The 72089-nt window shown below is 38.8% G+C and overlaps 1 pseudogene; it reads left to right on the forward strand.

Moving 5' to 3' along the window:
* Positions 1-17636: 17636 nt before the first annotated feature.
* Positions 17637-53872, forward strand: LOC127667097 (BMP/retinoic acid-inducible neural-specific protein 1-like; annotated as a pseudogene).
* The last annotated feature ends 18217 nt before the right edge of the window (positions 53873-72089 follow it).

Raw genomic sequence — 72089 nt, forward strand, 5'->3', positions numbered from 1 at the left:
CCTAGTATTGATACAATGATATAACTGAACACAGAATATATAGGTTGTATATTTCTTATTATTTTTCAGTGTCTCAAGAAAGCTTATGTTAACTGTCAGAGATAATTCAAATTTGATTTTTATTTGCATTTGAATTAAGATTCAGATTTTGTTTAAAAAGTGAAAGCACAAAGTGATATAGTGCTAGTTAATGATAGTTCTAGAAATTGATTTTGAATGTTATAGATCTTAATATATTCCACTCTAACAGTAATGCTTAGTGACTTTTATACAAAGTTACATCTAAAGAAATAGGATCTATATTTCTTTTCAATCAAAAAAGTAATTTAAAATTATGTAATTTAAAGCAATATATATACATATATGTGTATGAATACATATGTGTATATATACACACACACATATATGGTGCTATATTTCACTTGAACATTAGTTTTTGTATATAAAAGCACAAACAATATCTCCCACTGAGTCCTCTGGGGCACTCCCCCCGGCTTTCCCGAGCACCCTGCTATCTCCACTAGAACCCCATTATCCCACCACCTCTCAGTCCACCTTCATCAGACCTGCTGATCCAGAAACATGGAAATCAGATTCCCATCCTGTGCCCATCTTCTCTGACAAACGAGTCTACTAGAGTATCCCCCCCAACAACCCCGAGCAGACTATTATCTCTGCTGGATCACCATTCTCGGCCACCTCTTAGGCCACCTTCACCAGACATGCAGATCTGGAACCATACAGCTCAAGAATACCCATCAGAGGCCTGCCACACCAGGATCATTGAGATTAGGCCCTCTTCCAATAACTACTACAACAGGGATATCAGGGACTAAAGTCATCCAGATGGCTAGAGGCCCTCAAAAGAACACAATCAACAAAAACCAAGAAAATACTACATCTTCATACCACAGCTGCCCTGCTACAGCGAGCCCTGCATATCCTAACACAACTGAAACATAAGAAAATGTTCTTAATCTTATAAAGATGATAGATGCCTTTAAAGAAGAAATGAATGAATCCCTTACAGAAATACAGGAAAATATGTTCAAACAGGTAGAGGTTTTTAAAGAGGAAACAGTTCTTTAAAGAAATATAGAAAAACACAATTAAACAGATGAAAGGAGAAAAAACCATTCAAGACCTACAAATGGAAATAGAAACAGTAAAGAAAACAGAAACTGGGGGAATCCTGGAGAAGGAAATCCTAGGAACAAGAACAAGAACAACAGATTCAAGCATCACCAACATCATACAGGAGATGGAAGAGAGACTCTCAAACATAGAAGATACAATAGAAGAAATTGATACATCAGAAACAGAAAATGTTAAATCTAAAAACATTTTGACATAAAACATCCAGGAAATCTGGGATAGCAGGAAATTTGGGATACCATGAAAAGGCCTGACCTAAGAATAATAGGAATGGAATAATATAGAGTTCCAGCTCCAAGACTCAGAAAATATTCTCAACAAAAGTCATAGAAGAAAATGTTTCCATCCTAAAGAAAGAAATGTCTTATAAACATACAAGAATATTATAGAATACCACCTAGAAGAGCCAGAATGTATATCTTGCAACATCTAAAAAAAAAGCCACATGTGCCAACCTAGACACCCTAGACTAAATACTCCATCCTCAGGACACCTGACTAAGCCTGGGCTAATTCTTGACAAAAAAAGAAATCATCCTTCATGATCAAGTAGGCTTCATCCCAGAAATTCGGGATAGTTCAATATAAAAAAATTCATCAAAGTAATTCACCATATGAACAAACTGAAAGAAAATAAATCCTCATCTCATCAGCATCTCATCAGATGCTGAAAAAGCCTTTGACAAAATTCAACACCACTTCCTGTTACAAAGCTTGGAGAGATCAGGGATACAAGGCACACACCTAAACATAATAAAAGCAATACACAGGAAGCAAACAACCAACACTGAATTAAGTGGGAAAAAATTTAAAGTGATCCAATTAAAATCATGGACAAGGAAAGGCTGCTCACTCTTTTCCTATCTATTCAATATAGTTTTTGATGTTCTAGCTAGAGAAATAAGACAGCTGAAGAAGATCCAGGGGATACAAGATGGAAAGGAAGAAGTCAAAGTACCATTATTTGCAGATATGATGTGATAGTATACATAAACAATCACAAAAATTCAACCAGAGATCTCCTACAGCTGATAAACACCTTCATCAAAGTGGCTGGATAAAGAATTAACTCAAGTAAAAAAAAAAAACAAATCAGTATCCCACCTTTATAAAAATGATAAACAGGCTGATAAAGAAATTAGGGAAACAATACCCTTTCTAATAGTCATGAATAATATAAAATATCTTGGTTGAACTCTAACTAAACAACTGAAAGACCTGCATGATGACAACTTCAAGTCTCTAAAGAGGGAAATTGAGGAATATGTCCGAAGATGAAAGATCTCCCATGCTCATGAATCTATAGGATTAAGACAGTGAAAATGGCCATCTTAGCAAAGCAATTTATAGATTCAATGCAATTCCCATCAAAGTTCCAAAACATTTCTTTACAGACATTGAGAAAAATTCTCAACTTCATATGGAAAAACAGCAATCTCAGAATAGCAAAAACAGTCCTGAACAGTAAAAGACCTTCTGAAGTTATCACCATCACTGACCTCAAGCTGAACTGCAGAGAAATAGTGCTTACAACCACATGGTGTTGGTACAGAGACAGGCAGGGTGATCAATGGAATAGAGTTGAAGACCCAGAAATAAACCTACCCACCTAGGGACACTTGAATTTTTACTAAGAAGACAAAAATATACAGTGGAAAAAAGAAAGCATATCAAGCAAGTGGAGCTGGTCTAACTAGCTGTCTTCCTGTAGAAGAATGCAAATAGATCCATATTTATCTCCTTGCACAAAATTCAAGTCCAAGTAGATCAAGGTTCTCAATGTAAAACTGGATACATTAAATCTAATAGAACAGGAAGTGGGAACTCGTTGGTACAGAAGACAACTTCCTGAACAGAAGACCAATGGCTCAGGCTCTAAGGTGAATAATTGATAAATGGGACCTCATGAACCTGAAATGCTTCCCTAAGGTAAAGGACACTGTCACTAGGAAAAATTGAAAGATTACAGATTGGGAAAGGATCTTCACCAACCCTACATTTGACAGAAGACTAATATCCAAACTTTATAAAGAACTCAAGAAGTCAGACACTGACAAGCCAAATAACCCAATTCAGAGTTTAGAGAATTCTCAACTAGGATAAGAAATAATTACAGATGGTTTAGGCCATGGGAGTCCTGGGGCATCTGGGTGGCCGACATCGTTGTTCTTCCCATGGGGCTATAAACCCCTTCAGTTCCTCCAGACCACCCTCCAGCTCCTTCATTGGGGACCCCATGCCCAGTCCAATGGTTGGCTGTTAGCATTTGCCTCTGTATTTGTAAGGTTCTGGCAGGACCCCTGCGGAGTCAACTGTGGCATGCTCCTTTTGGTATACACTTCTTGTCGTCCATAGTAGTATTGGGAGTTGGTGACTGTTTATAGGATGAATCCCCAGGTAGGGCAGTCTGTGGGTGGCCTTTACTTCAGTTTCTGCTCCACACTTTGTCTCCCTTATTGCTCTTGTGAGTATTTTGTTTCCTTTCTCAGAGGAACGAAAGCACCCTCACTTAAGTCCTCCTTCTTCTTGAGCTTCCTGTGCTGGGTGAATTGTAACTTGTGTATTTTGAGCTTTTGGGCTAACATCCACTTATTAGTGAGTGCATACCATGTGTGTTCTTTTGTGATTGGGTTTCCTCACTCAGGATGACACTTTCTAGTTCCATCCACTTGCCTAAGGGTCAGGTGGAGGGGCATATACGTGGAGGCAGGGAGTGGGAAGAGGGGTTGGGGGTCTTTGGGGGGGGGGAAATTGGGAAAAGTTTTACCATTGGCAATGTAAATGAAGTTGATATTCAATAAATAAAAAATAAAAATAATTTTAAGAAAGAAAGGAAAAAAAGAAATACTTTCAGAATTGTTAAAAGTTTTCAGTCATCAGCAGAATACAAATCAAAACAACCCTGAGATTCGCTCTTACACCTGTTAGAATCACTAAGAACAAAAACAAGTGATAGCAAAGAACTCAAGAAGTTAGTCTCCAGAGAATCAAATAACCCAATTAAAAAAAATGGAGTACAGAGCTAAACAGGGAATTCTTGACTGAGGAAACTCAAGTGGCTCTAAAGCACCTAAAGAAATGTTTAGCATCCTTAGTTACCAGGGAAATGCAAATCAAATTATCACTGAGATTCTACCTTACACCAGTCAGAATGGCTAAGATGAAAAACTCAGGGGACAGCAGATACTGGAGAAGATGTGGGGAAAGAGGGGCACTTCTCCATTGTTGGTGGGATTGCAAGCTAGTAAAACCACTCTGGAAATCTAATTTTCCTCAGAAAATTAGACATAGTACAACCTGTGGACCCAGCTATACCACTCCTGGGCATATACCCAGAAGGTGCTCCTACATGCAATAAGGATACATGCTCCACTATGTTCATAGCTGCCTTATTTATAATAGCCAGAAGCTGGAAAGAACCCAGATGTCCCTCAACAGAGGAATGGATACAGAAACTGTGATACACACACACACACACACACACATATATATATATATATATACATATACAGACACACAAATAAAAACAATGAATTCATGAAATTCTTAGACAAATGGATGGAACTAGAAATTGTCATCCTGAGCGAGGTATCCCAGGTCTCAAAAGAATGCACATGGTATGCAATTCACCCAGCACAGGAAGCTCAAGAAGAAGGAGGATTTAAGTGAGGGTGCTATGGTTCCTCTGAGAAAGGGAACATAGTACTCACAGGAGCAACAAGAGAGGCAATGTGTGGAGCAGTGTCTGAAATAAAAGCCACCCAGACACTGCCCTACCTGGGGATTCAACCTACAAATAGTCACCAAACCCCGACACTACAACAAGAAGCATGTACCAAAAGGAGCATGCCATGGCTGTCTCCAAAGGGGCCCTGCCAGAGCCTTACAAATACAGAGGCAGAAACTAGCAACCAACTATTGGACTGGACTTGGGGTCCCCAACAGAGGATCTAGAGGGTGGTCCGGAGGAGCTGAAGGGGTTTATAGTCCCACGGGAAGAACAATGACTTCAGACACCCAGACACCCCAAGACTCCCAGGGACTGAACCATCAACCAAGGGGTACACATGGTTCCAGCCAAAAATGTGACAGAAGAATGCCTTGTTGGGCATCAGTGGGAGGAGTGGTCTTTGGTCAGGTAAAAGTTCAATAGAGGCCCCAACAAAGGGAAACGGACAGGGGCGGGGGGTGCGGGGGAGGAGAAGAGGTGGGAGTGTGTCAGAGAGAGGGGCATATACAGGAAGGCAGGGGGTGGGAGGAGGGGTATGGAATCTTTGGGGAGGGGGGCTTTTGGGAGCGGGCAAATTGGGAAAGGTTTTACCATTGGCAATGCAAATGAAGAATATACTCAATAAAAAAAAAAGAAAAAATGTGGCATATATACACAATACTATTCAGCTGTTAAAAACAAAGGCATCATGAATGCCTTTTACAGACAAATATATGGAACTTGAAAATATCATCCTAAGTGAGCTAACCCAGACCCTAAAGGATATGCATGGTATATACTCACTTATAAGTGTTTATTAATCATAAAATACAGGATACCCATGCAACACTCCACAGACCCAAAGAAGCATAACAAGAAGGAAGGCACAATAAAATAGGCATAGGAGGCAGATGGGGGAGGGAACTGGGTAAGAGAAGGGATGGGGAGGGTAATAGGGGTGGTTTCAGGATCAGGTGTTGGGAGAGACAGGGAAGATAGCCAATTGGCCATACCACCATGAGAATAAATGGAAATCTGCAGCTGGCAGGCATGGGCATGGGGGGATATCTGGAGAATGTGCCATATACCTGTGGATAGTAGAGGATATGAAGAATCAATGGTGGTGACACTGACAGACACAGCAGTGGGCATATGAAACCTGCATTGGCCAGCTCCTGAAGTCAAGCCAGAATTTTAGTGATAAGATAGGGACACCAACCCACCCACAAAACTTTTGAACCAATATTTATTATACCTACAAAAAATGCAGGAATGGGGGATAGAACAGAGCCTGAGGAAATGGCCAAGCAATAAATGGCCCAACTAGAGGCCAATTCATGGCCAAGCACACTCACTAGTAATGAATCTCCTGCATCCTGACAGGAGCCTAGTATGGATGTCTTCAGAGAGGCTCCATCCAGCAGCTAACTCAGACAATTTCAAAGACCTACACCCAAACATTGGATGTAGCTTTCAGACACTTAGGGAAGAGTGGGGGTGTGATTGGGAGTCCCAAAAGAGATAGGAACTCTGCAGGAAGACCAACAGTGTCAACTAACCCAAACTTTGGGGGGCTCTCAGAGACTGAACCACCAACCAAACAGTATATGTAGGCTAGACTTATGACCCCTATCCATACACAGCAGATGTGCAGCTTGTTCTTACTGTGGGTCCTGAACAACTGGAGCAGGGGTGCTATCCCTAAAGCTGTTCCCTGTCTCTGGGTTCAGTTCCTCTAACTCAGTTGTCATGTCTGGCCTCAGTGGGAGAAGAGGCGCCTAGCCCTGCAAAGACTTGACGTACCAGGGTGGGGAGATGCACAATGGGGTAGAGCTTCACTCTCTCAGAGGAGAAAAAGGGGTGGTGACAGCGATTGTGGGAGGAGGAACCAGGAGAGAAGACAGTGATCAGTATGTAAATTGAAAAAAACAATAAAAACAAACAAACAAACAAAAACCCACAAACACAAAGCTAACCATCAGTCTCCATGACAACACAGTGATCTTCAGAAAATGTTAAGTTGAGACTAGATCACAGACTGATTCTCTTAGAGTACAATAAGCTGACTCGTTGCAGAACCATTTATTCTGAAGCTGTTAAAATTTGAACAAAGAAAATATAGTTTAACTAATGGATACTATGTGGTTCTGTCTGACAACATTTAGTTAAAAGTTTAATTGCTTTTAAGGTGGCACCTTTTTGTGATTATTAAACAGTAACATAAGTGTAGGCAGTCCTGTTGGCTTATAAGTAACAGCAATTAATCACCCATTAGGCTAATTAAGTATAACATCTATTATTTAACGAATATGTGGGAGGTGGGGAGGAAAGCTGAATACAGTCTTGCTCGCAGATGTTTGAATAGGGAACAATTTGTCAAAACATTAATCTGACTCATCCCTGTTCTAGCTGATGAACCATCTCACCATACAGGATTTGAGAGAGAACCAATAGATTGGCATCTCTACTCAAAATATAAGTTTTGTCACAGATATATTTTTTAAAACTTTTGATTGATAAAAGTGTTAATATTTTCTTTGGTTAGATGAACATAAGTGAGAATTATTTACTATTTGGATAGTATTTGCCATCTTCATTGGGCATAAGGTATCGATTTTATGACCCCTATCCATACACAGCAGATGTGCAGCTTGTTCTTACTGTGGGTCCTGAACAACTGGAGCAGGGGTGCTATCCCTAAAGCTGTTCCCTGTCTCTGGGTTCAGTTCCTCTAACTCAGTTGTCATGTCTGGCCTCAGTGGGAGAAGAGGCGCCTAGCCCTGCAACACAGTGAAATTTACCTAAGGCCAAAGACAAGACGAACCCAGAGATCCTGAAATCGACTAATTATATTCCTGTTAAACTTAGCACATTTGTGTTAGTTCTCTATGAGAGAAATTGCTGAGGTCCACGACTGAAGATAAACAGGAAAAAAATTGAGGTTTTTATTCGTCTCCAACAACCTCATCATATTTTTCATTCATTACATGAAGCAGTGGCATGTAAATAAACCTCATGACACCTACTTAAATTGCAATATTCCTTTGGACAATTATAGGTTAACATGATCATGCATCAGTCATTTTGAGTTCTGTCCTTTGTATCCTTAGCTTCAATGAATTTTGAACCAATTTTCTTGAAACAGAACAGATAGCTTTATCAATATTTTTAGTTTATTTAATATTTCACAAGCTTCATGCATGCTTGTGTGTATGATGACGACTGGTTGTTTTGTATTTTTCTTTTTTTGTAAATTAAAATGAATAGAGGTTGGCATGGTGATAAACACGTGTAATCCCAGCACTTAGTGTGCCAAAGCATGGGAATTATAATCAGTTTGAGACCATTCTTGACCACATACTGAATTCCAGGCTAATCAAGACTATATACCAGGGCCTCTAAAAATTAACACAAACAAACAAGTAAATAAGGTTTTATTATCTTCCTCCTTCAGTGATAGTTTTATTAATTGAACAATATCTCTCAGAGAAACTGCAATATCCTGCTTATTAGAAAAGGTAAAAGTCTGTTTTGACAATTGAGGTTATTCATTTTTTTCAGTTACCTAAAGGCATCTAAATGGTTTTTAATCAACTTCCAGAATCTAAACATCCAAATAATCTTTTAATATCATGGTTGGTCACCTCTCAGTTCCAGTACCAACTTCCCTTAACCAGTCCCTCTTGGCACATCTCAAGAAACATCGCTCTGAGCTAGCTCCCAAGACAAATGCTCACCAGAATCCTGGCCACAGAGGGGAACAAAGGGAGTTGGAGACTAAGGCATCTTTACTTGTTAGCAGCATCTGAATACAGGAGCATATCTTACTGGCTCTGGATACTGATTAAATTCCTTCTCAGCTTGCCACAGCTCTATGGAGAATATTCAAACACCTTCTTCAACCAACAAAATTCTTTATAACCCAAAATTTCAACTATCTATTGCTTCCTCCTGCCCACTGCCCCCTCTTACCAACTGTTTTGTGCATTTCCCTGTCTGTTTTATTTTTCTCTTTTATGCTTCCCTTACACATTTGTTAATCAAGTGTCCTCTGCTTTGCTGCCTTAGTATGATGATGTGCATGGTCTGGACCTCTTTATTGTTCTCCTTTTCTGCCCCCGTGCACTGCAGCTAAGCTTCTTTATCTCTCTAGAACAGTGTAAGTCCTGCTTCTGAGAACATTTCGTATTTTCAAAGAGACAGAACATATATTTACCTGCAGATTTTGTTATTTTTCTAATTGCTCTTTATTTTTTTCTCATAACTGTTGGATTTATGATATGTCCCTCCTTGGGAATACCACCTTCTAGACACCCAGCACCGTGTCTTTCATCAAAATAGGAACAGTTTATGCTTTGGAGTCTGTTTTAGTTACCGTTCTATTGCCTGAACAAGGCAACTTAGAAAAGAAAGGATTAAATTTAAGTGTATCTAATAGTTGTTACAGAAGGCAAGTCCAAAACCACCAAACAGGAAAGCAGGCACGGCACTGGAGCAGTATCTGAGAACTTTCATCTGGACCTCAAAATCCCACTTCAATGACACATCTTCTCCAACAAGGACACGCCTTCTAGAGCTTTCTAAACAGTTCACCAGCTGGGAACCAATCATTCAGATATGTAAACCTGTGTGGCCATTCTCATTCAAACTACCACAGGAGTCTATTGGGTCTATGATTTCCTTCTTGATAGTATATTTTCTATTCACAAAAATTCTTTCTACTGTGAAAATTCCTTACTTTTACAAACATTAGGTTTCTTCTAAATGGAAATAAAAATGTATTCTTTAAATGATTTTAAACACAGCACAGCTCATTCCTGTGGCACAGAGCTTAGGCTTCAGTCCTGAGGCCTCTGGCAGTAGCCCTCAGACCTCTCCGCTTCCGTATCCAGATCAGCCTGGGCAGCAACACTACATCTCCAGGTCCTGCAAGAGGCAGGAGGGGCTTCCGGGCGGCCAGCAGGGAGAAGTCCATGTGCTCCAGTGAATCCAGCGGACCCCAGAGGGAGTCTTCAGGTGTCTGCTTCGGGGTCTGAACAGCCTGGGCAACAGCACCCTGTCTCCAGGCAGTGCAGGAGCATGTCCTGGATACCTCATCACACCAGTAAAACAAGATTTGGATTTAAAATCACTGGTTATGATGCTGGTACAGGAACACATGAAGGACATACTTAAAGAAATTCAGGAGAAAATGGATCAAAAGTTATAAGCCCTTGCAAGGGAAACACAAAAATCATTGAAAGAAATCCAGGAGAATACAAAAGCCAATAATGAGGAAACACAAAAAACACTTAAAGAAATACAGGAGAACTTTGGTCAACAGGCTGAGGTCATGAAAGAGGAAACACAAAAATCTCTTAAAGAATTACAGGAAAGCACAAACAAGCAAGTGAAGGAGCTAAGCAAAACCATCCAGGATCTAAAATCAGAAGTAGAAACAACTAAGAAAACTCAAAGGGAGACAACTTTGGAGATAGAAAGCCTTGGGAAGAAATCAGGGGACAGAGATGCAAATATCAACAACAGAATACAAGAGATAGAAGAAAGAATCTCAGATGCTGAAGATTCCAAAGAAACCATGGACTCAACAGTTAAAGAAAATGAAAAATGCAAAAAGCTTGTAACCCAAAATATCCAGGAAATCCAGGACACAATGAGAAGACCAAACTTAAGGATTATAGGCATAGATGAGAGTGAAGATTTACAACTTAAAGGGCCAGCAAATATCTTCAATAAAATTATGGAAGTAAACTTCCCTAACCTAAAGAGAGAGATGCCCATGAATATACAAGAAACCTACAGAACTCCAAACAGACTGGACCAGAACAGAAATACTTCCCGTCACATAATAATCAAAACACCAAATGTACTAAACAAAGAAAGAATATTAAAGGCAGTAAGAGAAAAAGGCCAAGTAACATATAAAGGAAGACCTATCAGAATCACAGCAGACTTTTCATCTGAGACTATGACGGTTAGAAGATCCTGGGCAGATCTCATGCAGACTCTAAGAGAACACAAATGCCAGCCAAGACTACTATATCTAGCAAAACTCTCAATCACCATAGTTGGAGACATTAAGATATTCCATGACAAAACCAAGTTTACCCAATATCTATCCTCAAACCCAGCCCTACAAAGGATAATAGGAGGAAAACACCAATACAAGGAGGAAAACTTCACCCTGGAAAAAGTAAGATAGTAACCTTTCATCAAATCCAAAAGAAGTTAACCAATCAAATTTAAAAAATAATGTCAAAAATGACAGGAAGTAACAATTACTATTCCTTAATGTCTCTTAACATCAATGGACTCATGCCCCAATAAAAAGACATAGACTAACTGACTGGATACGTAAACAGGACCCTGTATTTTGCTGCTTACAAGAAACACACCTAAGGGTCAAAGACAAACACTGCCTTAGAGTAAAAGGCTGGAAGACAATTTTACAAGCAAATGGTCTCAGGAAACAAGCTGGAGTAGCCATTTTAATATCAGATAAAATTGATTTTCAACCCAAAGTCATCAAAAGAGACTCTGAGGTAAACTTCTTGCAGGTCAAAGGAAAAATACAACAAGAAGAACTCTCAATCCTGAACATCTATGCTCCAGATGCAAGGGCACCCTCTTTCATAAAAGAAACTTTATTAAAGCTCAAAGCACACATTGCACCTAACACAATAATTGTGGGTGACTTCAACACTGCACTTTCCTCAATGGACCGATCAGGAAAAAAGAAACTAAACAGGGACACAATGAAACTAATTGAAGCTTTGGACCAATTAGATTTAACAGATATATAGAGAACATTCTATCCTAAAGCAAAAGAATATACCTTTTTCTCAGCACCTCATGGTACCTTCTCTAAGATCAACCATATAATTGGTCACAAGACAGACCGCAACAAATATAAGAAGATTGAACTAATCCCATGCCTCCTATCAGATCACTTTGGAGTAAAAGTGGTCTTCAATAACAACAAAAACAACAGAAAACCCACATACATGTGGAAACTGAACAATATTCTACTCAATGATACCTTGGTCAAGGAAGAAATAAAGAAAGAAATTAAAGACTTTTTAGAACACAATGAAAATGAAGACACAACATACCCAAATCTATGGGACACAATGAAAGCAGTGCTAAGAGGAAAACTCATAGCCCTGAGTGCCTCCAAAAAGAAAATGGAGAAAGCATACATTACCAGCTTAATGACACACCTGAAAGCCCTGGAACAAACAGAAGCTATTTCACCCAGGAGGAGTAGAAGACAGGAAATCATCAAACTCAGGACTGAAATCAACCAAGTAGAAACAAAGAGAACCATACAAAGAATCAACAAAACCAGGAGCTAGTTCTTTGAGAAAATCAACAAGATAGATAAACCCTTAGCCAGACTGACCAAAGGGCACAGAGAAAGTATACAAATTAACAAACTTAGAAATGAAAAGGGAGATATAACAATAGAAACTGAGGAAATCCAAAAAATCATCAGATCCTACTACAAGAGCCTGTACTCAACACAACTAGAGATTCTGGAGGAAATGGACAATTTCCTTGACAGATACCAAATACCAAAATTAAATCAGGACCAAATAGATCATTTAAAGAGTCCCATAATGCCTAAAGAAATAGAAGGAGTCATAGAAAGTCTTCCAACTAAAAAAAGCACAGGACCAGATGGTTTCAGTGCAGAATTCTATCAGACCTTCAAAGAAGAGTTAACACCAATATGCTTCAAATTATTCCACAAAATAGAAACAGAAGGAACACTACCCAATTCCTTCTATGAAGCCACAATTACGCTTATACCAAAACCACACAAAGATCCAACAAAGAAAGAGAACTTCAGACCAATTTCCCTTATGAACATCGATGCAAAAATATTCAATAAAATTCTTGCCAACCGAATCCAAGAACACATCAAAACGATCATCCACCATGATCAAGTAGGCTTTATCCTGGGAATGCAGGGTTGGTTCAATATACGGAAATCCATCAATGCAATCCACTACATAAACAAACTCAAAGAAAAAAAACACATGGTTATTTCATTGGATGCTGAAAAAGCATTTGACAAAATTCAGCATCCTTTCATGCTTAAAGTCTTGGAAAGAACAGGAATTCAAGGCCCATACCTAAACATAGTAAAAGCAATATACAGCAAACCGGTAGCCAGCATCAAACTAAATGGAGAGAAACTTAAAGCAATCCCACTAAAATCAGGGACCAGACAAGGCTGCCCCCTTTCTCCTTATCTTTTCAATATTGTACTTGAGGTACTAGCTCAGGCAATTCGACAACATAAGGAGGTCAAAGGATACAAATTGGAAAGGAAGAAGTCAAACTATCATTATTTGCCGATGACATGATAGTCTACCTAAGTGACCCAAAAAACTCCACTAGAGAACTCCTACAGCTGATAAACAACTTCAGCAAAGTGGCAGGTTATAAAATCAACTCAAGCAAATCAGTGGCCTTCCTATACTCAAAGGATAAGCAGGCTGAGAAAGAAATTAGGGAAATGACCCCCTTCACAATAGCAACAAACAGTATAAAGTATCTTGGGGTGACTCTTACCAAACATGTGAAAGATCTGTATGACAAGAACTTCAAGACTCTGAAGAAGGAAATGGAAGAAGACCTCAAAAAATGGGAAAACCTCCCATGCTCACGGATCTGTAGAATCAATATAGTTAAAATGGCCATTTTGCCAAAAGCAATCTACAGATTCAATGCAATACCCATCAAAATCCCAAGTCAATTCTTCACAGAGTTAGAAAGAGCAATTATCAAATTCATCTGGAATAACAAAAAACCCAGGATAGCAAAAACTATTCTCAGCAACCAAAGAAAGTCTGGGGGAATCAGTATCCCTGACCTCAAGCAATACTACAGAGCAATAGTGTTAAAAACTGCATGGTATTGGTACAGTGACAAGCAGGAGGATCAATGGAACAGGATTGAAGATCCAGAAATGAACCCACACACCTACGGCCACTTGATCCTCGACAAAGAGGCTGAAAACATGCAATGGAAAAAAAGATAGCCTTTTCAACAAATGGTGCTGGTTCAACTGGAGGTCAGCATGCAGAAGAATGCGAATTGATCCATCCTTGTCTCCTTGTACTAAGCTCAAATCCAAATGGATCAAGGACCTCCACATAAAGCCAGGCACTCTGAAGCTAACTGAAAAGAAATTGGGGAAGACCCTTGAGGACATCGGTAAAGGCAGAAAGTTTCTGAACAGAACACCAATAGTGTATGCTCTAAGAGCAAGAATTGACAAATGGGACCTCATAAAATTACAAAGTTTCTGTAAGGCAAAGGACACCATCAAGAGGACAAATTGGCAACCAACAAATTGGGAAAAGATCTTCACCAATCCTACATCAGATAGAGGGCTAATATCCAATATATATAAAGAACTCAAGAAGTTAGACTACAGAAAACCAAACAACCCTATTAAAAAATGGGGTACAGAATTAAACAAAGAATTCTCACCTGAAGAACTTCAGATGGCGGAGAAGCATCTTAAAAAAATGCTCAACTTCATTAGTCATTAGGGAAATGCAAATCAAAACAACCTTGAGATTTCACTTTACACCAGTCAGAATGGCTAAGATTAAAAATTCAGGAGACAGCAGGTGTTGGAGAGGGTGTGGAGAAAGAGGAACACTCCTCCACTGCTGGTAGAGTTGCAAATTGGTACAACCACTCTGGAAATCAGTCTGGCGGTTCCTCCGAAAACTGGGCACCTCACTTCCAGAAGATCCTACTATACCACTCCTGGGCATATACCCAGAGGATTCCTTACCATGTAATAAGGATACATGTTCCACTATGTTTATAGCAGCCCTATTTATAATTGCCAGATGCTGAAAAGAACCCAGGTATCCCTCAACAGAAGAGTGGATGCAAAAAATGTGGTATATCTACACAATGGAGTAGTTTTCAGCCATTAGAAACAATGAATTCATGAAATTCTTAGGCAAATGGATGGAGCTAGAGAACATCATACTAAGAGAGGTAACCCAGACTCAAAAGATGAATCATGGTATGCACTCACTAATAAGTGGATATTAACCTAGAAAACTGGAATACCCAAAACATAATCTATACATCAAATGAGGTACAAGAAGAAAGGAAGAGTGGCCCCTTGTTCTGGAAAGACTCAGTGAAGCAGTATTCAGCAAAACCAGAACGGGGAAGTGGGAAGGGGTGGGTGGGAGGACAGGGGGCTTTCGGGACTTTTGGGGAGTGGGGGGGCTAGAAAAGGGGAAATCATTTGAAATGTAAATAAAAAATATATCGAATAAAAAAAGAGTTTACATATTATGTGGCATGTCTCTATATGACAACATTTATCAATCTTTAAGGATTTCTGTTATTGAACATAACTTCTGTTATTGCAGCAATTATTATCTATTATTTATTACTAAATCCAAGGAATCGTGGTTTGCATTTGCTATCATTGCTATCTGGATTCTGTAACATAATTCATGCATATTCTATAATAATATTGATGATCTCAAGACCATCACTCACCCAATGAAGGTTTCTGTGTACTTTTCTTGGCAGACTCATTGTATTAGATTTATTTTATGTTCTTCCTTGCAATATTGCCTTCCAGTCTTACAAAGCTTTGGGTCATCAGCAGATTTAAATGGTATACCATCTGTTCCTTACCAAAACTGTTGACAGTTTTTAGCAAAATAAGGACTTTGTGACAGGAAAACCAGAGCAACAGATTTTGTATTTTCTTATATTCCCTCTTAAAATCCAAGCAGCACATCCAGAATTAAAATGCGCATGAAGAGGATTATCTATCTTATATGAGATTGGTCACCAGAAGACAGGTTATAGCTGCCAAAAAAACACACCCCAAAATTAGGAACTCCAGTTCACCATTTTGTTACCTACCAACCTTTGTGAGTTACAGATTAGGGTGGTGAGGCTTTCTGAGCTATCTATGACAGCTCACTTTGTGATGTCCACCCAAGGGGCTTTGTGGGAGGAGTCCAAGATGGCTTCTCTGTTGGGAGGGAAGGAAGTTTGAAGGTTGATATAACGTTCTTTTGATGGATATGTGGTCTGGCACATTGACTCCAAGGATACAATTGAAACCTAACATGACTCAGGGATCTACAAGAGATCATTTTCCCAGAAAACTCTCTTCTCTCTGTGAGTCTCAGTACCACACAGCATCATTCTGGCATCCCATCTGCTGAAGTAACCACAGGCAGTTATTTTAAAGGAATCAGGCACAAATCCTACCTTTAACAGTGGCAGACACTTTAAGGAATTTCCAGTCTTGTTTTTATTCATTTAATTAATTTTATATTTATTTATTTTTATTATGTGTATGACTGTATTGCTTATATGCATATATGTACACTATGCGTATACCTAATGTCTATGGAACTTACAAGAGATTGTTGAATTCAGTGTAACTGGAGTTAGAAGCAGTTTTAAACCACTATTCTGGGACAAGAACCCTGGTCCTATGACAGAGCTACATGTGCTCTCTCTTGCCAAGTCATCTTCTCCAGCTGATCCCTCTCTATCAATGCTGAAAAAGTCATAGTCTGATTTGGGGCAAAATTCTTTTCCATTCATTTGAAATATGTAAAATTCATTTACTTCCAAAGTCTTCCCAGAGCATTATCCTTGTATGGCATCGGGTTGGATGACTTACCTGAGGAGTTTCATCTTGTGGATTGGGTCTCGTTGAGGAGATGAAAGTGGTCTCTTCTTGACAACCACAGAGTGGCTCCTCAGTTCTATAACTTCCAATGATGGAAGTGGATTCTTCTCTATGTCTTCAGTAAGACTACAGCAGGGCACCTGCCACGGGAGCATGGAACAGACCCTTGCATAGTCAGGCCACGTTTGTGACCTATGGAGATAGTGCAGTAATTAGTGAGTGAGTGTTGCTTCAAGCCAATACATTTTCTGTAATTTGTTTCTCAGGAAAAGGTAACGAATACATGAAACAATCATTATTAGCTGTATTAGTTTGATGGCATGATTGTCACTATACAAGCAAAAGTGTCAACCTGGAGCTGACTGCTAGGAGACTGGGGGTTTGCTTAAAACACTTCAATGCAAGGAGGAAAGCTGCATTAATTATGAATCAAGTATTAGTCTGTGTCATTCCAAACCAAATAATACGTTTAATATCATCTCTTTATTTAATATGCTATCTTTTATTGTTCACCATTTTGTACATTTACTTGATCTAAAGACTAGGATTTTCAGTCATTTAAATCTGTAATCATTTTCCTCATCTCCTGTTTGCCACCACCTCTAGCTGTGTATTTTCCAAGGCAATTTCTTTTACTGTGTCCTAAAGTAAACAAGACTGTAACTCATTTAAGACAAGAGACTTAATTTCCTCTGAAGTAGCAAGTGTTATAATTTTCTCAACAATCTGGAGTTTAATTTCCTTTAGTACCTTTTTTTCCCTCTCACTTTCTCAGTTCTCTTTGTAAGGGCTTTCTTAATCAGAGAGGACAGAAGCAAAATAGAGACCCCCTTACTCATGTTTTCCTCTCTTAATTAAGAGCCCTGCAAACATTTCTCAAAGACTTTATTGTTTGTACCTTAATGAAAATGGCCCTTCAGGTTGCAGGAAGTATTGCTTTCTCTGAGTTTGTATTCTTTGTTCTGTACACAATATCTCTGTATAGGTAAGTATGCCTGGTTATTTATAGCCTTGTTGGTACAAAGTTCCCTGGAGTGTATCTATTTCAGAATTCAAGTTCACTGTCATGAACTACGGAGTTAATAATGCTTTCTCTAACAAGATGTCCACCAAGGAAGCACTGCACCTGGGCAGACTAACAAAAGTGAGTGCAACAGCTTTCATAAGTACAGTGAGAGAAACAGACAAGGGACTGCAAGAACCTCTGCTTGAGATAAAAAGCTTCAAGGGAGAAGGCTCTACGTCTCACAGCCTTTGAACATGAACCAGACACTAGACCCTGAGGTGCAACTTAAAAAGGAAAAAAAATTGGATTTCATTAAATACCACCTCTATCATTCCCAAGGAGTAGTTAGTGGGAAGATTTTCGCAGTGCATGATTAATGCTTCCTAACCCCACTGGCTCTCTAGTCTGAAGGGCAAGACTCTAAAAATTGATGAAGTATCTGTCCCTGTATGTTTGGGGTCTGCTTCATGATGATTCGGCATCTGGAGGACAGGAATGATGAAGTCTATTATACAAAGATGGAAACTAAGTACTTATTTACTTTTTCTAATTTTTTGTGTGTGAATGCACACACATGATCTCAGGCACACGTGTGTGAATGCAAATACCAGATATGGTCCTAAGTTAATCTCCATCTTCTTTATTTTTTCTCTTCATTTTTTTCTTTTATTTTATTTTCTTCCCTTTCCTTTCTTCCCTCCCTCCTTCTCTCCTTTCCTCCCTTCTTCTCTGTCTGTCTGTCTGTCTGTCTGTCTGTCTGTCTATTTCTGTTTGTCTCTGTCTCTCCGTCTCTCTCTCTCTCTCCCTCCCTCCCTTCTTTGTTCCTCCCTCTTTGTCTCTTTTTCATATACAACTATGTTAATGGAAACAGTGTTTAGAAAGAGGCAGAATCCTAGTGGAAGGAAAAGGGAAACTAGGAGGGTTACTTCTAATGTGAATGTGATCAAAATATATTACATATGTGTATGAAAATATCCAAATGAAATTAAATCTTATAGATAATTAGTATATGCTAAAGTAAATGATAAAATGATGGGGATAAAAGATACAAGAAAGAAAAATCAATAATGCCTTCAGAGTGGGCCTTAAAGAACAGAACGGGTATCTCTATAAGAAGACAATATTAGAACTCATGATGGCTGAGGCCATATGGGGATCCAGAGGCAGAAAGCTAGTTGTAAGCTAAGAAAGGAAGTCTCAGAAGAAATCAATTCTGCTATAGCTCCCGGGTCTTGAATTTATAAGTTCTAGAGCTGAAAAAATAAATTTCTGTTATTTAAAGCATTCTGTCTCTGGTGCTTTGTTGTGGAAGTCATGGCAACCTGATAGGGACAGGAATACAAATTCAATTTGAGAGTACATTAGTTTTATTCAGGAGGATTTTCACCTAGAAAAAAATGGCTTTCTTTACTAATAGCACTGTATATTGATCCTTACCAAGAAGTGTACTTTATAATGCCAGAGACGCTGCATTTCAACATTGAGGTGCCTGAAAAGGAGACTGTCCCCATAGAATATTTACATCAGCTATATCTGAGCCCTATGACACGAACTTTCCCCAATGTAAAGATTTTCAGGCTATCACATACTTACTGCCCATTTTTTTCCATTTGCATATGTCCACATATTGTAGCAGATATTAAAATGAAGCTTAAGAAGCTACATTAGTGTCTTCTGTGGTTATTACACTGTAGCACAAAAATGTTTGTCAAGTGTATGTCATATGATTGTACACTTGTCATCGGTTCATTTTGCATTCCTTTTCCAGACTACAATTGACACCTACTTGATCATTTTAAAATGTCAATCCATTTTAATCATCTCGCATTGAGCTTTAGCGTTCTAACACTTTGAAACAGCAGCAATGCAGACACTTTATTCAAAGTATGATTGAGTAAATAATTATGTTTGGTCCCAAGCATCTAGCGTTTGTCATATTCCATCATATATCTTGGTTACTGGAAATCTATAGCATTATGTCCAACATTAATCAAGTCTTCGGTGCTCAGAGTCAGAATAAGTATTGATAGAACTAGCTGCCTGTGCCCTGGACCACCTGCTGCCCAACCTGCTTGCCCACAGAATCAAAGCCACAGACACTGGGAGAAGGTGAGAAGAGCTGCATCAAGCTCCTGTGAACACTGCTGCAAGTTCTTTTAATGCTCTCCACCCATGCCCCATTGGTCCCTAGCAAGCATCAGTTCCAAACAGCAGTTCCCAATTGGCTGGCATTGTTTATGTCAGTAATTCTTATTCCCTCAAGCAGTCTTCAATTAGGTCCTCCTGCAGGAGCTGCCTTTGAGGCTATGAGTCCCCACAGCATTTATGTAGAGGCAACTAAGTCATTCTTCTCACAGCAGCTGAGTCTGAAAAGGCATGTGTTCTGCATTTGAGGTAAATTTTTCTGTTTGTAACACTTAATCACTGTGATGGTGCAAAGGAAGTGGACAGTGATGCTAAGTAAACCCCCAAAAGAACAATTCAAATCACAGTGCTTGACGATTTAAACGTTTTAAAACTTGTATTTCCACCTCCTTTTCTGCAGAATTTCAAAAGTAGGCACATTGGACACATCTCTAGCTCATGACAGGAATCTCAACATTATATAAACAGAAGAATCCCAAAGTAAGAGTTATTCCTGAAAAATTGTGACTCCTCCTACTTTTTAGAATGTCTGGCCCATATCTTCTGAGGAGTGATATCCATGTTCAAGTTTTCATTCAGTTACTCAGCTGGTAATACTTTGATTATGTCCACTTATGAGTGCCTCTCAGCCCCAAATTCCTTAGCTGTAAAATGAAGAAGGCAATTTATCAGCCTTCACAGTGTTTTCTTCCGGGAGAATAAAATATAGTCTACTTATTATATAAACTGATAACATAATTCCTCGATGGTAGGGTTTAGGAGAAGGGTTTTATTGGATATTGGACAGACAGACAGACACACAGACACACAGACACACAGACACACAGACAGATACACACACACAGAGAGAGAACACCCAGAGGCATCTGGAAGAGTCCAGAGCAGAGAGAGGAAGAAGTATATTGAATATGACCTGCAAATTGGACCTGACCATGAGAGGATAAAGAGGAGAGAGAGAGAGAGAGAGAGAGAGAGAGAGAGAGAGAGAGAGAAGATGGAGAGACAGAGGGTGCACATATTAAGAAATTAGCAAGGTAATAAGGAGAATGAGTTCCTGGGGGTAGGGAAACCCATGAGCTGAAGAGAGCTGAGGGCAGAGGAGAAGAGAAGGAGGAAGAAGGCTAGCAAGGACATTGAAATGAATGACAGGTACTTGTGACACTGAAAGAGCTCTGAGACCATCATGCCCTTTGATATGCTAATAGGCTCCACTGTGGCAGTGATAAGGGAAATGACACCTCTTGGTAAAGGGAACAAGCTTCAGAAATTCCTAAGGAATTACATCTAAGCTGACCCCATTTCTGGATACTTGAACTATCTTTTGGCGTTTACAGGATTGAGCCTCTTTTAGACCCTCTTTTGTACCATGTGTGGAACATTAACAACTGCTATCATTTCATAATTACATTGTTGCACATCTTCTTAGCAATATGTATGTAAAGGTATCATACCCACACGGGATCAGGTCCTGCTTAAGCACAGCTGTGTAAGAGATTTTGTTCAATCTTGGTATCAATTCATTGTTTCAAACTTTAGCAATTTCATCAAATTTAGATGGCATGAGAAATAAAAAAAAAACAGCAATATAAAGATATTGTGAGATTTAAAAAGTAAATATCCATAGGAAATAAAACCATTTTGTATACTTCAATATACTAATTAATTACAACCCAACAAATTTTAGCATAAAGATTCATATAATACCTACAGTAGTAGGAAGTGTAGCTAATTGACCCATTCAGTGCAGAATGGTTTAATCATCCATTCGTTCATGAAATTATGTTAATATAAAATCAGGTTCCCAAGCAGCTATCTTGTCTCTGCCTTTTGTTACTCCTTTCTTCATTATCTTGATTCCTTACAACAACCCATGGTGAGACAACCGTGTGAGTCACTGCCCTAAGTGTAGACTTAATCAGCTCACAAATCAGCAATGCCACATTTCTTCCAGCAAAACTCTGTTGCTTACTTGGTACACACATTAACACATTCAATCCTCTATCTCTAAATTGCTACCAATTCTATTATGTCAAGGGAGCCCCTGAGATGGGACTAAACAGACATGTATCTCTTGATCAATAAACAGTTAAGCTTAATGAAATCTACTATCTGTTATGGATTGAAAAACAGAAGAAGAAAAGACCTACTACTAAACAAAATAATAAAATAATTCTTCCTGTACAGTTTAGAAAGCAAAGGGTTAACTTTGAATCTAAGAGGTGTTAGCATATCGCACATAAAACATGCTTTAGAGGTCCATCTGTCTCTGGTACTTCTGAATAAAGAGTATCTGTTAGCTTTCAGGTCAGAGTGGCTTTTTGTAGTCATTCACAAACCAATTATTCCCCTTTTCCTTTTGCCTTATCTATCCTTTTTTTTTTCTACAGATGTTAACATAGACCCAAATATTGGTCGAATTTAGATTATACCTTTGCATATGTGTGTGAGTTTATGCTAAACTCCTAAGATAATGATTACATACACATACACACAAACACACACATATATATATACATATACACATACATATATATACACATCATACACACATACACATATACAAATACTAGAGTCATACAATAAGTTTTTCTGACATTCTCTTGTATTTTCAAAACACTAGCCAAGTTCCTGGATTCCCTTGCCCTGTTGCAAAAACAAACAAACAAAAAAACTGCAACACTGATAGTCTCCAACTACTGTTTCAGTTAATGCCAACCTGAACCCAGTGAGCTCAACTGGATAAAATCTGCGATTAATGTCAACAGTTTCCCTCTTGATTCCTTTATTGGAACAGCCACACCATGACACAAAACATATTCATTCTATACCAAGCAATTGCAATCTCAAATGACCAAAGAAGAGGAGGAACCATTAGGAAAATGAAAGACCAGTTAGACAAGAACTCTGAAATTGTAAGCTGTACTCAAAGCCGCATGCTTTCTGTTCTATATTTACTGTATATTTCTGTTACATAAAATACAAGTTATTTCCAGAGTGGTTATACCAGTTTGCAATCCTAGCAGCAATGAAGGAGTCTTCCTCTTCCTCCACATCCTTAACAGCATGTGCTGCCATTGAGTTTTTGATCTTAGCCATTCTGATTGGTATAAGATGGATTTTCAGGGTTGTTCTGATTTTCATTTCCCTGATCACTAAATGTTAAAGATTTCTTTAAGTGATTATTAGCCATTCCTCTGTTGATAATTCTTTGATTAGCTCTGTACTGCATTTTTAATTGGATTATTTGGGTTTTTTGGAGTCTAGTTTTTTGAGTTCTTTGTATTGTTTGGATATTAGCCATCTATCAGATGTAGGGTTAGCGAAGGACTTTTTCCAATCTGTAGGTTGCTATTTTGTCCTATTAACTATGTCCTTTGCCTTACAGAAGCTTTGCAATTTCATGAGGCCCCTTTTTCAATTGTTGATTTTAGAGACTGAGCCATTGGTGTTCTTTCAGGAAATTTTTCCCTGTGTCAATGCATCTGGAGTTATTTCCCAGTTTCGAGTCTATTAGATTCAGTGTGTTTGCTTTTATGCTGAGGTCCTTGATCCACTTGGACTTGAGCTTTGTAAAAGGTGATAAATATGGATCAATTTCTATTCTACTACTTGCAGATTGACAGACATGCATCATTTGTTAAATATGCTTTCTTTTTTTCCACTAGATGGTTTTGGCTTTTTTCGTCAAAGATCAAATGTCCATCAGTGTGTGGGTTTATTTCTGTGTCTTCAATTCTATTCCATTGATCTAGCTGTCTGACTCTATACCCATCCAATGCCATTTTTACCACTATTGTTCTGTAGTACATCTGGAGGTCAGAGGTGGTGATTCCCCAGAAGTTCTTTTGTTGTTGTTGTTTTCCCTATCCTGGGTGTTTTTGTTTTTGTTTGTTTTTTTTTTCCATATGAAGTTGAGAATTGCTCTTTTCACGTCTGTGAAGAATTGTGTTGGAATTTTGAAGGGGATTGTGTTGAATCCATATATTGCTTTTAGTAAGATGGCCATTTTCATTATGTTAATCCTGTAATCCATGAGCATGGGATATCTTTCCATCTTCAGGAGTCTCATTCAGTTTCTTTCTGCAGGAACTTGAAGATCTTGTATATAAATTTTTCACTTGCTTGGTTATAGTTACACCGAGATTTTATACTATTTGTGGCTATTGTGAAGATTGTGGTTTCCCTAATTTTTTTCTCAGCTCATTTATCATTTGAATAAAGGAAAGCTACTAATTTGTTTGAGTTAATTTTATATCTATCTACTTCATGGAGGTTATCACCTGTAAGAGTTCTTTGGTAGAATTTTGGGGGTTACTTAAGTATGCTATCATATCATCTGCAAATAGTGATATTTTGACTTTATCCTTACCAATTTGTATTCCTTTGATCTCCTTTTATTTTCTAATTGCTCTACCTAGAACTTTGAGTACTACATTGAATAGATAAGGAGAGAGTTGGCAGCCTTGTCTTGTCCCTGATTTCAGTGGGGTTACTTCAAGTTTCTCTATAGATTTCTCAGAAAATTGAAAATAGTTCTACCTGAAGACCCAGCTATAACACTCCTGGTCATATACCCAAAAGATGTTCTACCATACCATAAGGACACATGTTCCATTATATTCATACCAGCCTTATTTATAATAGCTAGAAGCTGAAAACAACCAAACCCTCAACTGAAGAATGGATACAGAAAATGTGGTTCATTTACACAGAATAATATTCAGTTACTAAAAATGAGGACATCATGAATTTTGCCAGCAAATGGATGGACTTAGAAAATATCATCCTGTGGAGAAAGAGGAACACTCCTCCACTGCTGGTGGGGTTGCAAATTGGTACAACCATTCTGGAAATCAGTCTGGTGGTTCCTCAGAAAACTGGGCACCTCACTTCCAAAAGATCCTGCTATACCACTCCTGGGCATATACCCAGAGGATTCCCCAGCATGTAATAAGGATATATGTTTCACTATGTTCATAGCAGCCCTATTTATAATAGCCAGAATCCGGAAAGAGCCCAGGTATCCCTCAACAGAAGAATGGATGCAAAAAAAAAAATGTGGTATATATACACAATGCAGTACTATTCAGCCATTAGAAACAATGAATTCATGAAATTCTTAGGCAAATGGATGGAGCTGGAAAACATCATACTAAGTGAGATAACCCAGTCTCAGAAGATCAATCATGGTATGCACTCACTAATAAGTGGATATTAGCCTGGAAAACTGGAATACCCAAAACATAATCTACACATCAAATGAGGTTCAAGAAGAACAGAGGAGTGACCCCTGGTTCTGGAAAGACTCAGTGTAGCAGTATAAGGCAAAACCAGAACAGGGAAATGGGAAGGGGCGGGTGGGAGAACAGGGGGAGGGAATGGAGCTTATGTGACTTTTGGGGAGTGGGGGACCAGAAAGGGGGAAATCATTTGAAATGTAAATAAAAAATATATCGAATAAAAAAAAGAAAAGAAAATATCATCCTGAGCAAGGTAACCCAGGCCCAAAATTACATGCATGGTCTATACTCACTGATAAGTGGATATTAGCCCCAAAATACACAATACCCATGATATAATTCAGAGTCTATAAAATTTAACAAAAAGGAAGGCCCAAATGAGGATACTCCAGTCCCATTTAGAAGGGACAAGGAAATAATCATGCAAGATAGAGGGAGGGAGGGACCTGGGTGGAAGAGAGAAGAGGGAGGGGAAAAGAGGGCAAAATCAGGTATGGGAGAAGAAAGGAGAGAATCCCAGAGGATCAGGAGAATGAATGGAATTATGCAGCTCTGGGGGGGGGGGCGGGGGGGAGAGGATCTCTAGAAAGTCCCAGAGACCTGTGTTGTGACAGGCTCCCAGATATCAATGGAGATGACCTTAGCTGAAATGCCCAAAGGTGGGGAGATCAAACCTAAAGAGACCACCTTCAGTAGACAGACAGGACCCCCCATGGAGAGATGGGCTATCACCTACCTTAAAAACTGTTGACCCAGAATTGTTCCTGTTTAAAAGAAACACAGGGATGAAAATGGAGCAGAGACTGAAGGAAAGGCCATCCAGTGACTGGACCAACTTGGGATCCATCCCAAGGAGAGGCAGCAAACCCTGACACGATTACTAATGTCATGTGCTTGCAGACAGGAGCCTAACGCGGCTGTCCTCAGAAAGATTCTACCAGCAGCTGATGAGAGATGTAGATACTCATAGCCAACCATCATGTTGAGGTCAAGAACCCCAATGGAAGGGTTATGAAGAGAATTGAAAGTCTGAAGGGGGTGGCAACCCCATAGGGAAAACAACAGAACCAACTATCACAGACCCATCAGGGCTCCCAGAGACTAAGCCACCAACCAAAGATCATTCATGGGCTGGTCCATGGCCCCTGGCACATATGTAGCAGAGAACTGGCTTGTCTGGCCTCAGTGGGAAAGGATGTACCTAATCCTGTAAAGACTTGGTGCCCTAGGGAAGGGGAAATGGGGTAAAGAACTCTGGAAGGGGAAACTGTGAAGGGGGTCAGCATTTGGAATATAAATAAATAAGATAATTTGATATGAATAAATAAATAAATAAATAAATACAATTAATTGGTTTTCTTAGGATAACACAAATATCATTCTGAAGTAAGATTCTGACATGGTTCTCACTGTGCTACAGTTGGGGGTGTACAGAGGACAGGTCATAGCTTGGATGTGAAATGTATACATACTGCCTCCTTAGGCTCATCTGCTTCAACAATTGGCGTCCAGCTGGAGGTTCTTTTTTGAGACAGCAGAAGCTTAAACTATCTCATAGCTAACCGAAGAAGTTCACGGCATACAGCCTGTGGAGATGAATTACAGTTCTTGTCACAGATGGAGACCTCAGTTTCTGATACACTAAGAAGTAGAAAGTGTTTCCCATAATTGCCCACCATCCTTCTCTCATAAATTCCCCAAAACTAGGAGCTAAAATAAACCTCTCTTTCATTAATCTACTTCTGTCTGATGTTATCTTACAAACACGAGATGATTCAGCCAACCCAGAGCTAAATTCTGGAAGTTCTAGAGAGAATATTTTTCTTGTATTTTCACTCTGTAGAGTATCCTCATCTTTGGTTTATGTTCTCTCCTTTCATCCACACCCTTGGTTTTGCCCTATCCTGCCACTTACGTGTTGATTCTAATTCTTCAGGTGATGTCATTTTTCTAAAGATGCTAAAAATATGTTTGGGGCCATACACACACAATATAGTATTTGTTATAAGAAAGATCCCCTTCTTTGTAGTCAAATGATTAGCAAGCTTAATTCTATCCCTCATTGCCATTTGTTTTGTTTTTTATAAACCTATTATCCTAAAAAAAATTGTGAGGATTAAGACTGAGATATCTATGAAAGGAGAGAAATAGACTAGCTAGCTTATGCCTGTGTGTAATCAGATCTTCTGAAAATAAAGTTTTGACAGCCCAATTATAGGAAAAAGCTAGAACAAAGAATTTTTCATACAATGAACAGACTATTTTTAAAGCCTGTACAACAAGGTCTAGCTCCTTTTATAGCCAAATCATAATTTCATTTCCTCATTAATAATGGAAGCAAGACTATAATCAGTCTCAAAAGGAGTACTAAAGAACAGATCATCACATTTTTGAAAATACTTTTTCCAAAAAATATCTGGAAAGTTCAATTAACTAGGCCAATAAGAAATTTCTTATTTCTTAAGAAATACACATGTGACTTGCTTGTGCTCCATCTCATTTTTCCAAAAATAATTTTAATGAAGTTCAGTTTTCTACAGACAAGAGATAAGACAAGCTTGCAAGAGACTTCAACACACAGAAAACACAGATCAGTATGGATTGTCATACCCACGGCTATGTATGGAACAGAAGTTTTGAAATAGAAGAAAGCCTGGAAACTAAAACACAAGTTGCATCATATCCAAGAATCTATACTTACTAAAGAAATATTAATGTTGAACAGTAAAAAAAAATTGAAAAATACATTAAAGTATGAAGTGTGAGAGGGTTTATTCAAGCCAGAGCAAGGAAATGCAAATTCAATTGTACCAATGCCTCCCCAAGTGTGTGCATGTGTGTGCCAAGAGAAGGCACATGCTCTAAAAAGAGATTCAGTGTTCAAATTGGAACCAACTTATCTTGGCTTACCAGCTGTGCCTTAAAGGAGAACAATCTGCTAAGGAATGTAGGTTAGTAGTTTAACACACATCACTACTCTAAAGCAAACTAGTGGTCTTACTCTCTTATCCTGAAATAATCTTGGTCTGAAGTCTGAGACATGTATAGGAAATGCATCTGTTATCTTTCCTGGAACATTTCCAAGTTAAGTAACATCTAAGGATGTATGAGTATGTTATCTTACCATGATGAAGTGATGGAATCCTTTTCACTTCTTCATCAAAAAGCTTTACAAGTGCCTAAGATTTTGTCTGGAATAAATGTCTTTGCATTGTTGACTGGGAACATTTTTAAAATCAAATATTTCTGAGATTGTATTTTAGAATCATAAAACTAGTGCTAAAAATGATAACAGAAATGAAACAACAGAAATAGTTCCAACTTATTGGCTAAGTGCAACCATGGTAACTTAGGAATTTTAAGTTTATCTTCCAGACAACCCAAACAAAACAGTTCTTTAAGGCTTTTAAATATGATGTAATTGATTGGAATATGGAAGTACAGTTTAAAAAACACACTCTAAGGGCAGCACAGACTAAAATACTGAGTGCAAGACTAGAGATGTGATCGGTTGAAGAATTGCTAGCTTGGCATTCATGACGCCCTGGATTCAGTCCAAGAAGAAGGAAGAACAAAGTATGAATATGCTGGTCCTTCTTAGAAGGGAGAACAAAATACCCACAGGAGGAGGCACAGAAACAAAGAGTAGAGCAGAGACTGAGGGGAAGACCATCCAGAGACTACTCCTCCTAGTGACTCATTCTACATACAGTTACAAAACCCAGACACTCTTGTGGATGCCAACAAGTGCTTGCTGACAGGAGCCTGATTTAGCTGTCTCCTGAGAGACTTTGTCAGTGCTTGATAAATACAGAGGTGGATGCTCTCAGCCAACCATTGGGCTGAGCACAAGGTCCCCAATGGAGGAGCTAGAGAAATGACCAAAGGAGCTAGAGGTTTGCAGCTCCATAGGAGGAACAACAATATGAACCAACCAGTAACCCTAAGAACACCCATGGGCTAAACCACCAACCAAAGTGGTACATATGGAGGGACTCATGGCTCCAGTCACATATGTAGGAGAGGATGACCTTGTTGGACATCAGTGAGAGGATATGCCCTTGGTCCTGTGAAGGCTTGATGCCTCAGTGTAGGGGAATACCAGGACAGGGAAGTGAGAGTGGCTGGGTTGGTGAGGGGGGGAAGATAGGGGTTTTCAGAGGGGAAACAAGGAAAAGGGATAGCATTTGAAATGTAAATAATATCTAATAAAATAATTTTGTCATTACAAGATAAAAAGTTGGTAGATGAATGAAAGGTGATAAAAAATAGAAGTAATTGAGTTATAGATAATTAGATGATAGAAATTTGAAAGGTAGTTGTTAGGAGAGAGAGAGACAGAGAGGCTGAATAGCCAGGGAATGATATTACAACTTAATGTGTGCCTGGAGACCTGTTGGTACAATCCTCAGTCTGAAAGTGGATTGGACTTCTGATTCCAAGAAGCTGGAACAGATGACTATTCCAGCTCTAGAAACATGCAGACTCACATATACATCAAGGTAAGGAAAATTCAGACAACAAATCCCCTTATACACCTCGTTCTGAGTATTGATACTCAGAATTAGATGGTGTTGAAAATCTTCTCAGTTAACTCAAATACACATGTTGGTTTGTCATTGTTACATAGAGATGGAGTCTACACATAGTCATTATTGTCTTAAAAATATAACCTGAGCAAACAAAACCTTTAAAAGGTCATGTTCTTTTTAGATAAAAAGAGAAAAATTCTGTATTATATTAGTTAAGGATAAGACCATATGTAATAAAATTACCAAAAGCCAAAGGAATAATTAACACAGTTCTCAGAGGGTGCTTAGATACATAGATAAGGTAAGCAGGAAGGAAAATATGTTTCTAGTATGCAACATCCTACTCCTGAAGCTACACAGTCTTTACAAAGATTCAAGTGAATGCTTCTTCATTATTAAATTGTAGGTTTATAGATATCTTTAGTGCATACTCTATAAAACATACACTTAAGGAAAATGTGTTTATGGTTAGAAAAAATCTTAATTAGACTCTCATAGAATCACTGGGAATGTTGACTACCAAATGTCAATGTTTGAAATGTTCCTTAGAAACTGGAATACTATTAAGAAAACAGAGGACTCAGAGATGTATTTCAGAGTAATTCAGAGATGCTGGGTGTGGGATTGCTGATAAGAGATCTTGCTTTCAATCTTTCTTGCTTGCTCTCTCACACTCCTTCCCTCTGTCAAGCTCTCTCATTTTAATTTTCTCTTAACATAACTTTCAATATCAACAAAACAGTAAACGTCATCAACATAACATCAAATACCTATTTAGGCTGTTTGGAAAATCCCAGTTAATTGGAGAGGACAGTGAGACACTGGAGAGTGCTTATTTGATAAAGACAAGGGGTGTGGCTGAGTCAGCAGGAGCCACACTTGCTCATGGATGTTGGGAATCTTTCATCACAGCTTTCTGAGTTATATTCCAAGGAACAAATATTTCTTTGATGTCAGGGAACATTTTCTCTTTATAACAGGAAAAGATTTTGTTCTTTAAGAAGAAATTTATATCCTCATGTTCAGATACACAATCATATATATGTTCATACACATAATATTTTGTATGTTTTTAAGTTTGTTTGATTAATGAATGTATCCCCTTGAACTATAAAGATCCTTCTCTAATATTATTATAAAACTTTGTTCTTCATTCAAAATTATTTCTATATGTATACATTTAGTTAAAGTTTTAATAATCAGTAAAACTGTATCATTTGTGTTATATTTAGTCTGGTATACACATATATGCATGTATTTTAAATACACATATACACTTGTTTGGGGGCATGAGTGTTGGGCAGAGTTGATAATGAGTAACTTCTGTCTGAGTGTAACCTTGACGGCTGCAGTTATATATTTAGACACACAATAAAGTTGTAGGACTGATTTTCTCCAACTTAAACATAACCATGGTCCCAGCAAAGAAGATTCAGAGTACATATATTCCTTTCAGTTAAGCCCTGCCAGAGCCCTACAAATACAGAGGTGGATGCTCACAGCCTACCATTGCACTCCCCAATGGAGGAGTTAGAGAAAGGACTGAAGGAGCTGAAGCAGTTTTCAATCCCATAGGAAGAACAGCAATACCAACCAACCAGATCCCCCCCCAGAGCTCCCAGGGACTAAGCCCCCAACCAAGGAGGACACACAGCTCTGACTGCATATGTATCAGAGGATGGCCTTGTCAGACATCAATGGGAGGAGAGGTCCTTGGTCCTATGAATGTTTAATAGATGGGGAGGTGGGAGTGGGGGGTGGCTGGAGGAACACCCTCATAGAAGCAGGGGGAGGGGATTTCTGGGAGAGGGGGAAACCAGGTCAGGGGATAACACTTGAAATGTAAATAAATTAAAATTTTAAAAAAGAAGAATATCAGCAGACCAGAGTGTCAGTCAGAACTCTCTGAGTCCCAGGAAAGGAAGTCAGTCTGCCAGACAAATGAGTTCTCAAGTCTATATAAAGATGCTCCAATATGTTTATAGCAGCCTAATAATAGCCAGATGGAAAAAATCCAGATGTCCTTCAACAAAGGAATGGATACAGAAAATATGTTACATTTACACAATGGAGTACTACTCAGCTATTAAAAACAATGAATTCATGACATTCTTAGGCAAAGGGATAGAGCTAGAAAATATAATCCTGAGTGAGGTAACCCAATCATAAAAGAACATACACGGTATGCACTCACTGATAAGTGGATTAGCCCAGAAGTTCACAATACCCAAGATATAATTCACAGACCACATGAAGCTCAAGAGAAGGAAGACCAAAGTGTGGATACTTTGGTTCTTCTTAGAAGGAGGAACAAAATACTCAAGGGAAAAGATTCAGAGACAAAGTGTGGAGCAGAGACTGAAGGAAAGACCATCCAGAGACTGCTCTACCTGGAGATCCATCCCCTATACAGTTACCAAACCCAGACACTATTGTAGATGCCAACAAGTGCTTGCTTTCAGGAGCCTGAAAAGAAAGGGTTTTGAGAGAGAGAGAGAGAGAGAGAGAGAGAGAGAGAGAGAGAGAGAGAGAGAGAGAGAGAGAAAGACTCAAGTGAACTCCTGGCAATACCTCAGTGAAGGCTAACACTGTATGAAGAGACCAATTAATAAAATCATCATCTCAGTGCATCTCCACCTGAGGCAGAGACAAAGTAAGCAGTACGGAATGGCATTTCCTGCCCTATTGTTATTTGCTGCACAATGGAGTGCCCATCACTGAAAGACGGTGAAGGAGCTCATGAGAACCCACACAACAGCCTCCGTGCTCTGTCATGAGAACCCACACAACAGCCTCCGTGCTCTGCTTTGTGTGGACATGGACGATAAATGACACAGGGTTCTGCTGCAGTGAGAACAGCATTGGGCATCATACAAGCAAAGCTTCTTAAATGGATTTATCATATTCAATTAGATGCAGGAATAATAAATGGTCCTTTCAGATGTGAGTCAATTTACCAATACTTCTTCAGTGAGACTCTAATAGCTAACCTCTTTCAGTCACATAAAATGACGACAGGTGAAAGCAAATACACTTTCTTATTTATAATTGCTCCAGAAAGAAAAACTGTGCGCTAATAGACTTCTGTGCACAAATTAATAAAACACACTTCAAACTAATATCTTGGGAAGTATTTTCAAAATGAATGGGAAAATCAATAGTTGTAAAATAGTTTCTAAAAAGTCAATGTAACAACCAGCTAGGACAAGTGTATGTATTTTAGTTTATTACATGAAAATGATAAAATTAAAAGTGCAATTATATGTATGTATACAGTAGATCCAATTCAAATATACATAAATGTATGCATATCATGTATTATTTTGAAAAGATTATATAAGATTGCATTTGGTTTTTAAACCCTAATTCAGTTTTAAAACACTTTATAAATAATAAAAATATCATATTTTATTTACTTTGTAAGTGTTCCCATCCCTCAGTATGTAAATACATATGCATATAAGTCCATTGAGTACAATGTTATCCATTAAGATAGAAACTCAGTGTGGTCTTCCTATGTTTCAAGACATGTGGGCTAGAGATGCAAGTCAGCATGAGATACAGCACAGCACAAACTGAGCATGCACACGATCTTGCATTCTATCCATAGCACCACAGGGAAAATAACAGACATGACTCTTTCTCACGATTCAAAGGTTTAAGAGCAGATACAGCTCTAACTCTCCTTCCATGTGTAAGCATTTGTTTCAGCATGCCTCAAGGTGAGTGACTGAAAGAAATCATGGGAGCAAAGCTATATGGTCTCAGAGACTTGCTGGGTTGATTTCGTAGTACTGCTCTTGTGTACAGTTGTGACACGTGCTCGGCGATGTGAGTTTCTGGCCCTTTCAGAGTAAGCTGTTTGTCTCCTGACAGAGGACAATTGCTCATGAGAGTGAACTCAAGTTCTTGCTCTGTTTCCTGGAGAGCTACTTAAGTAAATTCTGGTGAGATGAGTTAGGTGTGAGTTGATGGACCGATTTCAAATTTTTCATTCCTCTCCAACAAGAGTTTAAAATGTGGCTGTTCCAATCAACACCCCTGGCTAACTTCATCAGAGTCAGTTTCGATTGCCCATTTATAACAAAAAGGTAAAATATGATCTATTAAGATATCAAGACAGAAATTCAGAGACTACATCCCTACAACTTTACCGTTGATTTTATTATAAATTATTAACATCTTACTATCCCTAAATTATTGTTTTAGGATTAAAGTAAAAAGCATATATAGAATACTTCAATATGTGATGTTTCAAATATCTACTGATGCTTCACCACTGTAATCCTCTAATGCCAAGGACCAGCCTCAGCTTGGAGAGGCGTTCTTGAGAACACAGGTATTTGAGACCAGCAGAAAAATGACTGGAAGGCAAATTGTGGGGTAGAAGCTGATAGACTATGTTCTGCCCGAGACAGCTTTCCAGATAGCCCTCTACTTGATGCAGCTCACTCTTGCTAAAAAAGAAAAAAATAAAAAAAAATCGCTGGATAAAGTCCAGTCTTCTTTTTTACATATCAATTCAATCATTCACCCTTGGTCCAAATTTTATTATTCCACAGATAAGCATCCCCTGCACCAGCTCTCTGATTCTTGGAAAAAGACAGCAAGCACTTTCTTTTTCTTTTTTTCTAACATTACAAATGAATTGAGAAATCTGCCTGCCTTTGTAATCACAGACAATAAGCTAGCTGGGTGGGGATCTTGCTCTGGAATCACCACTCCCTAAATCTCTTTAGCTCGTTCCTCAATAATTACAGAGTCAGGACTAGCGGGTTCACAGTGCAGCTGCCTCTGTTCGTTTATGTCAGTGAAATTCTTCATATGATTCATATTGCATCCTTGCATTTTGCATAGCTGAGAAATTGTATTTTTTGAACTTCTATCTTAAGTTCTTTCCCACAGCCTTAAGGTTTGTCCTGTAGGCCACTGTGTCCTACCACTTTTCTGAGACGTGAGACAGATTCTGACTTCCCAGTCTTTGAGTGTCATAGAATCGTTAACCATGGCAGAGAGGGCATTCCTCAAAGGAAGAACATGAAACTATGTGCATTATTATGCAAATGGGCCTTAAGCTCACAGCATCCGTCAACAATCATGGAGGCTCACGCCTTCCTGGCTGTATTCCAGGAGCAGGAACCATGTCACTCTGTCCCTTGCATGGCTAAGCAGGATTCACCACCCTAAAATTGGAGAAAGGCAGCATGACCAATAATTTTTATACCCACGTAAAATGTGCTGAAGCAGTGGAAATAGTATGATGTCAGAAAAAAAAAGAGGGTAACCAAAAAATATTTGGTGTTGGGAAGGAAAGTCAATACTAAAGGAAAGGGAGAAAGGAAAGAAGAATAATATAGAGGATAATGCCTCGAGCATTCATTATTGTACATTTATCTAAAGTTATACACAAAACATTTACATATATATGTGTACATGTATGTGTGGAGAGACAGAGAGAGAGACAGACAGAGAGAAACAGAGAGAGACAGAGATTAACAGAGAAAGACAGAGAGAAGGGGAGAGAGAGAGAGAGACAGAGAGAGACAGAGAGAGAGGGGAGGGAAAGAGAGTGATTAAATAAAGCTATGCCACTTAGGCTACAATGCTACAGAACTCCCACAAGAAGCGTAGATAATCTAATAAAAATTCCATTTCCAGGAATAGGAAACCTCCATTCACAAGGGACTTAGAAAAGCTAGATGTGCCCTGACAGCCTCCTTGAGTTCTGGCTTTCATGTTGTCTGAAAGTACCATGCAAGTTGCCAAGACAAAGAACCAATCAATACTTCTACCCAGCCGTGACACTATATGGACTATATGAGACCAAAGAGATATAACAATGACCACCATGGCAAGATAGCTTTAAGGATACAATAGTGATACCCATATCTCGGTGGCAACCAACAGCTGTCAAATTTGACTTAAGGCCCATTGAGAAGAAGGGACGTTGTGCTAGTACTAGAAACCTCCCTGAGGCTAATAGTGCTATGTATCCTAGGAAAAAAAACTGTTACTCTCACTTTAAGAGACCAGAATAATTCCTAATTGTACTGTAAAATGTATCCTTATACCTACAAACAAGTGGTTTATCCCTTATCAAAGAAGATTCTTTTGCAGTAAATGGAGACTGTTACATTAAACGATATGTCCTAATGTGGAAATTGACAGATCATGATGAGCCCATCCACTAACAGATACAACTAGAATACAACTATACCTCCTGCTCACTAAACATCAAAGGGGGGGGGGGTCTCTTGGAAACAACATGTAGGCTGTACAAATATCACTTCAAAAATATGGCTACATAAACAAGATCTGAAAAATGACACTATCAAATGACTTACTAATGTGTAAAAAAGAAAACTCACTGGGTCCAACATATAGACAAAGAATTACAGGTAACTAAAGATGTCTGAAAGAGTCAGAATTAGCAATTCCCAGGGCTGAACCCACTAGTTGGTCAGACTGACACAAATGATACTGAATGGACTCAGGTTATAGTAAAACATTTATACATTTACATAAATGTAACAATAATCATCAAAACTAAGCCATCAATTTGAGAAGGAGTGAGGGGATATGTGGAAAGGCTTGGGAGAGGTTGAAGGAAAGCATGTGTGGTGAAAGTGATATAATTATATTTTAATTTTAAGATTTTAATAAATAGGATTCCCAATTCTGTCATTCCCCTACACTGAGGCATCTAGCCTTCTCAGGACTAAGGGCCTCTCCTCCTTTTGATGTCCAACAAGGCCATCCTCTCCTGCATATGCATCTGGAGTTATGGGTCTCTCCATGAATACTCTTTGGCTGGTGGTTTAGTACCTGGGAGTTCTAGGGGTACTGGGTGCTTCAAATTATTTTTCCTCTATGGTGCTGCAAAACCCTTCAGTTCCTTGGGCCCTTTCTCTAGCTCCTCCATTGGGGACCCTGTGCTCAGTTCAATGGTTGGCTGAGGGTGTCCCCCTCTGTATTCGTCATGCACTGGGAGGGCCTCCCAGGTGACAGTTATACCAGGCTCCTGTCAGCAAGAACTTGTTGGCATCCACAATAGTGTCTGGGTTTTGTAACTGTATATGGGATGGATCCCTAGGGGTGGGAGCAGTCTCTGGATAGTCTTTCCCTCAGACTCTGCTCCATACTTTGTCTCTGTATCTCCTTCTGTGGGTATTTTGTTGCCCTTCTAAGAAGAACCAGAGTGTCCACACTTTGTTCTTCCTTCTTCTTGAGCTTCATTGGGTCTGTGAATTGTATCTTGGGTGTTCCGAGCTTCTGGGCTCATAGCCACTTATCAGTGATTGCATACCATGTGTGTTCTTTTGTGATTGAGCTACCTCACCTAGGATATTTTTTAGTTCCATCCATTTGCTTAAGAGTTTCATGAATTCATTATTTTTAATAGCTGAGGAGTATTCCATTGTGTAAATGTAAATTGGTCATAATTCTACCAGAGGACACTGCTATATCATTCCTGGGAATATACCCAGAAGATTCTCCAAAATGTAATAAGAAAACATCTCCACTGTGTTCATAGCAGCCATATTTATAATAGCCATGTTGGGTTCCATAGCTGCCTGCAGCTATTACGAAGTGGGTTTCTGGAACAGAAGCTGAGGGATAAATAGGGAAGGGAAGGGGCGAAAAGAAGTATGGCTAAGAATATATTCACTGATCAAAGCCAGAAACTTTAATGGCGCCAGACCTTTTAACAGTTTGGGCAAACCCTTGCCCCCAGACTCCAGGCTGAGTTCCGGTGGAAGTTGTCTAGCTTCTCTTGGAGGTCCTCATCTTGACTGCTCCAGCAGCTGGGTGGGACACCTGCTTAATTCAGGAATTCCTAGACCTGGAGGAACAATGAACTTAACCTTTACTTCAAGCACTCCACCCTAGGTGGAGCAGGATCCTGGCTATCTGGGAGAAGTTAACCTTGACCAAAGTCAAACTCTGACCATGTGCATGACTGCCCCAATATGGCTCTGTACAAGCCAGAAGCTGGAAAGAACCCAGACATCCCTCAACAGAGGAATGGATACAGAAAATGTGGTACAGTCTAACCTTCTAAGAGGAATGGAAAGAGCACACTTGAGTCCATGAATTCAAAGAGCCATTGGAGCTTCTAGATACTTTTTCATATCATGCTCAGTGAAAAAGAATTGTTATGAAAGCTGAGAGTCCCTCTCCACTGTAACTAGAGAGGGTGGATGAGGTGGGAAAGCTGTTCCACTCTGGAGGTGGCATCTTTGTGGAAACCAAACACCAGGATGGTTTCAGGGAGCATGTGGACCATTATTTTTTTTATTCGATAAATTTTTTATTTACATTGCAAATTATTTCCCCTTTTCTAGACCCCCACTCCCCAAATGTCCCATCAGCCCCCTTCCCTCCCCCTTTTTTCCCACCCAACCCTTCCCACTTCCCTGTTCTGGTTTTGCCCTATACTGCTTCACTGAGTCTTTCCAGAACAAGGGGCCACTCCTCCTTTCTTCTTGTACCTCATTTGATGTGTGGATTATGTTTTGGGTATTCCAGTTTTCTAGGTTAATACCCACTTATTAGTGAGTGCATACCATGATTCACCTTTTGAGTCTGGGTTACCTCACTTAGTATGATGTTCTCCAGCTCCATCCATTTGCCTAAGAATTTCATGAATTCGTTGTTTCTAATGGCTGAATAGTAAGTACTCCAAATGTTGTATATCTACACAAAAATGTTGTGTAGATATACAACATTTTTTTTTGCATCCACTCTTTTGTTGAGGGATATCTGGGTTCTTTCCAGCTTCTGGCAATTATAAATAGGGCTGCTATGAACATAGTAGAACATGTATCCTTATTACATGCTGGGGAATCTTCTGGGTATATGCCCAGGAATGGTATAGCAGGATCTTCTGGAAGAGAGGTGCACAGTTTTTGGAGGAACTGCCAGACTGATTTCCAGAGTGGCTGTACCAATTTGCAAACACCCCAGCAGTGGAGGAGTGTTCCTCTTTCTCCACATCCTCGCCAACATCTGCTGTCTCCTGAATTTTTAATCTTAGCCATTCTGACTGGAGTAAGGTGAAATCTCAGGGTTGTTTTGATCTGCATTTCCCTAATGACTAATGAAGTTGAGCATTTTTTAAGATGCTTCTCCGCCATCCAAAGTTCTTCAGGTGAAAATTCTTTGTTTAACTCTGTACTCCATTTTTTTTTAATAGGGTTATTTGGTTTTCTGGAGTCTAACTTCTTGAGTTCTTTATATATATTGGATATTAGCCCTCTATCTGATGTAGGGTTGGTGAAGATCTTTTCCCAATTTGTTGGTTGCGATTTGCCCTTTTGATGGTGTCCTTTGCCTTACAGAAACTTTGTAATTTTATGAGGTCCCATTTGTCAATTCTTGATCTTAGAGCATAAGCTATTGGTGTTCTGTTCAGGAACTTTCCCCCTGTACCGATGTCCTCAAGGGTCTTCCCCAGTTTCTTTTCTATTAGCTTCAGAGTGTCTGGCTTTATGTGGAGGTCCTTGATCCATTTGGATTTGAGCTTAGTACAAGGAGACAAGCATGGATCAATTCCCATTCTCCTGCATGGTGATCTCCAGTTGAACCAGTACCATTTCTTGAAAAGGCTATCTTTTTTCCATTGGATGTTTTCCACCCCTTTGTCCAGAATCAAGTGGCCATAGGTGTGTGGCTTCATTTCTGGACCTTCAATCCTGTTCCATTGATCCGCCTGCCTGTAAGCAGGATGAAGATTACGGGTAGACCATCAATGAGGAAAAGGAAGTGTCTGAAGAGGAAAGGAAGCAGGGCACATTCTAGAGGTTGTAGGTCTGAGAGGAGGAATTCTAAGCCAGACAAAGAGACTCTTCAGATCCTGGCCCACTCACTGTACCAGAGTTGTTAGGGATGCAGTGGCTTCTCTGTGCGTGACACAGCCTTTGTAAAGGAGACCTAGGGAGAACCGTACTTAATCAAAAGGCAACAAGTTTGGGTGTTACTGATTGAAGCAAGGTGGCACTGGAAGTGTATTGAAGTTAAAGACTCCATCCAAGCTTGAGAGTCTCAGGCAGTCGCCATTCTTTTTTATCCTTCTTTCTTCCTGCTGCTTGCTGTTATATTCTTTTTTTTTAAATATATTCTTCATTTACATTTCAAATGTTATACCCTTAATCCAGGTTTCCCCCTCCCCAAAAACCCCCAACACATCCTCTCATCCCCTGCATCCAAGAATATGCCCCTCCACTCAACCCACTCCCACCTCCCCCCCCCCTCGATTTCCCCATGCTGGGGCATCTATCAAGCCTTCAAAGGACCAAGGACCTGTCCTCCCACTGATGTCCGGCAAGGCATTCCTCTGCCACTCTTGGCTGGAACCACGTGTACCCCTTGGTTGATGGCTTAGTTCCTGAGAGCCCTGGAGCATCTGGTTGGCCAACATGGTATTTCTTCCTATGGGGCTGCAAATCCCTTCAGCTCCTCCAGTCTGCCCTCCAACTCCTCCATTGGGGACCTATGCTCAGTCTAATGGTCGGCTGCTAGCATCTGCCTCTGTATGTATAAGGCTCTGGCAGGGTCCCTAAGGAGATGGTGTTATATTTATCCCACAGCTAATCTTGCTAATCTGACTTTTCTTTTTCCTTTCATTACTTTCCGGTCTTCAGTCTCCCAATTAAAGAGTATGGGAAGGGATGTATACTTTAGCATGTTTTTCTTTAAATTTAGTTCTGCAACAGTTTTTGCAGTAAGATGGTGGGGCACCAGAGAACTGCAAACACTAGACTTTCTCTCAACTGAGTTCTGAAATTTTTTTTTTTTTTTGGAGAGGGGGGAGACTGATTGCTTTTTCCATTGTGCAAAGATCACCAGAAAAATATAGTTTGGCCCACTTGGTGGGAAAAGGTGACCTGTCTCACCTCCTGCTGGAAAGCTCTTGCTGGCAGATGTGAACACAGGAAAGGCAGCCGAGACCAGTCAAGGAGAAGGAAGTCAGATTGCCATGTCAGAAAGGCTTCTGAGAGATGCATACTGGCCTTACCTCTCACCAGCATTAGGAGAAGAAAAATCTGATTAAAAATTACAGAAGGCACATGGGCCTCCAGAGGTTAAACACCAATCCGGTGCTGCACAGCTCTCTGAAATGCCCAAGGCGTGCTGCCACTGCCGTAGCAGAGGCTGATGCTGTCTGCAAAGACTCTCAAGCTTATGCCAGCCATGCTGGGAGCGAGATTCCTCTGTTTTCTGAAAGCAAAAGATGGTTTCTTGCTATTCAGTGTAGTCTCCTCTAAATTGAAACTTAGTCATACATCTGTAGATGGTGCAGGCGGGGTCATATTTAGAACACCAAAAACAGCAGGATAGAGTGAAAATAAGGAAGGATCCACATGCCCAGGTCATTAAGTACTACAAATTAAGTTCACCTGTCTAATTGTTCTCAGAGAAGAAACAAGGAAATCCCTCAAAATTACATAGATTCCGAAATGTGTTTATTACCAAACTGGTCATCCCAGAACTCCAACTTCTCTGAAACCTCTAAGTGAGACCAGTGCTCTGAATCTGCCACATTGACAGATTGTCACGAGGATGCATGAGCTGCCAGTGAGGACCTGAAGCATTGGCATCTTTACTGGAACTACACCTATACCTGCTGTATGTGACCTTCATGCTTACTTTTCTTCAAAAGTCATATGTCTCATAAATATTTGTATCTGTTGGTTCTATTTTCATTCTTATCAGCTCCAGAAATCCTAGATTCTCTGTTACTTAGATGAATTTCCTCCTGAAGGCTATTTTTAGCTCCTTCATTTGGCCCTTGCCTGAAGAGTTCCACTTTAATTAAAAAGTGATACATTGCATTGCATTTGCAATGTGTGTGTGAATATGGCATATATGCATATTTGTATATGATTGTGGTATGCTTGTATGATATGTGTGTGATATATGCATATACATGTGCTTTTATGGGTGTAACAAATAATTTTGTTTTTGTGTGAGTAATATGTGTGTGTATATATATATATATATGTATATGTATATATGCTGTGTGAGAGTGTATATGTGTTACTGTATGTGTGTATATATGTTTATCTGGTGTGTATTGTGTTTATGTGTCATGTTGTATGTATATGTATGTGTGTTTTCTGTATGAAAGTGATGCATATGTGTCTGTGTGTGTGCGTGTGAGGGTGGAGGACCAAGGGATTGTGCTCACACAGAGGTTCGAAAGGAGGTTTGGTGTCTTTACCACTCTCTCCCTATTCCTTTGAATCAGGGTCTATACCTGAACTTTGAGTTCAGGCAATCTGGAAGCCTAGAAGCCTCGGCAATCTCCTTTCCTCCACCCACTTCAGGGCTGAAGTTGCATGCATGGCTAGGCATCATGCCCAGTTTATCATATGTGTGCAGGCATGTGAACATCCATTCTTAATAGTACTTATACAGCAAGTGCTCCAACCACTGAGCCCTCTCTCTAGATCCAAAGATAATCCTTTAAAATAAAGGTTGTCAATTTTCCAGGGTTAAATTGAAACTATAAAGAAAATGACGCTAGAGCATAAGCTATTGGTGTTCTGTTCAGGAACTTTTCCCCTGTGCCTATGTCCTCAAGGGTCTTCCCCAGTTTCTTTTCTGTTAGTTTCAGTTGTCTGGTTTTATGTGGAGGTCCTTGATCCATTTGGAGTTGAGCTTAGTACAAGGAGATAAGAATGGATCAATTCACATTCTCCTGCATGCTGACCTCCAGTTGAACCAGCACCATTTGTTGAAAAGTCTATCTTTTTTTCCACTGGATGTTTTCTGCTCCTTTGTCAAATATCAAGTGACCATAGGTGTGTGGATTCATTTCTGGGTCTTCAATTCTATTCCATTGGTCCACTTGCCTGTCCCTGTGCCAATACCATGCAGATTTTAACACTATTGCTCTGTAGTATTGCTTGAGGTCTGGGATACTGATTCCCCCAGAAGTTCTTTTACTTGTGAGAATAGTTTTAGCTATTCTGGTTTTTTGTTATTCCAGATAAATTTGAGAATTGCTTTTTCTAACTCTGTGAAGAACTGAGTTGGGATTTCGATGGGGATTGCATTGAATCTGTATATTGCTTTTGGCAAGATGGCCATTTTAACTATATTAATCCTGCTAATCCATGAGCATGGAAGATTTTTCCATTTTCTGAGGTCTTCTTTGATTTCCTTCTTCAGAGACCTAAAGTTCTTGTCATAAAGATCTTTCACTTGTTTGGTTAGAGTCACACCAAGATACTTTACATTGTTTGACCAGACAGAAGATTACTGTAAAAAATGGCCAGATGAATATGGAGGCTGCCCATATTGGTCTTGTCAGATACATATGTTAGGATCACGGATCAATCATTCCTTCTATCAACACCGCAAGACACTTTTCTTCTACATACAAGACCCATGGGATTCCAAGTGGGAAACAGGAGTTGTTGGTAAGCTCTATCGTAAAAACCAGCCCAGTTCCCCAATAAGTACCATCCATATTCAGAGAAAGTATATCTCAATCGCCCAACCCCTAGATATTGGAAAAGTAGGGGAGATAATTAAACACTCCTCTGAGGTCCTTGATTCTTTGACAGCACCCCTCATAAATGGTACTAACTTGTCATTTCGCCTGTTGCTTCAAACCTTGACCTCAGCATACCAACTCCTTAATGTCACCAGGCCTGGTTGATTTAAAGATTGTTGGTAGGTGTACCCCCAGGAATTGACTCAAAACTGTCATTTACAGCTTCTCCAGTGATACTGCCAAATAACCTTACCTCACCTTTTGTTAGCTGTCCTGACTCCGATGTCACCATGGCTCTGTACCTTACCTCTGTCCCTCTCTTTGGCATGGCAAACTGTTTTAAGACCTCTGGGACACGTTCTGTAGGAACATTAAGCTCCCTAGACTGTAATAAAACCATAAGCCTTGATATATCATCTCTGCCACAATGCCCTGCAATCCAAAACACGTCAATTCTTTGTGGCACTTAGGTATATCATCGCCTACCTGCCAGCTGGTCAGGAGTTTGCATGTTGGTACTCCTTTTCCCTGAGCTGGGAGTGATCCAGGGAAATGAGCCCCTGCCAATCCCAGTTGTAGATATGATAACTGCTCTACACGAGAGGGCAGTTCAGATCGTGCCACTCTTGGTCGCTACAGGAATAGCCATAGGTGTTGGTACTGGTGTGGCAGGACTAACAACTTCTCTGGCCCAATACAATCCATTCACTTCCCAGTTTAAAAGTGATCTCCAGGGAATGACTGAAACTGTGCTTACTATCCAGAAGCAGATAGATTCTTTGGCAGCTGTGGTGCTTCAGAACCGACAGGGCCTAGATGTTTTAACAGCTAAGGAAGGTGGTCTTAGCCCATTCCTCCAAGAATGCTGTTTCTATGTCAACTAATCTGGGATAGTGAGAAACAAAATCCAGGAGCTTCAGACAGACATAAAGAACTTCAGAGATCGTGAGACCTCCAGCTCTGACATTTTCGAAAACCCTATATGGAAATGGATACTCCCTTTTGTAACGCCTTTTCTAGTCATCTTCCTGGTGTTATTGTTTGCTCCCTGCCTAATTAATCTTGTTTCTACATTCCTCCAATGGCAAATGCAAAAAATTTCTAACCAAACTATTAATCAGGTTCTGTTACAGAATTACCAGCCACCGCCCACGGAAGAGCCCCCGTCCCCAGATGTACCTGATTCCAACATGTACCAGGTGGACCCCAATGATGAAAGTCAGCTATACCCCAAAACTGACAACTCCCCTAGACAGTAGGAAGTAGATTAAGAGACACGGCACCCTCACTCCTAGCCATCATCGAGTCCCCCCTCCCTTTTTTCTTTTTCTTTTCTTTTTAATGAAAGAAATGCAGGAATGTAGGTACCCGAGGCCTGCAAAGCTTGTGATGCCATACAAGTGACAATTAAGACAATGTATAGGTCTGTTGCCAAGGCAACAGCTGCCGTTTACCCAGAATTCCATAGCCTACCTTTACCTGTAATTACATCACCACTAGTATATAACCGGGCAGCACTTCTTCCCCCTCCTCTTTTTCTCTTCTCTCTTTCTCCCCTTTCTTCCCTCCTGCTACCCATACCACTTCCCTTCCCTATCTTAAATAAAGTCCCATGTGGAACTGTTTGGCCTGGTGTATCTCATTGCGGCCCATGGCTCCACCGCATCCCCGCGCGCAGAAACCAACAGCTTCTTCCAGGCAGCTGGCGTGGTCTCAAGAGTCTTCCTTTCAGCTTGGCTTGTCTGATAAAGATGTTTAAAATATATTCCTTATTCTGGTCAGCTTCAGGAACTTCCTAAAGCTGTTTTGAGTTCTTTAACTTTCTAACTAAAGAGTTTCCTTGTGGGATGGAATGCTTCAGTCTCAGGGTAAACTGTTCCACACCAACATCCATAGGTCAGAGCCCTGCTTCCTGTACAGCTCCTCTCTTATCACCATCAACACTGGAGATAGAATTTAGAGAGTAAAAATAATTCCCACGCCTAGCTCATTCCTAATAGATGACAAATCTGTGAAGGCTTTTAACTTGATGCTCTTGACACAAAGGTAATTGTTAAAGGTTTCAATGGGAATATATATTAAATTAATAGCAGAATCAAGAGTTGTCTGATTATTTTTGAAATACAGCTTCATTTTGTCTTCGAAGGGAAGTTTTGTGTTTGTAAACAATTGTGCTATTCTTAGCTACTTCTTCTGTTAGGAGAAGGGTCGCTGAAGGCTGAGATGTAAATCTAAACAATAGTTAGCTGGCTAGAACAATCAATAGAGTTTCTGTGCAGAAGCTATCCCTGTGGCTGATCTAATACCAGAGCCATGGCACTGTGTATACATCGAATAAGATGCGTTGAAGATAGTATTTTCTTTCCATAGGTACCATAATAAATCACCAAAAATTAAGCGATCTTAACAGTGAGTTGTCTCAGAGACATAAGAGTCTTGACATCAGAAACTGAAGGGTGGGTCTGTCCTTCTGAGAGGTGTGAGTGCAGAATCTGCTCTGGCCATTTCATCTTGGTGTGCAGATGCCCACTGTCCCTCACTGGCTCTTCACATTACCTTCTGCTATGTGTCCGTGTCATATCTGTGTCCAAACGTCCCTTGTGACAATAAGGTGATTCATTCTGGACAACAGCTTAATTTTAACTTGAAAACCAATGTAAAATCCTTATTTCCATACAACCTCATCTCCTGATGAACTGAGATGTTGGAAAAGCAAAACGATGGGGGAGGCATTTAAACCTATTAACCTGGGAGGGGCACAAACACTGTCTATAGCATTTTATGACATATAGAATACAGAACATTTCCTAAGCTGCCTAAAAGGTTGGTTAGACACATAGTAAGTCCAAGTAATGGAAATACTAGGTTTATGCTTGTTACACTTCACATTCCACATGAACTACAATTGACCTTTAATTAAATTTGAACTTCATTGCGATCTAGAGGAGATTCATCCTGGGTAATTCTCCAGGACTGCTCGTGATGCAGGAGAGCCTTGTCATGACCATTATTAACTGTGAATGTTTGAACTTGCTTATTGTAGTTCAATTGTCAATGTAATTGTGTAATAGTCCTTTTTGTTAAAAACATATCCTCTGAAATGTGACATTAGAATTTTATGGGTTTTTCGTTTTTTGTTGTTTTTGTTTTTGTTTTTTATAAATTAATTTAGACAGAAAGGTAGAAATAAATCCAGTGACATTGGTCTTTGAGGGACTGGACCAAAAAAATACCATTTTTGCTCTCAAAAAATATAATAAAAATAAAAACAAGATCTGGAAAGAGGTTCAATGTTTAAGAGCAACACCTTGTTTTTGCTGAGGACTCAAATTTAGTTCCCAGTCCCCATACTTGGCAACTTGCAACTGTTTGCAATTGCAGCACTAGGGGAATTTAATGTCTATGGCCTCAGTGATCAATTTCTCTCATGTGTCCATGCCCACACACAGGCACACAAAATTAAAAACAATAAAAAATTTTAAAATGGAAATAAAAACAAATTTATGAAGTCTCAGAAAGTGTGAAACCAACAGGAAAATAAATGTCTGTCAGGGTGTAGCAGTTACTGAAAACTCTCATAAATGGTCAGAATGATTGGGAATGTGATTACTGAGGGCTCAGCCCCAAATGAAATGTCTATCAGCTGCTTAGAGTCTCAGGAACATTAAAGAAGAGGCACGGAACAAATATAAGAGCCAAGGCATGGGGAGAAGTGCCTGGCTTTAGGGTGAGACACAGGCATTTCACAGATGAACTCCCTGCACATTCAGTTACCTGAAGCCCTGCATAGGAATAACCCTGACAATCTTTCATTGTGTGTCAGGAGGGTCTCCTGTGGCCCTGACTCTCTTAGAGAGACTAATAGAGGTTAAAGATAGCTAAAGAAGAAGGAGTGTCGTTTTTCATCTGTGGTGTGACCATTGATAAGTTACTGTGATGAAGTAAATACCTCCTAACCATGCTCACAACACCAACCCTCATTATATTCAGTGCTTCCAGTTAGTGAGGGGGAGAGGGAGGTGGGAGAGGGGAGGGGAAGGGGGAGAGGGAGGGAGAGAAAGTAGATTCATGAAGATAAAGTGAAACCATGCTGAGCAGGCCTTGGGCACAAACTGTGAACTCTGCAGCCAGTCGCACAACACCCAAAGGAAGCTCCACTCCCAGGCACTTTTACAGGCCCAGGATCACAGGATTCCAGGATCACAGGATTCCAGGATCACAGGATTCCAGGATCACAGGAGCTTGGTCACACTAGGATCTCAGGGTCCCAGAGGCAACTTGACTCCCAGGAGCTTGGACACACCCAGGATTTCAGGATCACAGGATCCCAGAATCACGAGATCACAGAGACAGCTTGACTCTGAGGAGTTCTGACACAACCAGGGTAACAGGAAGGAGACATCCAGTCAGATATAGCAAGGGCAGGTAACACTAAAGATAGCCAGATGGTGGAGGCAATCGTAAGAACATAAGTAACAGAAACCAAGGGTACTTGGCATCATCAGAACCCAATTCTCCCACCATAGCAAGTCCTGAGTATACACCATCACACTGGAAAAGCAAGATTTGGAACTAAAAATCCCTCCTCATGATGATGATAGAGGACTTTAAGAAGGGCATAAATAACTCCCTTAAAGGAACACAGGAGAACACAAGTAAACAGCTAGAAGCCCTTAAAGAGGAAACACAAAAATCCCTTAAAGAATCATAGGAAAACACAATCAAACAGGAGATGGGAAAGAACAAAAAATCCAGGATCTAAAACTGGAACTAGAAACAATAAAGAAATCACAAAGTGAGACAACCCTGGAGCTAGAAATCATAGGAAAGAGATCAGGAGTCACAGATGCAAGCATCAACAACAGAATACAAGAGACAGAAGAGAGAATTTCAGGTGCAGAAGATACCTTAGAAAACATTGACACAACAGTCAAAGAAAATGCAAAAAGCAAAAAGCTCCTAACCCAAAACATCAAGAAAATACAGGACTCAATGAAAAGACCAAACCTAAGTGTCATACAGATGGCATACAGACCCAAAGAGAACACAAATACCAGACCAGGCTACTATACCCAGCAAAACTCTCAATACCATAGATGGAGAAAACAAGGTATTCCATGACAAAAACCAAATTTACTCAGTATCTTTCCATAAATCCAGCCCTGAAAAGGATAGTTGATGAAAAATGCCAATACACAGAGGGAAACTACCCCCTAGGAGAAGCAAGAAAGTAAACTTTCAACAAACCCATCCAAACATAATTCCACTTCTAACAGCAAAAATAAAAGGAAGTAACAATCACTTTTCCTTAATATCTCTTAATATGAAAATTAATATTACCAACATATCCTAATTGATTGAAATTAATGACATGAGGAATTAGAAATTTGTTGGCTGTCACCTAGTGCTGTATCTAATTTGGTAATTGGAGAAATAGGTCCAATATTGTATAATCCATATACACTATTTGCTTCTTTGTACATGACATTGTCTTGCTGTACACCACATAATGGTCTTGAAATCATGCTTCTCCTATCTCAGACTCTCTATTAGTAGGGTTGTTTATTTGATCTTCTTACATTATACTATGGTTTTCAGAACAACTTACATATTTCAAAATTATTTATACGATCAAAAGAAGTGTTGACAGTTAATTTGGGAGGTGGCTTATAAGAGCACAATAAAAAGTAAGACTGAATGTTTTGCTTGATATTTATAATTATTCTATCAATTTTGAAGAAGATGACATTATAAGTTACTCTTTTTCTGAGATGAATGCTTTTTAAAATCATCACAGCCAATGAACCAGAATCTTACTCTCACCTAATGTCTGTGCCACCCTCCATGCAGAACCATTGTTCATTAAAATGGCTGATGAATGACTTCATGGATAGACCATCTTAATGCACACACCATTTCTTAAATGAATGTAACATTTTCCCTGTGGGCCGAGAATGAAAACAATCACCCAAGTCAAATAGCTTTGACCATAGCGTGAAATCTGTATCCAAATAATTGTTCCTACAATTCATTTCTTGGCCCAGCAGAACTGTCAAGTCTTAACTTAGCTACTAGGGAGGTAAAATCCTTTGGTGATGTGAGGGACATTGAAGTGCAGTCTTATTACAATGAACTCTAATGTCTAAAAGTTGTTCTTATTTTGGGTTTCTACCATAGTAAGAGCCAAGATTTTTAAGCTCATTAAAAACAAAACAAACAAAACAAAACAAAAGACTTTATCTTTTCATGTTCATTTAATAACATGTCCATTATTTTTATGATTGGTATAAAATATATATTGTGTTGAATAGTATAAAAAATTAAAATGAAAATGAAAAACATAACATGAAACCATGTGGGAAGAAGGATTTCCATGGAGAGAAAGAGAGATGAGATAAGGTAGAGGTGAAAATGGTCAAAAGCCATTACATGCATTATTGAAATTGTCAGAGAATATTCTATTAAAATATTAGAATTTTCATTGGTGTTGGAGCTATGAAGCTAAACAGAGGCAGTTTCTCCACACAGACTGGAAAGACATCCAATGTCCTGAAAAGATGTGACTGTCCCATGTACAGATGCCTTAGACAGGCTTTGGGTTTCAGACTCACTTCTGTGCAATTTATTTGGAGGCCATGTTTTTTTGTCTCTGAATAGAAAGAAGCTCTGTCTTATACCTGATGGAGGCTCAGATTCAGTGGAATGCAGAGGCTGCCATCTGAGAAATCCAAGTGAAGACATGAGAACTGACAATGCTTCATTCTGAATGTGTGAAGCTAAAGAGCATTTTGGCATGGATTCCATGTAATGGATTCTCCGTGAGCACTCCATGACAAGGTGATTTCTTAGGAATGCTTCTTCTCCCTTCTTCCCAAATGCAGGAACCTTACATGTCTTGCTGGGTGTGGGAGGATGGTTGCTGTGGTTCTATTCAGTGCACATTCCTCATCCAGCATCCTCATGATGACACCTGACTTCTAAGGCACCAGACACACTGAGTTAGGTCAAGGACAGAAAATACTCAACTACACAAATGAAGCATCCAGCTCTCCAAACTCTGTGATACTGAAGATGCCACAAGCAAACTACAAATAAGTAGTGTCAGTTAGAAGAGTGGTACTTCTCTCTCTCTCTCTCTCTCTCTCTCTCTCTCTCTCTCTCTCTCTCTCCATCCACTCCCCCCAACACACGTTAACTTTTGGAGGATAACCTAAATTTTGACACTTCCACACATTTTAGAGGAATTCAGTTTTTCTTTTTCATTTTCCCAGGACCTACAATCTAGGGCCAATCAAATTGGAATTTCTTAAAGCATGGGTATTTTTATCTCACAGGCCTTAATGTTCATCGCCCACAATTGCCACAATTTCTGGACAGTGATTGCCAAGAACCATCTCTATTTCCAGAAAAGGGAAGTGTTGCCATTTCTATTTTTCTATCCTTATCTTGTTTCCAGGCTTGTCTTGTAAAGTACCCACAGGTGTTAAAATTACTTGAGATGTAGAAAAGCCAAAATACTGCTTGAGCTCTCTGCTTGCAGATCGAGGGAATTTGCTTAGCGATCGGATGCTTGGCTGTAGAACCAGCTTTGGCACTGTCTGGCGTCATACTGGAAATCAGATGTTTGTCTTCACAACCCGGCTTGCTACCTGCTTGTTCTACACCTGAATTCAATCACACTCAATCCACTCATTAATCACTCTACAGATACTTACTTCTGATACAAAATGCTGAAACTTTATTAGTCCAGTGACTCCTAAATTATATACTTCACAAACAAGAAAGAAAACGGGAAAGAAGGAATTAAGAAATGCCTTCAAAATGGTATAAATATCAGAACACTGATGGGATTAATTTCATTTTTGAGGAGAAGCCAAAGAACACAATCTCCCAAATAAAGGCGCACCCTAGATTGGTGCTGATTTTATGCTGATGAAATTCAATATTCCAGTCAAGTAAATGTGCGCTTTCTCTCAACTTCCTATATTAAACAGTCTGTTCTCTCTCTATCAACACCTCTCAGGCATCACTTTGAAGTCTCTCCAGCATGATGCATAGGAAAAATTCTAAAGATTAATCTGATTCCAAGAAGTTTTAAATAGAAAGAACAGAAAATTAAAGGAAAACAAGGGAAGAACAAAACTTAATTTAAGAATTAGGGACATTACTGTTCTGTCTCTAAATAGTCCACTTGCATAGCGTTGTGTCCTCTGAGCCCACTGGCAAACCAGAGCTTTCCTCGCTGTTCTCATTTAAATATAGATTACTAATACAGTCAGTAAGTATTCTAAGGCATTCTTCAGATACAATGGACTCACTTGCTCTTTCATTATAGTTTTTTTTTCTTTTTGAGGAGCGTGTATCTTTATTGCATATTATGTGAATCATACCAGGTTATCCCTATGGAAGTACTATGTGAATTCTAGAATATGAGGCAATGAAGCTTATTTTTGTTGACAGGGTTGGGCATGCTATAACTTCATCAGTGGAATGTGTGGAATCCTCTGATGTTAACATAAAAAGTACAAATTTAAAACAAAAGAAAGAAAACATAATGGTCCACAAAACTAGCCCATGTGAGACTTTTAATGATTTTCTCTCAGAAAGTATATTTGTGTTTCGAAACATTATTCCCTAAAATAAACTCTCAGTGCCTATTGTATAATATAGACTATACAGTATGGATGAGTAGAATATAGAGTATTGTATGAAATAGAAGATAGAGTATGGAATATAGAGAGATGGATGAAATTCCTAATAATTAGTCCAATGTCTCCTTTTAATAGATGTTTACAAAGAATGCTAGACATGTAATGTACAGATTGATACCACAGTCATAAGACATATTGCAGGATGACAATGTATTTATTAATATATATTCACTCTACAGTCACTTATATTAAATTTATTTGTGCTTAGGGCTCTCGAATTAGGCTAGGCTGGCTAGTTAGAGAGTCTGAGATCCTCTTGTCTATGCCCACCAAAATCTGAGATTATAAATATGGCTACTTATACCTATTTTTTACATGAATACTGGGGATTAAACTTAGGTTCTCATACGTGCATGACAAGCATTTTATTAAGCCATAATTCTAATTCTCCCTTTTTATTCTTCGGGAGGCTCGAACTTGCATGGTCAGTTTATGGTGTACCTCACAATCCTATTGATGATAGCTAACATTTTTTGTTCTTCTCTTCTTCTTCTTCTTCTTCTTCTTCTTCTTCTTCTTCTTCTTCTTCTTCTTCTTCTTCTTCTTCTTCTTCTTCTTCTTCCTCTCCTCCTCCTCCTCCTCCTCCTCCTCCTATTCCTCCTCCTCCTTCTCCTCCTTCTCCTCCTCTTCTTTCTCCTCCTCCTTCTCCTTCATGTTCTTCTCTTCCCTCCTTCCTTCCTTCCTTCCTTCCTTCCTTCCTTCCTTCCTTCCTCCCTCCCTCCCTCCCTCTCCTCCTCCTCTTCCTCCTCCTCCTCCTCTTTCTCCACAGACAATTCAGCAGTGGCTTGGAATGGTCCAGTCACTTCTCTACTGCAATGTGCATAGGTTCTGGGGAACCTTCCTGGAGAGCCAGGGGAGTTGTGTGTGCCATGGTAGCACCACACTGCGACAATGCCCTACCCCGTGCATCATAGGTGGTGTCTTAGTCAAGATTTCTAGCCCTGCACAAAACATCATGATCAAGAAGCAAGCTGGGGAGAAAAGGGTTTATTCAACCTACACTTCCACATTGCTGTTCATTACCAAAGAAAGTCAGGACTGGAACTCATAAAGGGCAGCAATCTGGAGGCAGGAGCTGATGCAGAAGCCATGGAGGGATTCAGCTTACTCGATTTCTTCTCCTGGTTTGCTCAGCTTGCTTTCTTGTAGAACCCAAGACTACCAGCCCAGGGATGGCACCACTCACAATGGGCCCTCCTACCAGTGATCCTGGTGGATCTTACAGTTGCATCTCATGAAGGCATTTCCTCAAGGGAGGCTCCTTTCTCTGTGATAACTCCAACTTATGTCAAGTTGGCACACAAAACCAGCTAGTACAGGTGGGAACAACAGCTGTGCTGTGAGAAGCCTCATTCTGTGGTTCCTGCAATAAGGGTTGTATATATGCCACTGTGAAACAAAGGATGTGAATGAGCAGAGTGAGCAGTTCATCAGCTTTGAGACTGACCTGGACTTCCAGGACTTGGAGCCGAGGCACCTGTTGCAGAAGATGGATTCATGCCCTTATGTCCACACCACCTTCATCAGCAGTGAGATTGGCCTGGATATGTTTTTTTGACCCTCGGTGGTACAAGTGCATGTCCCTCATCCCCAAGAGCAACAAGAACTGCATGGACTTTATCCACACAGTGATCCGCATGTCCATGAGAATCTGCCAGATGTGTAACAGCCTGGACCCTATGTTCTTTGTCAGGCCTTTCAGTGGAACCATTCAGAAAACTGGAACCTGCCCTTTGGGGAATTTGTGTACCCACATTGTGAAAAGATTCATCTGCAGAACAGTCAGTGCTTCAATTAGACTCTCTTGCTGGACAATAAGTGGAAAGCTTTTTATGGAACTGTCCATATCTACCTACATAGTCGGACTCGGCTACCTACCCTACTCAAGGTGATTGATCAGGGCCCAGTGGGACTGCCAGGTCCCTCAAAAGACAATTCTACATCAAGATCTCCTACGTGCAGGTGTCTAGATACAGCCTGAGGTTCAATGCTGACCTCATACAAAGTTCAGTGCAACAGGTGAATCAATCCTATATACGCACAGTGGTCAGTTCTATTCTTCCTCATCTGTGATGCTTCTCATGTTGGACATTCGGGATCAAATTGAATTAAGCACCTGACTCTTCTTGTGGCCCCAGGAAGACCTTAGCTGGACTTGTGCTGAAGCACTGCCTGAAGTTGTATATTCTGTCATGGAGAAGAGTCTCGGAATTTTGTGAAACTTTGAGTTGATGGCAACTGTTCAGAAGACATCACTTCACATCATTTACTCCCATCATTCATTCTGTCTCTTCTTTTGATGTACTTCCAGTGCCTTGTAGTAGTGGTCGTGGTGGTGGTGGTGGTGGTGGTGGCAGTAATGGTTGTGTATAGAAAGATGTGGTATGGATGTCCCATTAGGGATAAATACTTTTTCTCTTATTTTCAGCACTTTGAACATCTATGATTCCCTCTGTTATCTGTTGGCTACTCCTCAAAGGAGCTTCTCTAACCAAAGTTGAGAACAGCCCATGTCTATATATATAAAAATAAATATCAGAAGGCAATTTGTCATGGCCATCTGCCTTAGGGCCTATGACTTCTCCAGTCAGTGCTTTTGACTAGTATTAAAGTACAGGGAATGAATTTCACTGATGTAAACAGGCCTTAGACCCAAACAGAAAGTGCTTAACTTCTCCATAGCAGTCATGCTAAGAGGGCACCAGTGGCTCCATCTTCTTAGCAGGTTGCTGATACATCACACACAGTCCAGTACTGGATAAAAACAATTGATGTCTTTTTCCTACCAACAGACTACCCTTCATATTCTGACACTGGGATTGGGTATTGATTTCTCTATGTTAAGTAGTCAAAATGTGTGGTAACTTACAGAACCTTTCAACCCAGACTCTTCAGAAAATCCTATTAAAATATACCTCCTTAGACATAGTGTCTTATGCATAAATGGTCAGTATTTCCTTTTCACGCATTCAATGTCTCCTTTCACAGAAAAGGACCTCAGAACAGGGAAAAGGGAAGGAGGGAGAAAGGAAAGAATGACCCATCTCAACATTGTGAAACTAGGTTGGCCAACACAAAGCAAATGTAATGGTATTTTTGAAGAGTTTTTGTTTTCATTTTCATTTTCATTTCAGCTCATAATGCTTTGTATCAGCAATTTTCTGACCTTACAAGGCTTTTGCTTACATATTACAATCTCTGCTTTTGTGTCTGTATGGTGTTTCTATGTGTGTCAATGTATCTTTGTGTGTGTGTGTGTGTGTGTGTGTGTGTGTGTGTGTGTGAATCTATTTGTGTGTCATGTATGTGTCAATGTGTATGTGTGTGTCAATGTGTGTGTATGTTTGCATCGTGTGTGTATATTTGCCAGTGTTTGTGTGTGTATGTATGTATGTAATCTATATGTATTGTACTTTTTCTTTAGTTTTTGTTTTTCTTGCTCCTTTGTTTTCCTGTCCTATACAGGATAGTTTGGATGTTTTTCTTTTCCTCTATAGATGCCTGTTTGTTTTCTCATGAAAGGGACCAAGAAAGAGTTCAGAATTTGGTGGGGGGAGCAAAAGGATTTGGAAGCTGTTTGAAAGGATGAACCATAGTCAGAACACATTGTTTGGAAATAAAACCTATTTTTGAAAAAATCATGAGACTGACTCACCAGCCTTAGCAAATTCTAATGAATGTTCCAGATGATTTCTTGGAAAATATGGAGGAAAGGAATCTGCTGGGCTTGAAACAACTTAGCTCGTTCTGTTGGAATCCCAGGAAGGGCTATTTGAGATCTTCAGACAATAATCTTGCATTATTATTCATGAGAATGACCTGGACAGAGTGCTATACACAGGCAGAGTTGTGTTAGCTGATGGTGACTATACCACAAAAAGATGGACTTGGATAAAATAGGAGAGCAGAGGAGGGGAGGGAAGGAAGGATGAAGAATTTCCACCAGTGCTTGGCAAGGATAGAGCTAGGATGTGATTTCTAGATCTCACTGACTTTGCCAGATATACCAATAGGAAAAGCTTAGATTTGATTCATAGGGAAAGAATACAGACAATAGAACAGAGCTAGAAACAGGCAATAGAATAAAATCCGTGTTTAGAATAACATCATTAGCTTATTGCTCATTAACTTTACCTTGATTAGTGTTTCCAATATGTAAATTATTGTCTTGAGACAAAACTTAAGCTCCTATCTCAGACACCTAACAAAAGGGAAGATTTCCACTTACAGCTTTTCATATAATATCTCTGTCTCATTATAATACTAGTTTGTTAAAAGAGATTATTCTTTATTGTAATTAAATGAACCACTTCTTTCCTTAAAACTATAAATTAGCTTTAAAAGTAAATTAAGAAATTCTTTGCTGGAATGCAAACTTGTATACTTAGTAGTCTTCTATCTTCATATAAACAATGCTCTCTCTATTTGATTCCATTCTGTAAGACAGAGGACTGCCTTGGTACACAATGTCTATATACATTTTGGCTAGGGCACTACTTCCATGCTGGTTGTAATGGTTTTCAATAAGCAAAAGCCAGACTGAAAGGACGATGGTGAGTGCCTCATTGTCTGTACAAATCAATCACACAAGCAGGCTTTAACTTAGGTTGAATTGTGTCCAGTGATAAACTCTTAAATGTCCCAGCCCATGTTTATTTACTCAGAAACATTGTTTTGAGAAAATCTTGGATGTCTTATATATAATAACCTGTATAATTTATGTGAAACCCCGTATACATTGGAGTTTCTAATATTTATTCTCTATTATGTAGGCTCTGAGGATTCTGTCTTTGGCTAGCAGTAGGCTGTCTTCTCCCTTCACTCCCACACAATCCTCATAGTAGCAGAATCTTCCAGCAGCCTGACCTTAGTCATTCAGACTGCACAACGGTAGGAAAATACATTTCTCATGTTCAAGCCACCAAATGATATGTTATTATCCATTCCTAGCAAATCAATATGGTAAAAACAATGCATGGATGTCTACAGCAGTATTCATCACAATAGTCAAAAGATAAAAATAACCCAAATCATGTCTCAGCAAAGCACATTCCATCTGTACAGGGAAATGCTAGTCAACTTTAAAAATAAATCCATTCTTCATGCCTCTTGCAAAGAAAATTGAAGTTGAATAATTGGTACTTGGAAGAAGTCAAAGACAAAAAGAACATATCATAGGCGATTCCAATTTTATGAAACACCTAAATATATGCAAATGCAAAGAAGAAACACAAGGATGATGGGAGTTTGCTCACGGTTAAAGCATGATGGAGAATAATAACCAGCAAACCACGCATGTCTCCTTCAGCCTTGGTTACACATAGAAATAAACGGTGGAAGCCTTCGCTCGCATTTATGGCGTGTACGAAAACTAATGAACCGACACACATGTTTTAAAGACTAAGTTGTAAGGCATATGTATTATGTCTCAATAAATTTATAAAATTAAAAAGAAAGGAAGATCAGCCCTACTTTCTTTTTTTGCTTTACCCTGATTTCTTTTACTCCAGCCTGTCCTTGCTTGATGAAACAGTCTCTCTCTGTCTCTGTCTCTCTCTCTCTCTCTCTCTCTCTCTCTCTCTCTCTCTCTCTCTCTCTCTCTCTCTGTCTGTCTGTCTCTCTCTCTCTCAAGCTAGTCTGGGTCTGGAGATTTCCTTTACCCCATGCTAGAATCAAACTCTCATCTTTAATGTCAGGATTACAGGTATGAACCCCCAAAGTCTTGGGTCCTTAACACCTACTTTATCATGGGTAGGCAATTGCTTCAAAAGAAAATGAAAGGATGGGTAAAAAAGTGTCCGCTCTAATGCTTCGAAACAAAGACCAGACACTATAGCTTTAATAAAATTTAAGTAATACTGTAGTTTTTATTTCCTTATTTACAAGTGAAATCACAAACATAAATATAAGTTATAGGAAGAAAAGCAGAATGTACTAGAGTGGAAATAAAAACTACTTGATCTCATGTAGATAGGATATTTATGATATAAAGATTGAAGCAATTGAACTAAGTCAGGGAATGTATATTAGATGCAAAAGAAAGATATGACAGGAAAAAATAGGAGGATATCAGTCAATTTTTACTGCAGTAAGTGAAGAGATGCGTGACAGAACGTGTCCTTAACATCAAAACACAAATCAAGTGTTTGTCTTTTCCAAACTACAGAAATGTGCAAAGGCAGTAACTTTGGAGTTATTTATGAGAGCATGATGTTGCTTCCAGATATGAAGAACTTGTCTTTAAATTCAAAGCATTTCTCTGTAAGTGCTTTGAATTTGGATTCCTTGTGGAGGATTTCATGTGTGTGGAAGATACATTACAAACTCTAGTCTGAGAAGGATCACTAAGAGAAAAAAATAAATAAACAGATTAATTTTTAATAAAATAGTCTTCAGGAGTCAGCAAAGCCTGCATCCAGAGCTGATCGGAGCCACAGAGCTACATACCCAAATACAGCTACAAGAGACTGGGTCTCACCCGAGATCTTTGCTCCTGTGATTGTGTAACAGAATGGTAGGCAGGGTTCACCAGAGAAGAGTATCGCTTGGGACACACCCCACCAGGACTCCACCTGCATCCAGTAACTCAGCAACCCCACAGTAATTTGTGCCAGGGGAAAGCAGGTCACCCAGGGTTTCTGAGATAGGCCTGTGGCACACAGGCATGAGCTCCAGCCAGTGACAGCAGGCCCAACTAACACCAGAGATAGCCAGATGGCAAAAGGCAAACATGGAAACATTGCTAACAGAAATCAAGGCAATATGGCACCATCCAAGCCAAATTCTACAACAGCAAGTCCTGGATACCCCAATATACCAGGAAAGCAAGATTTGGATTTAAAATCATAGGTCATGATGCTGACTAAGGGCTTCAAGAAGGACATAAATAAATCCCTTAAAGAAATCAGGAGAACACAAGTAAACAGGGAGAAGCCCTTGAAGAACTAAGGGAAAACACAACAAAACAGGTGAAGGAATTGAACAAAGCCATCCAGGATCTAAAGATAGAGGTAGAAACAATAATGAAATCACAAAGGGAGACAACTCGGGACACAGAAAGCCTAGGAAAGAAGTCAGTAGTCATGGATCCAAGCGTCAACAACAGAATACAAGAGATAGAAAAGAGAATCTCAGATGCAGAAGATACCATTGAAAGCATTGATACAATAGTCAAAAAAATGACAAATGCAAAAAGCTCCTGACCCAAAATATCCAGGAAATCCAGGACAAAATGAGAACACCAAACCTAAGGATTATAGGTATAGAAGAGAGTGAAGATTTACAACTTATAGGGCCAATAAATGTCTTCAACAAAATTACAGAAGAAAACTTCCCTAACCTAAAGAAAGAGATGCCCATGAACATACAAGAAACCTACAGAACTCCAAATAGATTTGACCAGAAAAGAAATTCCTCCAATAACATAATAATTAAAACACCAAATATACTAAACAAAGAAAGAATATTAAAAGCAGTAAGGGAAAAAGGTCAAGTAACATATAAAGGTAGGCCTATCAGAATTACACTGAATTTCTCACCAGAGACTATGAAAGCCAGAAGAGCCTGGGCAGCTGTCATACAGACCCTAAGGGAACACAAATGCCAAGCCAAACTGCTATATCCAGCAAATCTCTCAATTACCATAAATGGAGAAACCAAGGTTTTTCATGACAAAAAAAAAAACAATTTTACATAGTATCTTTCCACAAATCCAGACCTTCAAAGGATTATGAATGGAAAACACTAACAAAAGGAGGGAAACTACACACAAGAAAAAGCAAGAAAGTAATCTTTCCACAAACCTAAAAGAAGATAATCACACAAACATAAAAATTACATCAAAAACAGCAGGAAACAACAATCACTATTCCTTAATATCTCTTAACATCAAAGGACTCAATTCCCCAATAAAAAGACATAACCTAACAGACTGGATTCATAAATAAGATCCAACATTTTGCTGCATACAGGAAATGTAGCTCACTGTCAAAGACAAATACTACCTCAGAGTAAAAGGCTAGAAAACAGTTTTCCAAGCAAATGGTTCCAGGAAAAAAGCTGGAGAGGCCATTCTAATATCCAATAAAATAGACTTTCAACTAAGAGTCATCAAAAAAGACACAGAAGGACACTTTATACTCATCAAAGGAAAAATCTACCGGGAAGAATTCTCTATTTTGAATATATATGCCCCAAATACAAGGGCACTTGCATTCATAAAGGAAACATTACTAAAGCTTAAAGCACACATGGCACCCCACACAATAATTGTGGGGGACTTAAACACCCCACTCTCTTCAATGGACAGATCAGGGAAACACAAACTAAACATAGTCACAGTGAAACTAACAGAAGTTTGGGATCAAATGGATTTAATAGATATCTATAAAACATTTTATCCTAAATCAAAGAATATACCTTCTCAGCATTGCATGGTACCTTCTCCAAAATTGACCATATAATTAGTCACAAAACAGACCTCATCGGATATAAGAAGATCGAACTAATTCCATGCCTCCTATCAGATCACTATGGAATAAGTGTGGTCTTCAATAGCAACAAAAACAACAGAAAGCCCACATACACATGGAAGCTGAACAATGCTCTACTCAATGATACCTTGGTCAAGGAAGAAATAAAGAAAGAAATCAAAGACTTTTTAGAATTTAATGAAAATGAAGGCACAACATACCCAAATTTATGGGACACAATGAAAGCAGTGCTAAGAGGAAAATTCATAGCTCTGATTGCCTACAAAAAGAAGCTGGAGAGAGCATACAATAGCAGTTTAACAGCACACCTGAAAGCTTTAGAACAAAAAGAAGCCAATGCAACCAAGAGGAGTAGAAGGCAGGAAATCATCAAACTCAGGACTGAAGTCAACCAAGCTGAAACAAAAAGAACTATACAAAGAATCAACAAAAGCAGGAGCTGGTTCTTTGAGAAAATCAACAAGATAGATAAACCTTTAGCCAGAATAACCATAGGGCATAGAGACAGTATCCAAGTTAACAAAATCATAAATGAAAAGGGTAAAATAACAACAGAAACTGAGGAAATTCAAAAAATTATCATATTCTACTACAAAAGCCTATACTCAACACAACTGGAAAATCTGGATGAAATGGACAATTTCCTAGATATATGCCAACTACCAAAATTTAATCAGGATCAGATAGACCATCTAAAATGTTCCATAACCCCTAAAGAAATAGAAGTGGTCAGTGACAGTCTCCCAACGAAAAAAAGCACAGGACCAGATGGCTTTAGTGCAGAATTCTATAAGGCATTCAAAGGAGACCTAATACCAATACTCTTCAAACTATTCCACAAAATAGAAACAGAAGGAACATTACCCAACTCGTTCTATGAAGCCACAATTTCGCTGATACCAAAACCACACAAAGATCTAACAAAAAAACAGAACCTTAGACTAATTTTCCTTATGAATATGGATGCAAAAATACTCAATAAAATTCTTGCACAAGAACACATCAAAACAATCATTCACCATGATCAAGTAGGCTTCATCACAGGGATGCAGGAATGGTTCAATATATGGAAATCCAACAATGTAATCCACTACATAAACAAACTCAGAGAAAAAAAAAAAACACATGGTCATTTCATTAGATGCTGAAAAAGCATTTGATAAAATTCAGCATTCTTTCATGTTAAAGGTCTTGGAAAGAACAGGAATTCAAGACCCATTAAAAAAACAAGAAAGAAAGAAAGCAGTATTTATTTGGCCCTTTCCATAGCACAAGCATAGCACATCCTGAGAAGAGTTCCTGTCAGTTCTGTCTTTTGCTTCAGCTCTGACCAAGGTCTTTCAGAAGTGTACAAGGACTTTCCTTTTTCATTTGGACATCTCTTTTCTAAAGAAAGGTTGTCATTTGGGGTCACTGTTGATGTTCAAAGATTTCAACTGCCATCTTTGTCTTGGCTACCACCTGGCTGAAGCACTCTGGACTGGCTCGTCACATGACTCTAGTTAGACTGTGAGAACAGCATTCTTTTCAGTATTAGACCCTTTCTCTGGTCTATCAGTTTTACAATATGACTACTGGTCACTTGGACTTCTCTTTGTTGATAAGAATAGCTCTCCCTACCACATTTAGGGTTACCAAATTATAGCTCCATAAGATAGTGATGGTAACACACTTGAAAATAATGAGAAATATTATGAATTAAAAATGTTATTTTTCAGATATTCTTATTAAAGACTCTACATTTTTAAAAAGCCATGAGTACTAACTATGTATATTGAGCATTTATGCAAGACAAATACAGTACATCCGACATTTTCAAGAAGTTTGTAGGGTATCTTTTGTATGTCACATAGTTAAATTGCATCTGCCTTCTCTTTGGCTTTGTTATTGATTTCTATTAAAAGATGCCAAAGGGTGTTTATATAATAAGTTGCTCTATAAAAAGCTTTCTCCTCAGACAATGAAATGAGAAATATTCACCTATAAACAACCCAGATGCTTCTGTGAAGATGTTGCATTTAATGTGCCAAGAACTTATGGTTTCTGAAAAGAAAATAAAGCAAAATCGAGGAAACTTCCCTTCATCTGCCACATCTTATGAATCCAATGCCACATGTATTCTAAGACTAAATCAAAGAGAATGTGATTGCTGGAGGGGGTAGGATCTAAGAAAGCTCTGATATTAAAATATTTAAACTTTAAATTTTTTAATAATTGATAGCTGAGATTAAACTCCAAATAGGATGAGGTATCTAGATGCCAATAGAAATTCCTTTCATAATGCAGAGATACTATGGCGGCCTGACTTAAGTGTTTCCCACTCAGTTCTTAACAAATCCAACAAAGAATTTGGGTATATTGTTTAAGATGACTGTTTGATGGGATTTAAAAGACTCTATACTAAAAGGATCTTGTAACTAAATAAACTCCACTCCAGATAAACAATGATCTTAGCTTCAAGGGAAGAAGAGAAAAACAGGTTTGTTATAAACAGGTTGCATTCATCTGTGCAAATTACCTGAAGCAATGAACCATAGAGTTTCTCAGCAGTTATTTCACTTAAAATATGTGAAAATCCTTTCTTGCTTTCTCATTGCATGGTCCAACACACTGAAAAAAATCTATGTCATATTTCTGAGACACCAAGATGACATGTAGTTTCCAAACAGATGTCAGAAACATACTAAGCCCATATTTATTTTTCAATAATTGGGAATCCTCCTACCACTGTGAACTAGATTTTTACAAATAAAGTACCAAAAATGGGTGTGAAGACGATGTATATTTAGAAATAATATAGGGGGGTCATTCTAATAAAAATGCCACCTATAAATAATAAAATTATAAAAACTGTTCTTTATAGAGAGATAGTTTAATAAATACATTAACTAGTAGATACTAATTGTATGTTTAGAATATAATAGGAGAGAATAAATGAGCATACAGAACGAACCCCTGGTCAACTGATAAGAGCTTATGTGCATAAAGCCAAGACACAGACCCATTCAGAGATTGTGACAAGAGTTACTAGGAGTTTCTTTTCTGCAGATGAAATTCCTCCACCAGTGCTCTGCTAAATAAATAAATAAATAAATAAATAAATAAATAGGATTTTACAGGTTTAGAGGTTTGCACTTAATTTCAGAGTGACTCCATTTCAGAGGCTATTGAAAAATACTTCGAGTTATATCCATGGTAGTTAAGAAAAGAGTCATGACTGTTTCTTTCAACCATGCATCAGTCAATGATAATCAAAACCAAAACAAGTGGCATGTCTACATGAGTTAGCATTCATGCTGTGCTAGCTGACAGGTCCTGAAGACAGCAACTGCTCAGTAGCCAAAAGCACAGCAACACCTGGACTTAAGTTCCTGATATTTTCCTCCATGAAAATTATAGCAAGGTTGTAAGAACGTGGGAAAAGCAACATTCAAGATCACATTGTAAAAAGTGAGTGTGGGTAGGAGATATTGTTACATATATTTTTGGAAAATCCAGTCTTCCATGAGTGAAAACAAACCAGAGATAGAATTGAGAAGAGCTAAATTTGTCTTAAATGAAAATGATGGAAGCAACTTGGGGGAAGGGTTTTTTAAAATAGGAAGCTTCAATATACACGAGATAAAATGATTCAGTAATGTATTGTTCTTGGAAAGGCTGGGAATAGGTATGGTGGTCATTTGGAATAGAAAACAGTGACAAGAATTATTCATTTACTCTGACCGAAGAATGTGAAAGTATGGAATATTGATGAAGATTGACATTAGGGATGATGAAAGCACCTACTTTAAATCTTTTGATTTTTTTTTTAATTTTCTATATTCTTTGTTTACATTCCAAATGCTTCCCCCTGTCCTGGTTTCCCCCCCCCCCCATAAGTCCCATAAGTCCTCTTCTCTCCACCCGTTCCCCAATCACCCCTCCTATTTCTCTGTCCTGGTCCTCCCCTACAATGCTGGATCAAGCCTTTCCAGGACAAGGGCCCTCTCCTTCCTTCTTCTTGGGAATCATTTGATATGTTAATTGTGTCTTGAGTATTCAGAGCTTCTGGGCTAATTAATATCCACTTATCAGTGACTGCATTCCATGTGTATTCTTTTGTGATTTGGTTACCTTAATGATGTATAATTTTTAAAAAGTAAGATAACAAGTATGAGGGGAGAGTATGGAGGTTTTGCAGAAGAAAGCATCTCCAAGATACATATAAGAATATGTTCATTGTTATAGGCTGCAAGTAAAGTTCATGTCTGGGTATTCACCATAAAACCACCCCATCTCTAAGCATTTCTTCAGAAGGACAGGACTGCTTGGATGTGAAAATGTGACTGGTTTGTTCTAGAACAAGAACTTCTCTAAACAGAATAAATTAAAAGTTGAAGGAATAGGAATGTTAACAGCATTGCCAAGAATATCTTCAAAAATACCAGCCTATGACATCAAATAAGTCAGCCAAGGAGAACTAACAGATTGAAAGAAAACCAAGGGCCCAAATAAATCAGAGCAGTTAAGGGTGATGAATCAATCCCAGAGTGGGTTTAGTTGAACGAGCAAAGTTGAAAGAGAGGTAGTTGCAATGAAAGTGTGAGATGCTCTGACATTTAAGATAAATTACCTGTGTGGTCCATGGTTGAAAATGGCCACAGAGATGTTGGGATTACAGGAGAGAAGTACTTTCTAAAACCACAGAAGTCACCAAACACAAAGACTAAGACTTTTAGTAGCCTTCATGTGACGTCAGTTACTGGATGGTGACAAGCTTTAACGTCAAGATCTTCTTTGAGTGAATAAATAATGAATAAATGTGTGCCTAAGAATCAAGCAAATGATAACAGCTGAAGGACTGGCAAATGATGGTGATTGAATGCTACAGTCATCGGTATTCACAAATTTGAAAATAAAATCCCAGTCTAAGTTTCACTGTGAGAAACATGTTCTGAAAACACAGTAAGAGATCATCGAATTAAAATAGCATAGATACTGGCGAGGCTCATTAAAGGTTGCAAGTGCTGCCTTCCTTGCAGAGAACCTGGCCACATGTAAGTCCATCCTCTAAAGTCTGCAGGAATTTGTATGTATTTGGTGCACATACAGACAAGTAGGCATATTCATGTGTGCACATGCACACTCGCATGCATACAGTCGCGCACACACACACAGAGACATTACAGAAAGAAAAAGAGAGAACAAAATGGGCTCATCAATCAATGGATAGACATCGAAATTCTATAAATGTGGCCATGCATTATATCAATTAATGCTTTTAGTATCGTATTAGGATTATTTATTAGTACCTCATTTGTATATAATGGAGAAATTTATAAGGCACGATATCAATGAAGTAATAAAACTTAACGTTACTAATGATGGAACAAACTATCAATGTGAGTTTTTTCCCTCTCTCTCTTTTTTGTTACTTCTTTGATAATGTGAAACAGTGCATTTTAATCCCACTCAGCCCCCTCTTCCAATCCCTCCCAGATCGCCCAGATCTATCCCATTTGCTACCCACCCAACTTATTGTCCCACCCCCTGCCTCTTTTAAGGCAGTGAGTAAGTAGAGTTTCTTCAATACTTATAATCTTGATTATGTGACTTTTCTCACAATCATTGCAATTATTTAGGGTCTTAGTGTTTCCTTGTGAATTTAAGAACTGCATTTCCCACTTTTTTCTGTTGAAAAATTACATTGAATATGTCAATAATGTTCAGTATTATAAACATTTCACTATATAAATTATTATAGTCCACTATGGATTATAATTCCATTTCTTTATAGTTATTCTGTTCATCCAGGAATTACAACTTTCATAAAATATATCTTCCTTAATGTAATAGTTTTTACTATTGAAAATAGATGTTTCCTAATCCCTCATTAGTATAGAGAAACATTATCACTGTCCTATATTGATTTTCAAATCGTGAAACTTTACTGAGTTTATTCATTAATTCTCATACTATTGGGTTTGGTAGAATTTGGGGGATTTATATATCATGTCATCATCAAGTAGAAATAATTCTACATATTTCTTCCTCCAGATAGAAGATCTCATGAATGGCATTTGTTCCATTCCAATGTCCTTATTTCCTCTCAAACCTTGACTTTTCTTTCTTGATTTCTACTTGTTTTTATTTTGCAAATTCCCACCAAATCATTTCATGAAGCTGTAAAGGTAATAAATAGTCCACATGAAAAATAACTTTAATCAAGCAAAATATTTTATGTTAAAACTTCATAACTTATGTTATAAATGTATTCTTTTCTCTCGTAAAGATTGGCCTGAAAATGCATAAATTAGAAAGCCATTAAGACAAACCATTGAAGCATAATGTCCTAGGCTATGTGTGTCCTGGTTAAAGCTCTTTCACATTATAACTGCTTCCTTGTCCTTTGAATCAGAAGCTAAAAGATTAATATCAAATCTGACCATTCTGAGGATCACTAATGTTATATGGCCAATTACTTTGACTTGAAACATTCTCTCATGATGGGTAGGGAGTTCTAAAGACTTGAGAAGTAAATAAAAATTATAAGATCCAAAAAGTTCAAAAAAGTTACAAAATTTTTGAAAAAGCACAAAAAACAACTGGTGCCTGAAGTTGTTAAGTAGTAAACACTTACTTGAAGGGACTCTGGTGGAGCTTCAGGCATTGTCATCCACGCCCCTGTGAAAAGCCCCTTACCCTTGCTCTTTTGAGTCACCTAAGTTGTTCAGCAAGACAGACCTTAGTAGGCTCTTTTATTTAGTCTGTCATGGATACCCTATTTGATGTGAGCTAACATCTGTTCATTTCTCCTCAAAAAAGTCAGAGAATTTATAAACTCATTGAATAATTTGACAAAATCATGTTGATTCCACTTGACAATTAAAAGTTGTCATTGAGCAAAATTAATTCCTTGTGGTCGTCTTGGCTCATAGTTGGTGGGAACATAAATTGTACAAGGGCCATAATATGCAAACAAGTCATATGTGATTCTATGTCATAGTCACTGGTTGGAAAGCATTTGAAAGAATAAGTTATTGACACTTAAGTTGGGTAGAAAAGTATTCATATAGATCGTTGTATAAGGTTGATTGACCAAGAGAGCAAAGATGACATCTGAAAAAGTTTAACCCTAATGCCCAATTAGCTTGGCTATAGAAAACCAGTGTTTGAAGAAGTAATTGGCACAACCTTTCATTCTTGTAAACACTAAAATATTCCAATGACAGTGCCTATTTTAAACAAAAGTTCCTAATACAGTAGTCTGTCCTTCTCTCATATCACTCTGAATTGACTCCATCATGTGGAATTAGGTTGTACTGAAACCTTTGTCCAATGTGGTGTCCTGAACAAATCCAGCTTGCTGTATAGGACACTGCTCTCCTCTTGCCCTTTGCTCTAGGTTGCAATGTGTGCCATGACAACCAATAGAAGGAAAGAAAGAAAGGGCCAAGGAATTAAAGTCCAGGAACAACAAAGACCTATCATCAAAGTAGGTATAGAAAGAGAAAGGAGAGTTAAAGAACCTCTTCTCCCAATATAACTCTTCTGCTGCTGAGTGTCACTCTAGCTTTAAACAATGAATATGTGTCTCATGGCTTCGGTCAGTCAGGAATCCAGGAACAGTTCATCACACACAGAAAGAAAACATACATTTACTATGTTATTTAATCTTGGACATGCTTCTGCTGTAGTCCTTTTACTAGAAGCACATCAATAAATGCAGACCATCTTTGAAGAAGGAAATTATTGTTGTCTTACTGGTTTTTAAAAACATTTCTGCATATAATGTAATTTGATGGTATTTGTTACCCTCTTCCAGTTTCTCCTACATCCTATAGTTGCTTCTCTGTCAATACAACCTCCAGTTCTACTCTCCCTCTCCCTTCCCCTCTCCCTCCTCTCTCTCCCTCTCCTTCTCCCTCCCCTTATTCCCTCTCCCTCCCCCTCTCTCTGTCCCTCCCCCTCTCTCTCACTTCCCCTCTGTGTCTCTGTCTCTCCCCCCTCTCTCCCTCTTTCTGTTTTTCTCTCCCTCTCTCTCTTTCTTTCTCTATTTCTCTCTCCATCTCTCTCCCTACCCGCCTCTCTCAAAAATAAATAACTAAAAATAAATGACTAAAGCAAGTACACAAAAAGACAAAAAAATAAAATAAAACAAGCAAAGAAAAGTACAGAGAATGTGTACTCTTTCGTGTTTCCCCACTAATCCTGAGCATCCAGCTGCCCTGGAGTAAGTTTTTAATACCTAGAGTATTCTCCATTTGGAGAAAAAATGATTGAAGAAGGAAATATGATGAGAATATGCATCCTGGGAAGCTGGGAAGATTGGGTCTCTCCTACATTTTCATCTTCCATTCATTGCTCCTCTACCCACTTCTTTTTCTTCCTTTCCTTTCAGAAATTGAGAAATCAAACCCTGACCCAAACCTAGAGGAGAGTGTGAGTGAGGTATGCTGGTGATTTTGTTAAACAACCTTTTCCCATCAAACTACCTGGGACTCATACCTGGAATACCTTAACGCTTTCCAGCGTCCTTGGCATGAGGAGAGCATACAGTGGATCCTGTCATAGCCTCTTCATGTGGCTCATGTTGAACATAGCATCCCTTCATCAAGCCTTCTCTAAATCTACAACTCTAAAGAGAGAGAAAAAGAAGGGCATGCATCAATTGAACAGGAATGGGATATGTGTTTAAATAGCTTCTTTCACATAATCATCCTAAGGATTTTCTGTTTTTATGGGCCATTAAAAATAATTACCTGCTTTAAAATTTGCATCAGGAAAAGGAGGTATGCTTTTGTACTGTTTAATCTGTGCACCTCAGAGCCCAAAGTCTATTTCAAGTTACCTCTTCACATTGAGTCTCTGAAAAATCACCCATGTGACTAAATTTCAAGGCAAATTAATATATGTTTGATTTTTCCTACCAGTTTCCTCCTCCTCTCAGGTTTTTGGGATGCCATTGCAACCTTAGCACCCCTAGCTCAAATTCCCCGCATAGACATCTACATGATGAATAGCAACTCATACCTTTGACATCATAACTGTTCATTTGTTTTTATGTTCCAGAAGCTGCTATTCTGACCACTGTTATACTGTCTGAAGATACTTTTTCTTGATATTTTATAAACATATATTTAAATAACACTTTTGTACTGAATATCTGACTAGAGACAATTAAACTAAGTTGGGTGGGTTATACTTTAAAAAGTGATGTATATATGTGTCTGTGTCAATGTCTGTGCCTCTGTCTTTCTCTCTCTGTCTGTGTGTACAATATTATAGGTGAATACAAGTATATGAGAAGACCAGAACATATGTGGGAACTAAAATTAAGACTGGTTGTAAACTCTCCAATGTGGATTCTGGAAACCAAGCTCAGATCCTCTGCAATACTCTCAGCTGCTGAAGTATTTGTCTAGGTTACAGTAAATCTTTGAAGTTGAATTTTGATAATATGTCTTCAGAAGGCCAATGAATCAAGAAGGTTATGTTCACACATGTCCAAAGACTGTCCTGAAGACACACTGATGATAAATTTCAAAACATTGTAGGAAATAGCTTCATTTTTTTTTAAGCACAAAACTTCTCATACACTATTCATCTACTGGCGAATAGGTTGTCAGTTAACTCTGATTATCATCCTATCAGATAATCTTGTGAAAGATGAAGTGTTTTAATGACAGAAGTAGTTTAGATGACAAATTGCAGAGAATGTTAAAGAAATCATGATGACGGTAATTATTCTAACAAAAATCACCTTCCCCAATTAATCCTGCCCACATACATCTCTGTGCTGACTTTGACTTTCTGACGTCCTTGGCCCCTTGGCCAGTAGGAGGAAATGTATAGAAGAAAGAGATACAAGACAGAGAGCATTTAGCCAGAATAACTGAAAGATCCACACATTGGGGAGCAAGGGCTACAGGAACAATTCAAATCTCTCTAGAGAAACAAACAAACAAACAAACAAAAGCCAACAACAACGTGAATACAGTTGCTATTTATTTTACTTCTTCCTTAATTTCCAGTGTGGTATAATTTTACTTGGAAGTTAATTAGGAATATCAAAAGTGTGGTTATAATTGGCTTACTTCTAATTTGCAAACATTGCATCAAATAATCAATTGGAGTTCCAATTATTTTCCCATTGTCTGACAAAATAGTGATGTACTTATAAGACACACAGCATGCACTTTGTTTTAAATTTCCATGGATTTAGGCTGTTCATATTTATATCCATTTATTTCTTTAGACAAAGAATTTCAGTCTTGTACATATTTATACTGGGCTATCAGCTGATTCTTCTTACCTAATATAAAACTGGGCCATCACAAGTAGGCTGGTTCGTGCATCTAAGATCAGTGGAAGGCACTCTACACATGCACTGAAATGTGTCTGGCTATTTCCAAGGATCAGAAGCCAGCTTTATTTATTGGATTTCAATTGAGTGTCAAGAGGGGATGAAGAATGTTACCACATTGTCTGATGGTCAGCCTTGAATCTACTTTATCAGAGTATCACTCAGCTCTTCATCACTGCAATGAAACTCTGCAGAAAATCAAAGTGAACAGAAAAGTATTGAATTTGGCTTACAATTTCATGTGGCTCCATTGTTTCTTGGCCTGGAGTGAAGCGGAATATCACCACAGACTTGTGAGGTCTATCAAAGCACTTCTCTTGAATAGACAAGGGTGGGTGGGGAGATAAGCTATCATTCTTTCAGCACGTGCCTCACTGGCCTATATGGATTCCTAGCCTCTGTCATCTCTCAGCAATGCAACCAGCTGGGATCAAGAAATCAAACCATGAGCCCTCTAGACCAATACTCTTGCAAAGACACATATCTGAGGCTAAGAAAAATATATTCTACTTTTAAATGAGGAGTTTCAGTATCAATTACAAAGGGTATAGATGTATGAGATTAAAAGGAATTAGGAAAATAGGCATATCCTCAATCATAAATATACATATAGCTTATATGAAAATATCATGTATTATTATATGGAAATTAAATGAAATTAAATTAAACATTAGTGAATATGTAATTTCTCTCCCATGAATTGTTCTTACCATAGCTCTCTGAAAATTATATTCTCAACCTTGGATATAATCCATTCAAATATTGTCTACTAAATGACCAAGAGCACTTGTAACACCAAATTAAGTGATTTTTGTTTTGTATTGTTTTGTTTTTTATGTTGGTTCTAGAATGTAAGTTTCTGGAAAACGAGAGTCTTCCTGCTAGTCACTTCTAAGTCTTCAGAACTTGAGATGTACCTGTGATGTGTTAGCTATTCAGATAAAAGAATCAGGTGATGTTTGCTGTTCAGGATTTCTTCATCTGGGAAGATACTTTCAGCACATGAACTGCTCTCTAAAGACAATCTGCAAAGGCTCAGCGAGGATTTCATAGACACTATGTAGATCTCAACTACTAATAAGCACATTACCCCACATTGCAGCTAGTCACTATGAATTTTGTTCCATTTATTGTTGCTTAGAAAAAGATACCTCCTCTCTGTTCCTTTTTATGTGCTGAATTGTGTATCTTCATAAAACACACCTGATCAAATTTTAGCTCTTAGTATCTCCACAAACAGAACCTTAAACAGATATGTAGTAGTACTAGTAGTAGTAGTAGTAGTAGTAGTAGTAGTAGTAGAAGTAGTAGTAACAAAACAATTAAAATACAGTCTGATATAATATTGGCCACTATCTTTATGACATAGGAAATTAGGAGATAGACATATAACAAATAAAAAATGTGAAGGCGTGTATGGGCCAAATGGAACCTTCATTTCATACATCTAATATACAAAACTACAAAAGTCATATATCGTTCTTAGATCAACATACAGATACAAAGAACAAATGAAGAGTGGATGCTGCCTTCCAAATTATTCT

Source organism: Apodemus sylvaticus, chromosome 16 (assembly GCF_947179515.1).
Source record: "Apodemus sylvaticus chromosome 16, mApoSyl1.1, whole genome shotgun sequence".
NCBI lineage: Eukaryota > Metazoa > Chordata > Mammalia > Rodentia > Muridae > Apodemus > Apodemus sylvaticus.